The following is a 72,089-nucleotide window of genomic DNA, read 5'->3' as shown; positions in this document are numbered from 1 at the left end:
AGGATTATGCATTACACACAGATAAAGTGGTAACAGTGGAGTCGATGTTCATTACTCCAAAAAAAGCCAAGAACAAAAACATTCTTACTTTGGCAATCGTTGCTTTATGTCTTTGAATTTGCTAAAGTGCAAAGACATGCCCAGAAATGGACGATGAACACATACGCTCAACTTGACCTTGTCTGCCAGTGCAATTAAGATGCAGATTTGTAAAAACAAACATCATACAACGCCAGTCCATCTTTAACTTGTGCAAAGAACATTCTAAAACAGTAATGAAATAAATAAAAACTCCTGAGGTGCAGTGAGGTAAGTTGTAAGTTATGCATACTTGAAAGTATGAAACAAACATGACGCTTGAAGTTTTGGAACATAAATTGAATAAGACAGCCCCTGAATAACATAAGTAAAAACAACAACAACATTTAACAACATGAATTAGAGGGGGCCCCTACTACTCCTAGTGCAGTCTCACAAGTACAAAGAGAATATCACAGTAACATCTGTATTAATAATAGTAACAGCTTGCTGTTAGAAAAATTAGCTTACTGACCTCGATTCAGTTTGAGGAAAGCGCTTCTCTCTAAAATGACTCTTGCTCTGTTTCGACGGCCACGACTGAGGTCACCTGTAATGCTAAAGACTCTCTCAGCAAATGGTTGAGATGCTGGCATGGCCAGAAGATCCAAGGCAATAGGTTTTATGCTCGGATAAAGAGAATCTCCCTGTGCAGCCCAAAATTCAAGGGCAGTCTCATTGTTTATAGGCTGTGACAGCTGCTCCTTGTATTTCTTTATTGACACACGGCTTTGAGAGGCTAGACCTGGATTGCCGGCTTGCTTTTGACAAGAATTTGAATCTGGGCTGCTTTCTATGCGGTCCCTCTTTGGATTTTTCTTTTCCCTCCTCTGGCTCCTCATCTTCAGCCTCCTCCTCCTGTACTACTGGTGGCACCGATTGAGCAATGTAATCTTCTGCTTTTCTCAGAAGCAACTCAATTTGCTCATCATCGTTTTTAAAGAGTGCAGCAGTAGTGAGGGGTGAAAACTTAGAGTCAGTGTGATCAAGAAAGCAGCTTAACTGCTTGTCCATGTTTGCCTTCATCTTCTTTGCAAGGGAAGCTAGGTCCTTGAAGCTAGAACCCTGCGCACAGGTGATCCTGCAGGTCCAGAAGGGCAGGCACCACAAAGGATAAGGACTGTGTGTTGCTCTGGAGCATCTGGGTATGCTCAGCGAAGGGGAGGAGTAAATCTCTGAGCAGTCAGGCTCTGCCATTCACTTGGTAGTAGATAGTCCCAGCTCATCCTATCTGCGACCTAAACTACTGAGTCCTTGATTTGAAGAAGCCGTGATATCATCAGATATGTGCTGGACCATCTAGTTGGGCAGTCTTTGACTAGAGTTAGTTGACACAGCTGCAGCAGTCACTCAGTTGCCACCGATGACTTGCGGAAGAGCTTTACAAGCACTCTAACTTTGCCCAGCAGTCGGTTGACACTCACATCTTTCTGGATTATATTCACCACGAGTTGCAGTGTGTGTACAACACAGGGGGTCCTATCTATGGCTCCAAACCTAGATAGATAAAACAAAAACAGAGAAAAAGAAAGACTTTATTAATCTTATATAGGAAATTCAATACAATTGCTGAAAATGTTAATTAACAGCAAACTTAAATAATTTATCTTTGGTCTTCTCCAACCAATTCAGAATCTTCATGGATTCATCCTCGGAGCTGGGGGGTCATCTGGTTCATTAGCTTTGAACGCTGCAATCATGTTGCTTCCGTTATCAGTTATGACCGTCAGAATTTTGTGTTGTGGCAATCACCTCCTCCAGTTCCTTTATATTGACAGCTTGCACATCAAGTGAGATGGTTGAGGACTGACTGGTAAGGTTTCTATCCTCTGTTTCTATGCATTGTAACACCTTGACCCAAAAGGTGAGGAGCAAAATTGCATTAAAGGACTGAAAGGATGTCTTTAGACCCTGTGCTTCAGCTTTGGCTTCACTGGTGAGGTTACCTGTAGTGATAAAGGTGTCTAATGCCTGGATCACACCGGGCAAATGTTTTGCCACTGGGTGCACTGCCTCTAGCCGCACACTCCATCGTGTGTCAGACAAGCTGTGCAGAGAACAACCCAAAACTCTTTGTAAGATTTCCCATTTGTGAGGACTGCCACTGAATAGTTTGTACAGCTGATTGATGAAGCCAAAGAATATGTCTATTTCTGGGCAGGCCCGGGCTGCACGGACACCAACTAGGTTTAACGTGTGAGATGCACATGATGAGTATGTGGCCAAGGGATTTTTATTCAGTATGCGAGCTTGCACTCCTCTCACTTTTCCTGCCATGTAAGCTCCATTATCATAGCACTGACCCCTGCAATCAGCTATGCCTATCCCATGTTCACCTTGTGATTGTTCCACCATTGTGGCGATTTCCTCTCCTGTCTTTTTTGAAAAGTCCTTAAATTCAAGGAAACGTTCATTTATTTCCCACCCACCCTTAGGGGAAGTTTGACTGACATACCTCAGCAATAGTACATTCTCTCTCTCTCTCTCCCCCCCAAGCTTTTATGTAACTCAAATATTACATATTTTTTCCACAAATAGGCCTATTTTAATTTGTAATTTTTTCTTTTTTTTTTCTTTCTTTTTTTTGTCCTGTCCAGCATCGAAGCAAGCAGAATAATGATCTGTTCGTTATGTTGTGCTGAGCAGATTTTGATTTCCCAAGGGGAGCTTTATGGATGATAAGGCTCCTCTTGATAATCTAAGTTAAACTTATTTAATTTTATTTTATTGTTTATACATGTTGGTGGATGGACCTTTACATAATATTGCCGAACCTGACAAGGAGAGAGAAAGTGAAGAGAAGATAGAGTGGACAGGAGTGGAGAGAAAAAGAGGGATACGCCAGGCAGCAACTGCTACACCTGTTTGAGAAACACAACAAAGAACATCACCCGGCCTCGGCTGGAGAGCAAGCTGACAATACTGAAAAGCACACAAAAGAGAAAGATTACATTGGAGTAGACAGCAACCATGGCACAAAAGTTTCATACACTCGTGTTTAAGTCTACACATACATGTTTGTATAACACAGCAGATAACTAAACCACAGTAGTCCTTAGTGTTCACGGTTTGTATACACGGTTTAAATGTTCACCAGAAGATGCAGTGACTGTGTCACCATGCAGAATGAGGGTGAAGAGTGTTTAAAGATGGCTGTGATGGTGCAACCGTTCCCCCAAGGAGAGCAGAGGATGGACAGGAAGCCCCAGGACCCCGACCACCAGCAGCAACCCCAGGGTGAGTGTCCCCACCACAGACCTGCAACATGTACGCATTTTTCGTACTCGGCACGCATTTTGACCCTTAAGTACGCTTGTACGGTTCGCTGCTCTCTTGGTACGCATTTTGTTGCACCTCGCATTTCGCCGGTTTCAGTTTCTAAACTTTCTGTGCAATCTATGACGTTGATTCTGCCACTGAGCCACAGCGTGTAAGTGGAGTGAAAAGCTTTCGGCCAATCAGAGCGCTGCATTTTAACCCTCCGCCCACCTGCCCCTCTTAGCCAAATGCTTCGCGCGTTCAGTTCAATTCAGTGCTGAAGGCAAGCCAGGCTGGCCGGATAACTTGCAGGCTTGCGTGCTATGGCTGAACCTCCGGGCAACAGGTAACGAACACGGTAGCCTACTACACACAAACACTTCCCAACCCCCCCGAAACATACCGTAATTTCCGGACTATAAGGCGCACCTGAATATAAGCCGCACCAGTTAAACTGAGCATATTTTGCGTCGTAGGTCTTAAATTACATTTCGTCAAGTCTTAAATCCTTACGTGCATTTACCGCTTCATTCACATTTCGTTCAATGCGTCGGTGGCATTCACAGTTAGTTCCGTGTGTTCTGTGTAGTTCTTTATTAAATATAACTATTAGCAGTACGCCGAAATTAAACTACAAATGAGACCTGGAAGTGGAATCCAGTGTTCAGCCCGGTTTGTAATGTGTTGCTGCACCGGGTATGGTCCGGTCGTACAGCGCAGGCGAAGCGGGGAGGTTTTATCGTCACGTAACGTTTATTAGCGTTATGTATTTATACCTTTTGGATTCGAGACTTCTTCTGTCACATGAACCTCGTTTTCAACTTGGGAAATGGGCAAGATGTAAGTTTAATGATTGTTGACTTTGTAACGTGAAGTTGGATAGAAGCTTAGCCACGTTTGCTAGTAGTATGCTTCAACATGAAGTAACAAGGCAGGAGACGAAGTGGAGGGATTTCAGCACAATACATTTATTAAACAGAACCATATAAAGCAGGTCTCACGGGTTATTACAGAACACTATAATAACAGATAATAAAACGTTCGTGGATTGGAGCCTTCACCTGCGTCCACATTACGGGGATGGCGGATGTAAAAAAAAAAAAAAAAAAAAAAAAAAAAAAGACGGATTAAAGAGTGACACGCTGAACTAAGCGATGAAAACAAAGGAGGCGCCGCCGTGTGGCGTAAATTGGTACTGCTCCATGTAAAACTGGAAAACGCTGAACAATCCTTATGAGGCCTCATCATCATAAAGTGACATGACGTCCGGGGGGGGGGGGGGGGGGGGCGATGTGGGGGGTTGTACTCATAAAATTTCTTCAAGGTTGGCAGGTCTGCCACCACCACACCACAGAGGGACATGCCTCCATCCAGATGGTGGCATAGGAGGCCCCCCGCCAGAACCCCCCCCCCAGCTGCGGTGAGCAGGCAACCGGCCACCCGGGACAGGCACGGAGCAGGGTCCACGGCCCCACGAGCCCGAGGGGCAGCACCCCCCACCCCCACCAGACACGAGGCCCAGCCGACGCCCACAAGGACCAGGCCGCCCCAGACGGCCGCCCGGGATGGACCAGCACCTGCCCCCGCGCCCAAGCCACACGCCCAGGGACCCCCGGCAGCATGTGGTAGTGACCACACTGCGCTGGAGGTGAGGCCACACAAGCGGTCCCATCCTCCTGAACGGCCCCGCCCACCAGACACTGCATAGTCCACCCCCCATGAGTGATTGTGTGCTGTCAGTGTTCCATATGTTTAATGACTAAGTGTGATTAAAACTGAGAAGCATGTCATCCCAGGGCGCAGCAAACAAGGGCACTTAGATGCCCCCCCTTGCTGCGCCCCCCATGGTGTGCATGCCCCCAAAGCCGTACATGTGTGGATGAGTTAAGCTGGAGGAGGGGAGGGGTCCCGGGAATGTGTGTCTGGGGTCAGATGAACCTCCCCCAGAAGACGAGCCGCTACCGGCATTAAGATTCCCCCGTTCCCGGAGGCCGGCACGGGACAGGAGCGGCCACCCCCACGACCAGAGCCCACACCGACTGCAGCTAGAGGGCCCTGAACCGCCCCAGTGGGCCTCTGCCCCCGTCAGCCCCGAACCTCAACACCCCCCAAAGCAACCCAGCCCAACCACAGCAGCAGCACATCGGCCGAGAGACCCAAACCGGGAGGAGGATCGGGGCACGGGGCCCCACCAGGGCCAGAGGAGCCCCCGTCGCCCACCCGACCGGTACCAGCGGGACAAGGCAGCGCCCCCCCACATGAGAAAAAGCAGGTGTTGGCTCCACTGTCCTGCACTGGAAAATGCCGCGTTGTGTTTGAATCAGCCTCCCATATATCCTGTGTGGCTTCTGGCCATGCTTCTTCTCATCTCTGTCAAAACAGCTGTGACAAAGTTTCCAGGAAGTGTGACTTCAGTGAAACAAGTAAATATAGCCAAGTGACTACCACGTGTAAAAGAACCAGAACATTTACATTTACTATCTCTTCAGCGCTGTGTGGTTAGTCACTGGTAGTCTTAAAGCAGTCTTCAAGCAGAGCTGACAAAATGGGTACTACAATTGTAGCCTCAGCTGTACCACTTCATGCAATATGCGGATTGAACTGTACACTATACTCAATCTTAAGTAAACTATAATGCTGTGTCAGTTTTTATAAGCATGTTCGTAAATGTTCATATAAAGCGTCCTGTTATTCATTAAATCCATTGACATTTTACACACTATTTTTTATTTTCACAGTAATACAGGACAAAGTGCATCCTGTTTCAGCTCAATACAGGACGCGTACTTTTGTTTGTAAATATGGGACGATTCCGTTTTTCAAGGGACGGTCGGCAACCCTAGTCGTGTGACATATCTTGAACAATATCTTCATTTGTTCCACATTTACCTTCATTTGTTCCGCATTTACCACACAAGACACGGCGTGCGGCAGAATGATCGTTTTATTATGATTGTCTTGTTTTCATGATTGAAGGATGCCAAAATAGAAATCGAAATTCAAATTCAATTAATCGCCCAGCCCTAAGTAAGGGTGATTGTAAACATAGTGTGTGAAAAGGATGCAAAGATGTGTGCAAAGGGCTGACAGGTTATGATATTATTGTGGTTGTTGGTGAGTGTGTCTATTTGTGTATATTAAGTCCAGTTACAGCAAGTTCTAGAATGTGGGCCCGAATGCTCCAGTACCTTTTCCCAGATGAAAGGAGGGTGAAGAATGCGTGTGAGGGGTGTGTATGGTCATCCATGATGCTGCTGGCTTTGCGGTGTAGATGTTTGTGATGGAAGGTAGAGAGACTCTGTTGATCTTCTCGTCTGTCCTCACTATCCGCTGCAGGGTCTTGCGATCTGAGATGGTGCAGTTCTCAAACCAGACAGTGATGCAGCTGCTCACGATGCTCTCTATGGTCCCTCTGAAAAATGTGGTCAGGATGGGAGTGGAAGATTTGCTCTTCTCAGCTTCCTCAGAAAGCAGAGACGCTGCTGGGCTTTCTTGGTGATGGAGCTGGTGTTGAGTGACCAGGTGAGGTTCTCCCCTACCAAGGAATTTGGTGCCCTTAATGATCTCTACGGAGGTCATCAGCAACAACTACTATGTAACCTTACTTGTCCTATACAGTAATTACTGTACAGTGCCGCTCAAAAGTATTTACACCTTCAATCATTTTCTACATTTCTGCATAAAAATGACTCAAAACGTCAGCAGATTTTCACACAGGTCCAGACAGTAGATGAAGAAAACCTAGTCAAACAAATTAAACAGAAATGTCGATTTTGTATTTGTTTATTGAGGAAAATGAGCCAATATTACATATCTGTGAGGTGGGAAAATAAGTGCACCTCTAGTATTAGAAGTTCATTTCAAGGCCAAATCTCTTCAGAAGTCTTTCCAGTCATTGTAATGAGACTTGGCTGTAATTCAGTGCCCTTTTTTTTTTTTTTTTTTTTATATATAAATAATAAAACAAAAATCTGGAATTTTTCACAGTCTGATCTTCTTAACACATGTTTATGGAAGTGTATGATGACAAAGACAAAGGAGCTTTCTGAGGACCTCAGAAAAAGAGTTGTTATGGTTCCCCAGGCTGGAGAACGTTAAAAAACCATCTCTAACGAGATTGGAATCAGTCAGTCAGATTGTGAACAAATGGAGGAGATTTAAGATGACTGTTACCCTTGACCAACAAAGATCACTCCAAAAGCAAGACACACAATAGTCCGAGAGGTCACCAGTGAACCCAGGGTAACTTCTACACAACTAAAGGCCTGTTTTGCTGCATCTGGTCCAGGGCGATTTGCCATCACTAATGGTCCAATGAATTCTGAACTACTCCAGTGAATGAAAATGTCAAGACATCTGTGTGTGAGCCAAATCTGAAGAGAAACCGGGTAATGCAGCAAGGCAACGACCCCAAACACAACAAAATGGTTAAAGAAGAACAATAATAAGATAATTGGCTAAAACTTCTCCAGGCCTAACTACACCAGATACTGAAAACAAGGGACAAACTTACTTTTTCACGTCACAGAGATGTACAAATGATTCATTTTCTTGATTACACAAATACAAAAGTATGATATTCATGTTTCATTTGGGTGACGTTCATTGGGTTCTCTTTGTCTACTACCAGGGTTTGTGTGAGGTTTTGAGTAATTTATATGAATGAATGTAGAAAATTATGAAGGGTGTAAACACTTTTTAGTGGCACTGCATAGATTTATTTTTTCTTTTTCTTTATCATCAGTTTTGATCCTAACCTTAATCCAACAACTATGTATTCTTATACGTAGATAACAGTTTACCAGTTTACAGTTTACCTATTTCTGTATCATCAGTCTTATTTTTAGAGAGGCTGCTTCATGTCCATCAAAAACTTAAATACACAGGGAGTAAGGACTCTTCACTGCATTCAAAAGATAAAAAAATAATCATTTTATCTTCACCAGTCCATTCAGTTCTGGGGAATCAAGACCCAAAACTCTTTGGGTCAACGTTTTTTTTTGGATCGGCGTATTCACTGAAGTGTGGCTGGACCCAGGTCAAAACATCACTGATTCTTTTTTTAAAATTACATTTATATGTGTCAGCTTAAGGTAGGGTCTCATTTGTGTGTTACATCAAATCTTAGTGTGAGGTTTTGTACAGTCATGACCAACTTTGTTTGGAATAGGTTTCGAACAGTTGAGTAACTTCATCAACATGGAAAAAAGTGACCTTGATATTATCTACATTTTTTGAAAATCTGTGCTCCAGCAAATAGTATCCCACATGCATCATCCCTTGTATAATGTATAGTATTTGCATTAAACAATTACCATTTTTTAGTGATGTGTACAGCCACCAATACCTGTGTGACAGTGTGGTAATTGTTACAATCCATGGTAAAGTATATTACACCATTATTTGATCAACGTATGTGGAAGTTTACATCATCAGACATTCACGTGTATTGAAGAAAACATGTTGCTTTGAATTTATTTTTGACAACCAATTTTCTTAAGAAAATGATATCATTTTACTATGAAATCAAATCAAATAATATATGATGCAGCACATATAATTCAGACTTAGGAGTTAGGTGATGAGTGTTCAGCTTCAGTATTGGTCAGAAGACACTTCTCTGTTTCAGGTCAGATGACAGAAACTGGTCGTTGGTTCCTCTGTCCTGCACTGGAAAATATCCCATTGTGTTTGAATCAGCCTCCCATATATCCTTTGTGGCCTCTGGCCATGCTTCTTCTCATCTCTGTGTCAAAACAGCTGTGACAAAAACAAAGTTTCCAGGAAGTGTGACTTCAGTGAAACAGGTGAATATAGCCAAGTGACTACCTTGTGTAAAATACACAAGAACTTTTACATTTACTGCCTCTTCAGCACTGTTTGGTTAGTCACGGGTAGCATTTTTATTCTGTGTATGGGATTAGTGCATGACTTCATCTTCAAGAAGCCCAGCACCTCTAGCAGTCTTCAAGCAGAGCTTACAAAATGAGCACTACAATTGTGTACACTTGTGTGCCACTGAACTGTTCACCATACTCAGTCCTAAGTAAAATATAATGCTATGTTCATTTGTATAAGCATGGCAATAGACACTTGTAGCACAAAAAGCGTTAATTAAAGCAGTTTGGAGTGGGTAAAATCACCAAACAAAATTTTTCCAGAAATGATCATTCTAAAAGCTGATCTGAACCAGCTGTAAAAGAAGGCATAAATGAATGGATTGACCATTGAATTTGAAAGAGCAAGCCAATTCAATATCTCCTCTAAAGGTCCTGGCTCTGATGCATTACTGAGGGAAAGAACAGAGACACAGAGAAAGAAAGGCAGCCAGCACATCAGAAAAACTCCCATAACAATAGCCAGAGTTTTGGTGGCCTTCTTCTCCAGCTTACTGACAGTTGCCCCAGCCTTTGTTGTGTTCTGGATGCTGCGTGCTTGCCTCTGTGCAACAAGGAAAATCCTCAGGTAGATACAAAGCAGTAAGATTAGTGGCAAGTAAAATGTGAATACAACTCCCATAGTTTTACCGACTGCATCAGAAAAACATCTTTCCTTGCATCTTCCTTTGTCAGATCCTCTTATAATCATGCTAGTTGCAATTGCAGCAGGAACACCCCAGCTCACCAGGATCATTGTCCCAACAATTCGACCACTCATTTTAGTTCTATATGTCAGAGGCTGACATACTGCATAATATCTGTCAATAGAAATACAGCATAGGTTCAGAATAGAGCAAATACTAAGTGTTATATCAAAGCTGCCCCGTACTTTGCACAGCACTTCTTCTTGAAACAGACACAAGCTTATTGAGAATACCATGGTGAGAGGAAACACTACAGCCCCTACGAGCAGGTCAGCCACAGCTAGAGAGAGGATGAGAGCATTAGTGGAAGTATGCAGCTGCTTGAAGTAAATGATGGAGATTATGACCAGAAGATTTCCGCATACAGTAACAACCGATAATAAACCAAGGAAAATATGAAATATGACACACATTGTGGAAGGTTCTGCCAGTGCATATGATGCATCTACTTTATAGCATGGATGTAGGTTAAGAAACCCTGTCTTATTGACACCAGTTACAAGTTGCATGTTTATGAGTTCCTGTTATTTCAAGTTACAGTTAAAAGTAATACAACATTTTGCTCAGCATCAGTTAACTGTTCAAACGTAAGTTTTCACAAGATTAAAAATAAAATCTCTAATTGATTCCCTACACAGTACATACCAAACCGTTTGGGTAGTCCATACATCAGTACTGTTTGGTGCCCTTTGTCTGTTTGACAATGTCCAATACAAAGCATTTATGTAAACGTCCCTTGTCCATTCAGGTGTTAGATGCTGCAACCTATGAGCATCCTGCATCATATTAGATGCCATAGAAACAAACATGCAATAACAAGACACATTTGCCACTTGCCTCTTTGCATATGAGGATTTAATTAGCCATCAAATACATAATAATGCAATCATAAACTCTGTTGACATGGCTGCCTTCATAGATGAGATAATTGTGGAGTTATTTTTTTCTTTCAGTGAATGGTTTGTTTTTTTTCCCCTTGCTTGCTGTCATTGACTGCGTTTACATGGTCTTTAGTATCCCGATTTTGAGGCTTATCCCCGCTTTGAGCATATTCGGGATATGGTGTTTACATAGAACACAGAGAAACCCGGTTATTCATATCCCTGTATACATGATAAATAACAGTATCCCGTTTTCCGATCGCTGCATCCTATCTGCGCATGCGTGTTTTACGTCTTTTTCAATGTTTTCCAACGCGACCTAACTTGTTCAACGGAGCGAGGTGGAAAACCAGCCTCACGTAGCTTTTCCGCAACAGATTTGAATACATCAGCATTTCGGTGTTTTCTGCCATCTAAACACGTCGTTATGTTTAGTTCTTTCATTACTTTAAGGAAAATTCTGTCTCTTCGTCGCTCCAAAAGTGAGACGTTGACTCGTTGCCGCCATGTTGTTTGTATATCTAGTGCGTCACTTGGCGTCACTCGCGCATGCGCAGACAGTGGGCAGCCGTCAGAAATCGGGATAAGGTGTATACATGCTTCAGTATCCCGGCTTCTATCGGAGTACTCCAGGTAGCAAAGCCGGGTTTCTTGAAATCGGGAAATGGGCATATCCCGATTTCTGAATTTGGGATATGGTGTTTACATGGACAAACACGAAAACGGGATACTTCAATATCCCGATCAAATTCGGGATACTAAAGACCATGTAAACGTGGTCATTGTGTTACGGTTGTCAAAACCAGAACATGTGAAAATGATGTAGCAATAAAAAATAAATAAAAATTAGATAAAACAAGTAGTGGCAGTTGTCCAGCTAACAATATCCACTACCATTTTCACATGTATTGGTTTTGTGCTTGGCGTCAAAGGTCAGAGAGGATTTTATTGTCATTTCAAACATATATAGAAGGTGCAGTACATAGTGAGATGAGAGGATGTTCCTCCAAGACCATGTAGCTACTTGAAAACATAGAACTAAGTACAATACTGTGCATAAAGTGCGCAATCCCTAAGGTAGTAGGGGTATGCCAATACATCGACTATTAGATTCATCGCTAGGGATGTGCGATATTTCATCGTTTATGATATATTGTCAAAAACATTCCCCACGGTAAGAATATGTCATCCCGCGATAAAAACGATAAATTCCCATTGATGACGTATATATGTGCGCGACACACTCGCAGCCCAACACGTATGGAATATTGACAAATTGACAAAGGTGGAAGGCGGAGCAGATACGCCGGGCAGCGAGGAGCTCGTTCCTAAACAAGGCTCCACCTCTGTTATCTGGAACCGGTTTGGTTTTAACCAACACACTGTACATTGATCGAATTAAAATGTTTCATAATGCAATAGCGCTTTTATAGCAATGCGTGTGCAGTCGATGGCTCCGATTACATTCGGAAAACCGGCGCTCGCTGCAAATTGTGCTTTAATGTTGACCTGTTCAGATGCATTGTTTGGGAATTTGATATACTTGGCTGACATGCGGATAACTCCGTGCCACACGGCTGGCATGGCTCTGCTCAGGGTCGGTCGGCACAGTCCCGATTGGTCGGACTAATTGTTTTCACATTTATGACGGTTTCCCAGCATCACCTCTAAGTGTCGCCAAAGGATCAACAGCTGTAGAAGCCAGCGTACGCCAGCCATGGCGTTGGTGTAGGCACGTACAAGTTCGCGGACGTTTCACTCTTGATACATCTGAACTTTTCTGTGAGCGAGTACGTACGAAACGTTTTTGTGCGCACGCAACCTTCGTACATGAGGCCCCAGAACTTTTACATTTACTGTCTCTTCAGCATTGTTTGGTTAGTCACTGATAGCATTTAATTCTATGTATGGGATTAGTGGGTGAATTCATCTTCAAGAAGCCCAGCACCTTATTTTTGCCCTCTTCAGTGTGGTCTTCCCAAAGGACAGTGAGTTCCAGGAGAACGATCTGTTTGGAGGATTTTGAGATGGCCAGCAGTGTGGTCTGCGGCCAAGTCTGGCCGCAGTGTGGTAATGGTGACAGTTTCTGGGAATTTCAGCTGCTTCCCCAGGCCAGGTCAACTTTCAACTCCCAGTCATGTGCTGTTGCTAGCAGGCCAAAGAAGGTGGTCCATGTGGCTGGTGGAGGCTTCTCCCCAGCCTGGACAAAAGCGATGTTTTGTTTTTTTCTTTACCGGGTATATTGCTTGCAGTGGTTTAATTCCACAGCTGATGGTGTTCGCTATCACCTTTAGGACTTGGTCATGATGCCACCACCTCGCCTAGGACTTCTGAACAGCAGCTGAGAATGCGCTCCAGAGTCCCCCTCTTCAGGCACAGGTTGCTGGCTGGTGACTCCACCATTCCCCATCTGAACATGTTGGACTTTTTACGGTCCGATGTCTGCTCCCATCTTGTCCAGGCTCCATATTGCCGCATTCCAACCATCCTGCTCACCCGCTGTTCTTCTATTGATGCCTGCACCTCTTCCTGTCCTTCCCCTGTGCCTTGTCATAGTGAGATGTTGTACTGCTACCAAGGCCCGCTCTTCCATGAGTCACTGCACCCACCAGTGTCTGTGCCGCAGCCATGACTCGGCAACGCCGAGTACCTTGGTATCTGGGTAGTGCCAAGTGTGAAGCAAAACTTGCTGGTAACCTTCCCTTTCTTCAACATTAGAGATTTCGACTTTGCTGGCTTGAAGCTCATGCGAGCCCAGTTGGTCATTTCTTTCAGTTCCTTCAGGATCCACCTGCTCCCTGGAACGTGTGGTGTTGTCACCACCAGGTCATCCATGAAGGCCCTAATGGGTGGCTGTCGGACACCATATTCATGGTGAGTGCGAATAGGATCACTGAAATGGTGCAGCCGGTGATGATACCCTTTTTAAGCCTATGCCAGTCTGATGTTGTAGACCCAGCCGAGTCTTTGATTGAAACTATCGTAGTAGAATGTTCTACCGGAACTAAACTGTAGACTCTAGAACCATAACCTGCAAAAACAAAAAAAAAAAAAAGTGAAGTGAAAACATGTGGAGCTCCCCCAATGGCTGGCTGGCTGGCTGACTGCAGTATAGGTCATAAGCTCCATCCCCTCCATGTTAGTTCGTGGGATTTTCCTGTTTTAGTTAGTTAAAGTCAGGCAACTGGTAGTCATCATTAGGGTTTAATCCCGGGAAACAGGATTCCCGGGAAATCTGATCAAGACTATTTCCCGATTCCCGGGAAAGGTTATGACGGGAAACGGGAAATATATATTTATTTTTTGTTACACGTGCGCTTCTATTGTTGTCTTACGTTAACGTTGAATTCAGTGCAGCAGTAGGCTATAGCCTAGAAATCCACGCACCCTAGCAGCAGCAAATGTCATTTGCAGCAGTAGGCTACCAACCTCCTAATGATGTCTGCAGCCAGCTTTGCAGGCAGGCCGTAAGGTGAACCCTGTTATCGTTTCATCCCGCTCCACAGTCTGGCATCTACACAATCTTTAGTTCATAAAACATAACGAGTCATGCTAAGCTACCCAAAAAAAGTTCGTCGCAAAAATGCCAGTCGATTGCTGATACGTCTATCTTTTATGCAGAACTAGTTTCTTCAGAGCGTAATAAGATCTTGGTCGTGAGCGGTGGCACGGTTGGTCACGTGATCGCTCTACACCAATACTTTTTGGCAGATAGGCTGTCACGCACGCAGCTCACTTGATCACGCAGCAGAATTGATCATTGCAAACTTTGTTGATATGGACATAAACTGTGTTTCTTGCCCTAATAATGTTACAAATAATATAAAACATGCTGGGAACGCATATTTGAATGATATCGATACATTACTTGGGCAAAAACAACAACAACAAAAAACAGCTGTTTCCCGGGATTCCCGGGAAATGGGTCGTCTTTTCCCGGGATCTGATTCATCTAATTTTCGGGAAAAATATTAAACCCTAGTCATCATGTCACATAATATTTACAGTTGCCATTGACAATCGTTCCAAAAACCGAATAATCACTTCAGCATTTTTATCTACAAGCGATACCTATGCAACAGTATCATTCAGAGAAGTTTTCAAAAACAAACAAAAACAAAAACTTGCTTTTCTCTTGGTTTAACTTTTAGTTGTCAGTTTGTGTACTTTGGAAGCCACTTAAACCATCTTTGAAATCCCTGTTTTGTAGTTTGGTCTGTAGCCTTTGGGTGCCTCGTGCCTACTCTCCAAGCCTGTGGGGGCAGTGCTATGATCTGGGGTTGCTGCAGTTGCTCAGGTCTAGGTTCAGCAACATTATGTGCCCAAAGAATGAGGTCAGCTGACTACCTGAATATACTGAAAGACCAGGTTATTCCAAATATATCCCAAAACATTAGAGTATGTGACCTTTTTTTTTGGTGGCAACCTTTTTTTGGCCAGGCAGTGTATTAGGCCAGTACCACATAATTTCGAACAATTTTAAAGAAAGAACTTAGTCCTAGAAGCCAGATGTATTGCATTTTTAACAACTGGCTTCTGTGATAAAATCAAGCTGTTTCCATGATTTAATAAAATGACTACTCTCTGTCTCAGAGAGTATTTCAACACACGCACACAAAACATGTAGTTCAAATTTTATATATTTATTATGTGTGTATAGTTTGTGAATAGGTTTTAGCACACCCCCCCCCCACACACACACACACACGCGCACATTTTTACTGAAGTTCAGAGTTTGATTACATGGTAGAATACAGTGATAGTTGGTGTAGTTGGACAAATATAGCCTAACCGAGAAAGACAGACAGACTTCCCTCAGTACTGGGGAGACATACCAATGATTATGTCACTGCAGTTTGGAGTTGGCAAAATCACCTTTGAATATTTTACCTGAAATTATCATCCTGAAAGCAGTTCTGAACCAGCTGTAAAAGAAAGCATAAATAAATGGATTCAACATAGAATTTGACAGTGCAAGCCAGTTAAGGGTTTCTGTAACAGAAACTGACACAGCATCATTGCTGGCAGAATTAACTGTAATGTAAAGGAAGAAAGGTGTCCAGCAGATTAGAAAAACTCCCATAATGAGGGCTAATGTTTTGGTGGCCTTCCTCTCCATCTTACTGACAATTGCTCCAGACTTTGTTGTGTTATGGATGCTGCGTGCCTGTCTTTGTGAAACAAGAAAAATCTTCAGGTAGATACACAGCATTATGATCAGTGGCAAGTATGTGAAAATAATTCCTACAGTTGTTGCCAGTAAAACCTCAACTAAACACCTTTCTTGACATTTATCTTGTTTCAATCCTGCCATTACGAGGACAGTTGCAACAAGAGCAGATGAACTCCAGCTGACCAGGATCATGATCACAGCAACACGATGATTAATCTTAGTTCTGTATGTCAGGGGATGACACACTGCATAATATCTATCAATAGAAATACAACATAGATTCATAATAGAGGATGTGCTCAGTGTAACATCAAAACCGTCTCGCACCATACAAAATAACCCCTCATGATACAGACATGAGCCGAGAGAGAACGCCATGTTGAAAGGAAAGACAAACACCCCGACAAGCAGGTCAGCCACAGCTAGAGAGAGGATGAGAGAATTAGTAGGAGTGTGCAGCTGTTTGAAGTAAATGACAGAAACAATCACAAGAAGGTTTCCACATATTGTGATAACAGATAATGATACTAGGAAACTGTATATCAAAATACATATTCTGGAGGGAGTGCTTGATAGCACGTAAGAGAGGTTTGCTATTTTGTAGCAGGGGTGCATGTTGATAGTCCAGTTTACAATAGCTTGTGATTCCATCTTTCTAGAATCCTGCAAATTCAGCATTAATAGTCTGTCACAATTACTACATTCATAAATACTTAGAATACATATATTGCTGGCAGTTTGTAATTATTAGTTTTGCATGAATACAGCTATAAAGAGCTAATAATTTTCCTGAGAGGATGAGGAAGATTCCCGCTTCATGTCTTTCATATCAACTATCAGAGTGATCCATGCATGAGTGTCGAACAGTGCCAGGCCTGTGGAGTTTCAGTATTTATCGCCACTACATCTCATTAGCATAATTAAGACAGGCTTAGGTTGTCCTATCAGATGTGGTAACCGCTCTCTCTAGTTTTACCTTTAATTCATTCAGTATGAATATGTATGAGTTTGGGGAATGGGCTCCACCCATGCTCCATGTGGAAAGTTAAAGTTATTTATTCAGTTGCTGAATTACTTTTAAAGTTGCATTCAGTTTTTTTTTTTTTTTTTTTTTTTTTTTTTTTTTTTTTTTTTTTTTTGGGGATTTGGCTCTTTTACATAAGTAATTGAGGGAAACCAGATCTATGATCCATAATGTGATTCATTTGTATTAATGTTTTTAATGGAGAAAAGAAAGAATTGGCTGTTTTTTCATTAATAAAGCTCCTTGTTACACCCTTCTATACCCTCCTTGGCTTTTCAAGGTGGGGTACACCCAGGACAGGTCGACAGTCTATCGCAGGGCTAACACAGAGAGACAGACAACCATTCACACTCACATGCACACCTACGGCCAGTTTACAATCACCAATAAACTAGGGCTGGGCGATTAAACGATAACGCTATATCGCGATAGACACGTGATCGATGTCAATAGAAAATGCGTTCGATAGAATGTTCGATAATTTCACTCGAACTCCGTTAGAAAAAAATAGGAAGAAAACCCCGAGCCAGAACTGCAAGTCATTCTGGGGGATGTAGGCAGAGGAAGGGCTTTAGCCTCTCGACCTATCACGGCGACAAGAGTCAGACCGATGTTGTCTGCTAACTTGGTGGCGAGTGAGCATATTAACTGGCTCTTCTCTTGATTAGTAGTCCGTTAAGTTTCGTTTATCTGCCGGCCGAGTGAGTGACTGCTGACTCGGTTAAGCGGATCCACGAGCAGCGGTTATGAGTCGGTTAAGTTTGTTTCTCTGTGTATTGTGCTTAAGTGAGTGAGTGTCTGAGTGCCTTAGTTTGCCGGTTATATGAGCCGAATCTTTTTTTCAGCCGCTACTGAATATTAATTAAAATGAATGAAAATTAAATGCTATTGAATATGTCATTGTTATCATTTTTAAAAAATTAAAGCGACGGGTAAAAATGAGTTATGACGGGATTTTTATGACCCTGTCAGTCAAAGTGACAGACAATGAAAAAGTCTAGCGCAACATCTGATCTAGAGGTACACGGCAGCAGTGCCATACGACAAAACATCAAAGCGATATAAAGTAATAACGGATGCAGTTCAGCACAGTTGATAAGTCTGGGTAGAAGGTTAAAAAAACGAATCAATAATTATCGATATCGACTGATATGAAACACTTATATCGTGGTACATTTTTCAGCCATATCGCCCAGCCCTACAATGAACCCTAACGAGCATGTCTTTGTTGCAGAAAGCATTTCTAAATAAATGACAAATATCAAAATCAAAGTCAAATTCATTTATTTTATTTTTTGATTTGGCTCTTTTACATAAGTAATTGAGGGAAACCAGATCTATGATCCATAATGTGATTCAATTGCATTAATGTTTTTAATAGAGAAAAGAAAGAATTGGAGCTGGAACCTATCCCAGCTGTCATCGGACAAGAGGCGGGGTACACCCTGGACAGGTCGCCAGTGTATCACAGGGCTAACACAGAGAGACAGACAACCATTCACACTCACATGTACACCTACGGCCAATTTAGAATCACCAGTTAACCCAATGTCTTTGGACAGTGGGAGGAAGCCGGAGTACCCGGAGAGAACCCACGTAGACACAAGGAGAAATAACAAATCAGAACACTCTGCTGTTCCAGTTTGTTTAATTCAGCATCTGCAGATGGGCTCACAGCACAGACAAAGCATTGATTGTGGCAAATGAGCAATTAGTTCACCAAATAGATTCACTTTATACCCCCTATCTGCTGAAGGTCACGTTGTTCATGTTGCTCCTCTACCAGGCCCCCTTACAGATATTACATGGCCTGCAACTGTGACCTGAACTCAAGGCAGTAAAACAAGTACCGTATTTTCCGGACTATAAGGCGCACCTGAATATAAGCCGCACCAGCTAAATTTTGGGGAAACTACAGATTGTGCCATATATAAGCCGCACCCGACTATAAGCCGCACCCGACTATAAACCGCTGGTGTTTTAATGTTTAATTACCGTAAGAGTTTCTTCTATCACGGAGGGGATCGTCGGGACAGAAATGACTGTTTGGAAACGCAAAGCGTCCCATTTATTTACATTTGACAAACATAAATCTTTCGATCAATCAAACAAAAAATCAATCGATCAAACTTTCACATCTTTGACATTACAAACAGCATTCGTGCAGTGCACAAATAATACAACGGTATACACTTCCTGCAGTCATAGTACCGTAGTGCAGTATTTAAAAAAACAAAGCTTACAACGCTTGACGAGGCAATAACGTTAAATGGGTAAATTTAATTCGTTTGTGTGCTAGCCTGTAACACGGCAGCAAAAGTAACCCGGCTGCTCAACAAAATAACCAGCATCTTTTTCGAAAACAGCCAACACAGCAGTAAAGGTGCAGTAACACGGCAGTTTACTGTATCAAAATAACCAGAAAAGTCAGTTCGTAATAGAGCCCGACCGATAAAGGATTTTGAAGGCCGATACCGATACAAATATTTGTTGGTTTTAAAAACCGATATATCGGCCGATATTTATTTTTTTCAGAAACGCGCAACAAAACATTAACTGATTTCCCTAACATTAGTTATTTGTAGTTATTTATGAGTTTTAACTAAAATAATATGATAATGCATCCCTTTACCTGCAGTTTTTAAATTCTTTCCATCAAGCTACATCAAACCATTTTCAATCATCAGTTGCTGCCTGCCTTCTAAAACCTACTATTTAGCGATCTAAATCCATTATGTGACTTGTTAATGCTGCGGCTGAACGACAGTCTGCAACGCACACTTGGTGTCATTGGATTTCACACACGTGTAAAAGAAAAGCTAACTTTTATGCACAAGCTACGTTTGATACTTTTTCTCTATGTCTAAATGTTCACTCCTCGCAAGTCTAACTTACATTTTACAATGCAGGGACTGTAACTAGAGATCTGCTAGTTATAAATACAGTAATCATTACAGTACTTTATTTAGGCAGAATTAGTTCGTTGTGGTTTCCAAGCTCATTAATGTTAACGTTAGCGGTCTTCCACTGATAGTGGCATTAGCTAGCTTTGTGGTTAGCTAGTCTATGATGAGCCATAATTTAGCAATGGATAACGTCATACTGCAAATTGTAAAACATACATTTTCAATATAACAGGCCAAGGAGAGATGATACATCTCATTGCTATAACTGTCATGCTATTAAAGAAATACTTCAGTCACATTGTCAAAAGTTAAAAGGACAGTCAGTCAACTACACTGTAACAACGTAACGTAATTAGCTAATTCTGCTTCACTCTCTGCTTATTTAACAGCAGCAAAACTGGACATGATAGTCACGAATTTCGTCATGCTTATTTGAGTTAAGAGAACTGATGGGGATGTTCTTTTAATTGTTATTCAAGCAATGTATGTCTCGTGACCAACTCACCATGAACACACTTCACCGATGATCTTACTCGCGGATAACTGGTTCTCTCTGCCCGACTCTGGCTGGATCAGCACGAGTTATACACAAGTGTTGCCAACAGGGACGGTGTAGAGTGCCCTCTGATGGACAAACTAAACTATACAACGCCAACACTCATGACATGGTTGAAGGGTGTTTCGTTTTTATTTTATTTTTGAAATATTCATTTATCGGCCATTATAAATGCCGATACCGATAGTTTTGAAAATGCCTAATATTGGCCGGCCGATATATCGGTCGGGCTCTAGTTCGTAATCCTCGCGTCATCGTCTATGACATGATAGTGCGCCCCTGGTGACCGTTAGCTGTAAAAATCCATCCGCCGTTGTATAAGCCGCAGGGTCTAAAGCAAGTGACAAAAGTAGCGGCTTATAGTCCGGAATTTACGGTATGTCTGGGCTTTACATAGTTCAAACTCATTCCAACTCAGGACTAAATGCAGAGTAGGGTGTTGATGGTGTAAAGTACCATGTGATACAACATTTTCCTTTACATCTTGAAGCAGTGTTGATGGATATTTGTTTGGTACAGCTGTAGATGTTTGTCAGTGATCAAGTGAAATATGACTGATAAAGTTCTGAACTGTGATGACATTAGTTGTGTTAGAAACGTATGCACATCAGCAACTAGGACTGTTTGGTCTTGTTACAACTGCAGCCTGACATATAGAGAGTAACTTTGCCACTATATAGCAAGATGCGACAGGGCTTTGTAGTACCCTTCCCCGTGAATGGAGCTTAGAATAGAGAAACGTATGACTGTGGTTGCATAGATCTCAGAAAGCAATTCTAAATAAATGACAAATATCAAAATCTGGACAGATAAAACTGAAACTATTTGGAAGGGTGGATACCACTAAAGTCAATGAGAGTGTTTTGTAAGCTGGGCGTGAACTGATCCAAATTATTAATGATTAATTAACAACGTGTGAGTAACAGTGTATAATAAATCACGTTTATTTATTATAATGCTACAGAATGACATGTTCTTTCAGTTTATAGTTCATATTAAATCCAAAATAAGAATGTGATTTCTGGACTTTGTCATGTTATGACAACATATGGATCATAACTGTGTCAGGTGACAAAGAGAGCGCAGAAGTGTGTAAGACAGAGTAACAATCAAAAATCGGTCAGTTTAGTGGACTGTATTGTTTAGCAGCATGCTAAACAGTGCCTGATTTAACGAGCTAAGTTGGTAACTCACAATTTTGAATTAGTGAAATCACCTTGAAAAATTTTTCCAGAAATGATCATCCTGAAAGCTGATCTGAACCAGCTGTAAAAGAAAGCATAAATGAATGGATTAAGCATTGAATTTGAATAAACAAGCCAGTTTAGAGCTTCCAACACAGAAAGTGGCACTGAAATACTAATCGAAAGAAAGGTGACACAAAAAAAGAAAGGAAACCAACACACCAAAAAAACTCCCATAACAATAGCCAGAGTTTTGGTGGCTTTCCTCTCCATCTTACTGACAGTTGCTCTAGACTTTGTTGTGTTCTGGATGCTGTGTGCCTGTCTCTGTGCAACAAGGAAAATCTTCAGGTAGATACACAGCATTATGATCACTGGAAGGTAAAACGCAAGAGTAAATCCAATAGAAGTTGCACATGGTTGAGTGCAGTTTTCTCTGTCTGACAACGTGAAGCCAATTCCAATTACAACAGAAACAGTCCAGCTTAGCATAATCATGACTACAGCATTATGATGATTTATTTTAGCTCTGTATGTCAGTGGCTGACACACTGCATGGTATCTGTCAATAGAAATGCAACATAGGTTCATAATTGAAGATACGCAAAGTGATACATCAAAACTATCACGCAGTTTGCAAAATAAATTCTCATGATACATACATGAGCTGAGAGAGAATACCATGCTCGAAGGAAAGACTGAAGTCCCAACAAGCAGGTCAGCCACAGCCAGAGAGAGAACAAGGTAGTTAGTAGGAGTGTGCAGCTGCTTGAAGTAAAGGATAGAGATTATTACAAGAAGATTTCCACATGTTGTTACAACAGATAATGAGCCAAGGAAAACATACAATAAAACACATATGGTGGAAGGGGATCTCGTCTGCATGTTAGAAGCATTATGTATTTTATAGCAAGGATGCATGTCATAACCAGTGTAAACAGTAGGCTCTGGTTCCATACTCTTACAGCTTACTAAAATGAGGTTGTCATTTATGATCAGAAATTTTAAAAAACAGGGTTTTAGTTCAGCAGTATTGCACAGTACAAACAGCATTACTAGATTTTTAGTTCATCTTAACTCTCAAAGCAGCTAATTACCATAAGTAGTATACCCTCAATGCCTCCTCATGCAGTGTTTCTGTGGTCAATGCTCCACTGCAGTACTAGGTAGTGATATTTATCTCCCCTCTCTCATTTCATTATGAAGTTGCTGCCCAATCAGATGTGGAGAAACTAGACAACAAATGCATTAACATACTGTAAGCTGGCTTGTGTGTCTGTGTGTATACATAGTACGTACGGCATTGATTTCTTTGGTAAACATATAAAGTATTTTTGATAAAATGTTATTTTTGTTGGATTAGTATAGTGTTTTTGAATAGGAACATGGAATATGGTGTGTTTTTCTGAATACGCTCTACAGAGCCATGTATGATTCTCAGCATGAGAGCACTTTACCTGCTTCACCTGACCCACAGGTTGCTTCTGTAATTTTCTGTCATGGATCTGGATTCATTTAGATTCATGATGAGGTTCAGACTACCTGTAGTGTAGTGCGGTACAATGATATTCCGTTAATTGGCATACTTAATGTGTGTAACTTTTTCTGTTAAAGGATTTTTTCCAATTATTCCATAATGCAAGGTGTTTTATAGATGAAAAAAATCACCATTGCAGGACCCTGTAAATGACGAAGGAAATAAATTATGATAATTAATTTATTCTTTTCGTAGAGGCATAGTGGCGTGGTGTTTAGCACTGATGCCTCACAGCAAAAAGGTTCTGGGTTTGACAGGACGACAGGGGCCTTTGTGTGCAGAGTTTGCATGTTCTCCCTGTGTCTGCGTGGGTTCTGTCCGGGGTACTCCGGCTTCCTCCCACTGTCCAAAGACATGCTTGTTAGGTTAATTGGTGATTCTAAATTGGCTGTAGGTGTGAGTGTAAGTGTGTTGTCTGTCTCTCTGTTCGATGACGACCTGTCCAGGGTGTACCCCGCCTCTTGCCCAATGACGGCTTGGATCAGCGACCCTCCAGAAGACAAGTATATAGAAATGAATGAATTTATTGTTTTCTAGAGTTTGTTTCCACCCTAGTGGCTCTGTAAGCCTGTACTTTAAATTAAATGCTAATGTCAACATGCTAACTTACTTATTGCCAATAGTAACATATTGCCTCAAGAATTTTTTATATTCTCATTTAATCGTTTATTATAGCGACAATGTACGCTTCATAGTTTAATATTTTTGATCTCTTTGTCTTAATAATTTTTTCCTGCTAATTTGCTGTTGACCCTTGATGTACACTGTAGAGGGAGACAATTTTTCGCGACTCCTGCAGGTCACGGTATTCTCGCGGGAGTCCCGCGGTACGGGAGTCAATTTCACTGTTGGTAACGTGATAGGGACGGGATAGAGCAAATAATCAACTGGAGCGGGCAGGAGCAGGACAGAGCCGGAGACTAAATTAAAAAATGATGCTGCAATGTGGTGAGTGCGCCCAACTTTTTAGACAACAACATAGGGTGTGGGACGGGATTTGGGAGTCTTTCTCTCTGGATTTTGTGGGATAGGATTTTTTTGGGGGGGCAGTCACGTGATCAGGATATGATGGGAGTATTTTTGTGGGCTCGGGATGTCATGGGAGCCACAATTGATTCCTTTGTCACCATCTAGTACGATGCCTGGCCAAAAAAAAAAGTCGCCACCTGGATTTAACTAAGCAAATAGGTACGAGCCTCCTATTGGATAATTACTGCATGGGTGATTATCTTTCAGCTGGCAACAAGTTATTTAACCCCAACTGATGCAATGAGTAGCTTCTCAATTCTTAAACAACCACCACACGTACAATGAGAAGGGAACTGAAGGGATTGGGACTGAACAGCTGTGTAGCCTTAAGAAAACCACTAATCAGTGAGGCTAACTGGGAAAAAAGGCTTCAATTTGCTAGGGAGCATAAAGATTGGACTCGGGAGCAATGGAAGAAGGTCATGTGGCCTGATGAGTCCAGATTTACCCTGTTCCAGAGTGTTGGGGGCATCAGGGTAAGAAGAGAGGCAGATGAAGTGATGCACCCATCATGCCTAGTGCCTACAAGCCTGTGGGGGCAGTGCTATGATCTAGGGTTGCTGCAGTTGCTCAGGTCTAGGTTCAGCAACATTATGTGCCCAAAGAATGAGGTCAGCTGACTACCTGAATGTACTGAATGACCAGGTTATTCCATCAATGGATTTTTTCTTCCCTGATGGCACGGGCATATTCCAAGATGACAGTGCCAGGATTCATCGGGCACAAATTGTGAAAGAGTGGTTCAGGGAGCATAAGACATAATTGTCACTAGGGCTGCAACAACGAATCGATAAAATCGATAAAAATCGATTATTAAAAGAGTTGGCAACGAATTTCATTATCGATTCGTTGTGTCGCACGATTATTATGCCACGGACATGTTTGTTGTATTAAAAAAAAAAAAAAAAAAGTTGAGTTGAGCGGAGCGGACGTAGAGGAAAGACCATCGGAGAGACCCTAACGTTGTTTTGAAACATGGCGGAGGTGGAGAAATCAGTACAACCTAAGTCATCCAAGGTGCAGACCGCCAAAATTAAATTACAAATGAGACCTGGAAGTGGAATCCAGTGTTCAGCCTGGTTTGTAATGTGTTGCTGCACCGGGTATGGTACGGTCGTACGGCGCAGGCGAAGCGGGGAGATTTTTTCTGTCACATGAACCTCGTTTTCAACTTGGGAAATGGGCAGGATGTAAGTTTAATGATTGCTGGCTTTGTAACGTGAAGTTGGAGAGAAGCTTAGCCACGTTTGCTGGTAGTATGCTTCAACATGAAGTAACAGGCAGGAGACGAAGTGGAGGGACACAGCACAATACATTAAACAGAACCATATAAAGCAGGTCTCACGGCATATTACAGAACACTATAATAACAGATAATAAAACGCTCGTGGATTGTAGCCTTTACCAGCGTCCACATAACGGAGATGGAGGAAGTCAAAAAAAGAGACGGATGCAACAAGAGTGACACCTGCTGAACTAAGCGATGAAAACAAAGGAGGCGCCGCCGTGTGGCGTAAACTGGTACTGCTCCATGTAATACTGTAATAATAAAGTTTGAGCGAAATTATTTCGTTGATTAGCTGAAACGTGTACTGAACAACCTTATGAGGCGAACTGCAGACTGCAGACTTTCAGTGCTCGAAAATAGCACACCTGGGGTATGATAAGGATCCGTGATATAATCTGTCTAAAGTGTGCAGTAAACTCTGACGGACTGAAATCACCACTGGCTCTATACATTTTTCCTCAGTTTTCCTGCCAATATGGTGGTGTCAACAAAAAAAGCCAGGTAACGCCTGGAGCTCTATAGCGGTCTACAGTGATGTGTTTCAAAGCCAATTCCACTGAAATGCATTACAAGACTATACATGGCACATTGGATGGAGGAAGTTGGGACATGTCTCAATGCATGTTAAATCACATCTGGAAGGTAGTTGATAGTTGAATAACCATGCATACATGCTCACATCTTTTTGTGCACTTTATTTAATATATTTGGCAGATGTAAAGCATACATGTATGTTCTTTGTGTTAGTTCATTTGTTTTTGTTTTTGAAATGATTACTTTAACAGCTCAGAGATGTTCAAGGAGCAACCTCTGTCAGCTCTGTTTTTGAATAAAGAGTTGGAAATTAATGCTTTTTTTTGTCCGATTCATCGATTAATCGAAAAAATAATCGACAGATTAATCGATTATTAAAATAATCGTTAGTTGCAGCCCTAATTGTCACACATGGATTAGACACCACAGAGTCCAGACCTTAACCAGATTGAGAATCTTTGGGATGTGTTTGGATAAGGCTTTGTGCAGTGGTCAGGCTCTCCTATCATCAATACAAGATTTTGGTGAAAAATGAATGCAACACTGGATGGAAATAGAACTAAAGGCGGTCCAACAGAATATTGGAGTTTTTTTTTTTTTTTTTTGTTTGCGACCTTTTTGTTTGGCCAGGCACTGTATGTATACCTCATCACAGCACTGCAGGATAACTTAGGAAATCACAGAAATCTTGGTGATCCTTTTAAAAGATGATATAGCAGTGGTATTTGAGTTGGTAATTAAGTCAAACAATGATGCAGTGTAGGACACCTACTGGAATAAGTCCGAAAACAGTTAGCACATTACATGCCTTATCTGTGTGGAGGGGAAGATAACACACACCTGCAAACGTGCAGAAGAATAACAAGGGGCCATTGCTGTTAGAAATGCCTCCCTATGCATATTTGCTTTATAAATAAAGTCATAAATGTTTGCTGACAGAGGTTAGTGTCATTATTACTATAGATCATTAGCTAATGTTTCTTTTTAGTCTGCAGGCTGCAGCTGAGGAGCTAACTGTTGTTTGTTTAAAAGTTTTCTGTTCCCTCCCAACTAGGTTTAATGATTTGTTTACTGTATATTTATGAACAGCGAATTGAAGCACTGAAAGACCCTACAAATATTAATCGATATTAGTAAGTAAATTCAGTTTGGTCGGTACGTTTACCTTACACATGACAGCACAAAGATTCTTATAATACTCATTAAGTATTGTTGTATTAATGTATTAATTGCCAGGCGCAGTACTGTACATGTGTGACATTCTGACTGGGAGCTGATACCCACAATGGTCTGATCCTTGAATTGCCCCTGCTGGGAGGCCTCATGCATTAAATCACCTGGTGTTGTGCTCAGAGATATCCTAATGACAGTCTGCTCTATTACTGTCTTATCAACTGTGACCAGAACCCAGACAGTAACTCTCAGTGTACGCCAATGTGATCACCAGAGCAGCTGCCTAATAAGGGGAAGATTAATCGAAAAGGTTTTAGACTCGTTGCAGTTTTTAAAAAGAGTTTACCAGATATACTTTTAGTCTCTGTATGCTCGCTGCTTGTTCATGTATAGCTCACTTTTAAAGCACTGCATGGCATGATATCCAGCACACTGAAACCTAAAGGAGGGAAACAACCATTTAGTTTCCATAAATAATATTGTAAAACATCAAAGAAATAAAAGGCAAAATGGGAGTAAAGACATAAAAATATAGAGTAAACCTTCACACATGGGTTCTAGTTGATTCATTTTTTAATAAGTAAAAGCCGTGTCAGCCCTTTGTTATCATTATTTTGAATATTACAGGCCATCGAACGGAGAAGTCCAGAGGGTTTAGGGTAGGGTTGTTCAGAACAGTTTGGAGTTGGTATAATCACCTTGAATTATTTTACCAGAAATGATCATTCTGAAAGCAGAACGGAACCACCTGTAAAAGAAGGCATAAATGAATGGATTGAGCATTGAATTTGACAGTGCGAGCCAGTTAAGTAGTTCAATCAGAGGAAGTGGCAGGTAAACACGGCTGAAAGAAAGAACTGTGGTACAAAGAAAAAAAGGCAGCCAGCATAAAAGAAAAACTCCCATAACAATAGCCAGAGTTTTGGTGGCCTTCCTCTCCATCTTACTGACAGTTGCTCCAGACTTTGTTGTGTTCTGGATGCTGCGTGCCTGTCTCTGTGCAACAAGAAAAATCTTTAGGTAGATACACAGCATTATGATCACTGGGAGGTAAAATGAGAAAATAAGTGCCATTATGTTTACTATTACAGCGTCAATAAAACATTTCTCAGCACATTTCTCCTGATTTACTCCAACAATTATGAAGCTAATCCCAACCAGCACAGAGATAAACCAGCTAAGCAGAATCATGAGACTAACGGCATGATGATTCATTTTAGTTCTGTATGTGAGAGGCTGGCACACTGCGTAATATCTGTCAACAGAAATGCAACACAAATTCAGAATAGACGATGTGCACAGTGAGACGTCAAAGCTGCCCCGTACTTTGCAAAATAAATCATCGTAGTAGAGACATGAGCTTATGGAGAACTCCATGGTGAGAGGAAACACTAACACCCCGACGAGCAGGTCAGCCACAGCCAGAGAGAGGATGAGAGAGTTAGTAGGAGTGTGCAGCTGTTTGAAGTAAATGACGGAGGTGATCACGAGAAGGTTTCCACATACAGTTACAGCAGATGATGAGCCAAGGAAAATTTGAAACAAAACACATATTGTGGAAGGGTTTCTTGTCAGTGTATAAGAGACATCTACTTTGTAGCAGGGATTAATCTGAGTGAAAACATCGGTCCTGTTGACACTGACTTCTCTTTCCATTCTTGTGTGAGCCTGCAATTAGTAAGGCATAAAGTCAGAATGAAGTAAACAATCAGAAATATGCAGTTCAACAGTTTCCTTAGCGTTCTGTTCAGCATTAAGGCACAACTCAGACATTTATGGTGCCATACCTATTAAGATTCAGATGCTCCAGATTTGTTAATGAATGCCCTTACTTACTGTGGTCCTCTGCGAGACTTGGTATTTATTAGTTACTGTTTTATGACTGCAATAACCGCAAGCCTTACTTGTCCAATCAGATGTGGGATTCTGCATCCTGTGAGAGGTCATAACAACGGAGATGAGAATGTGTGTGTGTGTGTGTGTGTGTGTGTGTGTTTGGCTTGGAATTTAGATATAAGATTTATTCTATGGATGCAATAATAATACTAATACAGGTAAATACACCACGTGTTATAGCTGGAATCTCCACGGGTAACTTAACAGGCTGGCTGGAGTTACTTAATTGACTCATTCGGTTCAAGCTCAGTTTGTCTTGCATGTTCTCCCTGTGTCTGCGTGGGTTCTCTCCGGATCCTCCATCTTCCTCCCAACCTCCAAAGACATGCTAGGTTCATTGATGATTCTAAATTGGCCGTAGGTATAAGTGTGAATGGTTGTCTGTCTCTGTGTTAGATAGACCGGGATGGACTGGTGATATACCCCACCTCTCGCCCAGAGACAGCTGGGATAGGCTCCAGGACCTCCTGTGACCCTCCAGTGGACAAGCATAGAAAATGAATGAATCAGTCAATGTTTTCAGTGATATACACTACCGGTCAAAAGTTATAGAACACCACACTTTTTCCATTTTTTTACTGAAATTTATTCAGTTTAGTGGCTCATTGCACTCTGAAATGAAAGCACAGAACAAATAAAAGCAATTTGAGATGAAAAAGAAATCATGGAATCAATTTATAGACCAAAATGTATTCTAAACTTTTGACTCATCACAGTAGCCACCTTTGGCAGATATAACAGCTGAACACACTCGTGGCATTCTTTCTACAATAGAAATCAAATATTCTTCAGAAAGTTCTTCCCAAGTCTGTTGCAGAAGTTCCCATAAATGTGTGGCACTTGTAGTTTGTTTGGCTTTCACTCTTCTGTCCAGTTCATCCCAAACCAGCTTGATGGGGTTTAAGTCTGGAGACTGTGCTGGCCAACCCCATGATTTCAAGCTTACCATCTTGTTCTTTTTTCCTGAGGTAGTGGCATAGCTTGGACTTGTGTTTTGGGTCATTATCTTGCTGTAGGATGAACGTCTGACCAACTAGGCACATACCAGAGGGTATTGCATGGCGCTGCAGAATGCTGTGGTGGCCGTTTTGGTTCAGGGTGCCTCTCACTCTGTACAAGTCACCGACCCTGGATCCAGCAAAACGGCCCCAGACCATCACACTTCCTCCTCCATGTTTGACAGTTGATGTAACACACTGTGGAACCATCCTCTCGCCTACTCAACGGCGTACAAAGATCCCGCGTGATGAACCGAAGATTTGAAATTTTGATTCATCAGTCCATAATACCTTCTTCCAGCCTTCAGTAGTCCAATGGCGGTGTTTCATGGCCCAGGCGAGCCTCTTTGTCTTATTCTGACATCTTAGCAATGGCTTTCTTGCTGCAACTCGTCCTGTCAAACCTGCAGCTCGAAGTCTTCTCTTCATGGTCAAAACTGAGACTTGCTTACTACGACCCCTATTAAACCGTGCTTGAAGCTGTTGTCCTGTGAGCCGCCTATCACGCAAGCTGTTAACTCTCAGAAACTTGTCCTCTGATCCACTTGTGGCTTTGGGTCTGCCAGACCTCTTCCTGTCAAAGTTTCCCCCAGTTTCTGAGTGCCTTTTGATGGTGAAGAAAACTGTACTCACTGCCACCTTGACCTTCTTTGCAATTTCCCTGTAGGAAAGACCTACATTTTTAAGTGTTATGATGGTCTGTCTCTCTTCCATTGTTAATTGCCTTTTTCTCGCCATTTTTGTAGCAACACACTACTTTCTGCAGTACAATACTGTTCACCTGATGCTCATGAGGGTCTGGTACCACAGTGTGTTCCAACACTGCTTTTATGCAGACAGAGAGGATTGTAAGTAAGTGTAAGCTTTAAATTGTTAACCCGCTCCGTGTTCTCTGAAAGAGGCCTTTTTGTATAATTCCGAAATGTACATTATTTTTCAGTTTTGGATAACCAAACCTTTTATTTTATTTTTTTTAACCTCTGGCTGTTCAGTACTTACCTTTGCACCATTTCAAGCTATTCGACCGGTAGTGTACATGATACCGCTACAATGGCAGTGACAAGGCTCTGATATATGCCGTATAGAGCACAGAATATGAGAACGATAAGAGGTTTCACAGTAGTACACACTACGGACGAGCGGGACCATCTATAGCTGGGTCCCCCAGTTAATTTTACCTAAGGCTCGAATATTGTGAAGCATGCCAAGCCAAGGGCAAAAACATCCAAGGTGTTTCCCCCATTGTGCCAGTAACAGTTGTTTTATGTGGAGATGCTGATATTGCTGCTACTAGTAGTAGTATTAGAAGTAGTATACATTAATTGTTATTTGTTAATGATAATTAAGACCTGGGATTCTCACAGCATCAAACCAGAAAAAAAGCACTCAAAGTAGTCCAGTTTGTGGACCATGTTCTGGACCATTAACAAACAACGCCCCTACATCACGTGGCACACAGCAGGAAAGAAAGAGCCTGAGTCAACAATGCAAACTTTTCTACAAAGACGTGACACATAGTTAGATAGATACTTTATATATATATATATATCTATATCCCAATATTTAGCCCTTATGTATTAAGTCACGTCAAGTTATAACTTAGTTATGTATCTTGAACCACTGAAGCTTCCATATGCAGTGTAATTTCCAGTGATAAAAGTAAATTAAAGCTCTTGTGAATGATGAAATACACTTAACTCTACGCAGCTCCTTGTACATCAACATGATCGCATTACACAGTGTAATCATTGAATAATTTCATTTGTCAATTCTTATTTAGATTTCTTTATTTAGTTAACAGCTGCAAGAACAGATTATTTTCAAAAGCTCTCATTATTAAAGAATGTCATATTGAATGAATTCAGCATTGTCAGAAAGTTGGGAAAAAATGTTAGATATTTCACAGCAGGCAGGAGCACTGTGTGACATTTTTTGACATGGATATATATTATGGGATAATTTTTATTTATCATCTCTGCAAAAGGGGGAGGCACAGTGGCGTGGTGGTTAGCGCTGATGCATCACAGCAAGAAGGTTCCAGGTTCGAATCCCTGGGCCTTTCTATGTGGAGTTTGCATGTTCTCCCTGTGTCTGCTTGGGTTCTCTCCGGGTAGTCCGGCATCTTCCCACTGTCCAAAGACATGCTCATTAGGTTAACAGGTGATTCTAAATTGGCCGTAGGTGTGCATGTGAGTGTGAATGGTTGTCTGTCTCTCTGTGTTTGCCCTGCGATAGACTGGCGACCTGTCCAGGGCGTACCCCGCCTCTCGCCCGATAACAGCTGGGATAGGCTCCAGCCCCCTGCGACCCTTCACAGAACAAGCGGTTACTGAAGATGAATGAATGAATGAATGAATCTCTGCAAATGGTTAGGTTAGAATTTTTTCATACATTCTAAAAGACACCTGATTCAGTAGTTGAGTGATCATCATGTTTTAGTGTCAAGTAAATAATGGAGGTGTTTAGTTTAGGTAAAACATATATGCAAAGATGGGATTTGTATTTGTCCAGTGTACTGCCACTGGATTTTGGACATTTTACAGTGGCTACAACATATATTACTTTAGTATATGCCACATATAAGATTTTATCAAGCAAGGCAAAGGAAAATGCGAATGAAATCTGCTCAAATTGTGGGTGTAACTGGGTATGTCCCTTTGGGAGAGTATAATGCAAGATTCTAAAAAGTAACAAAGAGAAAAAAATAATATGCCACAGCATTTTTCAATATGGAGAGCGTTAAGACTTCACTAATTCAAGAGCAAAAGAGTTCCACAAGTGAGAAATGTTGCATTAAATTTGCTTTTGCTAATTATATAGATACATAGTTTGTATATAAAGCTATAGTAAAGCTACTTCTGCAAATACTGCAAGGAAAGCGACAATTTTATTTTTATGAAATGAACCCTGTGTAATTACGTCAATGCTTAGCATGCCAGCATCTACCACTAGATTTTTAAATTAGCAGGTATTGGCTAGCCTAAACGTGAAATGTTCAGTCTTTCCATGTCAAAGGTAGATACACAGCATAAAAATCTATGGAAAGTAAAATATAACTATATCATGATAATTTCTAAGTAAGTGTTGTATTTCAAATGCTGACACACTGCATAACATCTGTCAACATAAATGACAACAAAAAAAGTTAGTGTCATATCAAAGATGCTTAATTTTTTGCAAATGGGTTTTCTTTCACCACTTTTATGACGTGTGAAAAATGTATGGTATCACAACAGAGGATTCCTGCGTCTTGTAGGTCAGTGCAAATTTGCATTAGCCAAATCACCTTGAAATATTTTTCCAGAAATGATCATTCTAAATCAGTGATGCCAGGGTTACGGCCCGCGGGCCGGACCCGGCCCGACTGTACCTCACATCCGGCCCGCTGGTGATAATATATTTTTAAAAAATAAAATATTTTTTAATTTTATTTTTATCTTTTTTTTAATTTTAATTTTTATTTAATTTTCTTTGCACTTTTTCGCTCTCCATTCACGATTGACGCTTCCGAGGTCCCAGATGCGATTCAAATGGAACTGATAGAACTGCAGTGTTGCGCACGGTTGAAGGATAACTACGCATCTGTTGCAATCGAATCATTTTATCAATCCTTGCCACCGCAGTACCCAAAGCTCACGGCCTTTGCAGGTAAAATACTTTGTATGTTTGGGACAACGTATTTATGTGAGCAGGCATTTTCCGTCATGAATATTAATAAATCGAAAGTGCGCAATCGCTTGACGCACGGACATCTGAATGATATTATGAAAATTGCCACTGCCCAGAAACTGTCCCCCGATATGGACAAGCTGGTGAAAGTTAAAAGGTGTCTGGCTTCAACGAGTAATGTGTAGCTGAATATGTAGCTGAAGTAGGCTGGTCTCCCCATTTATAATCCAGTGTGATATGGGTGGGAGGGACTGATAGCCTGTGTAGTGTGTGTGTGATTGGCAAAGTTAGTGTGCCTCATCTGTTGTTGAGCCAATTTAAGCTTAATGTTTTTAGATAGCTCATATTTGGCTATTTTTCTCAAGAACCTTTTTAAGAACCTTTTTATTTTACTAATTCATATTGGATCACATGGCACTTACTTTCTGTTACTCATTTAGGCCTACTTGGCCTGGCCTTCTTTTAATTGGCCTAATTATGCATTGACGTGTTTTCATGTGCAAGCCTTCAATAAATATAATAAAAGTAATTGACAGTTTACACTTGTGTTATTTATAGGAAATGTGTTTTGTTGGCACCTAGTCTATTTTGTTGCATTTCTAATTTATAAATGTAGGCTACTTGCATGGATAGGAAAATGTTAAGTTTTCAGAGGGTAACTGTCTCCTGCTTTAGGCTATGTAATTGTAGGCCTCATTGTGAGGCTATTTTGGTGCCAATGCAATTTATGTTTGATGTGTAGGCCTTCATGAACAATTTCAAATAGCCTACCTATCCATGTGTTGAGTCAGTGTTTGGCCTTTTCAGTCCGAAAGTATAATCCGGCCCCCTAAGGTCTCACTTGAAAAAAATCTGGCCCCCTGTTCAATTTCACCCTGGCATCCCTGTTCTAAATGCTGATCTGAACCAGCTGTAAAAGAAGGCATAAATAAATGGATTGAGCATTGAATTTGACAGTGTAAGCCAGTTTAGTGTTTCAGTGACAGGAACTGGTACTGAATTACTTGTAAAGGGCAGAAAGGTGATGCAAAAAAAGAAAGGAGTCCAACATATCAGAAAAACTCCCAAAACGATAGCCAGAGTTTTGGTGGCCTTCCTCTCCATCTTACTGACAGTTGCCCCAGACTTTGTTGTGTTCTGGATGCTGCGTGCCTGTCTCTGTGCAACAAAGAAAATCTTCAGGTAGATACACAGCATTATGATTACTGGGAGGTAAAATGATAATATGGGTCCAACTGTGTTTGCCATTAGAACATCAATTAAACACCTTTCTTCACAGTGTTCACTGTTTAACCCAGAAATTATGACCCCAATTCCAATTAGAGCAGAAACCCCCCAACTCATCAGGATCATGATCACAACGACATGAGTGATTTTAGTTTGATATGTCAGAGGCTGACACACTGCATAGTATCTGTCAACAGAAATGCAGCACAGATTCAGAATAGAACACGTGCTTAGTGATATATCAAAGCTGCCCCGTACTTTGCAAAATAACCCCTCATGATACAGACATGAGCTGAGAGAGAACGCCATGCTGAAAGGAAAGACTATAATCCCAACGAGCAGGTCAGCCACAGCTAGAGAGAGGATGAGAGAATTAGTAGGAGTGTGCAGCTGTTTGAAGTAAATGATGGAGATTGTAACAAGGAGGTTTCCACATATTGTAAAAACAGACAATAATGCAAGAAAAACATATAATAATACTAGAGCCCGACCGATAAAGGATTTTGAAGGCCGATACCGATACAAATATTTGTTGGTTTTAAAAACCGATATTCCGATATATCGGCCGATATTTTTTTTTTTCAGAAACGCGCAACAAAACATTAACAGATTTCCCTAACATTAGCTATTTGTAGTTATTTATGAGTTTTAACTAAAATAATATGATAATGCATCCCTTTACCTGCACTTTTTAAATTCTTTCCATCAAGCTACATCAAACCATTTTCAATCATCAGTTGCTGCCTGCCTTCTAAAACCTACTATTTAGCGATCTAAATCCATTATGTGACTCGTTAATGCTGCGGCTGAACGACAGTCTGCAACGCACACTTGGTGTCACTGGATTTCACACACGTGTAAAAGAAAAGCTGCACAAGCTACGTTTGATACTTTTTCTCTATGTCTAAATGTTCACTCCTCGCAAGTCTAACTTACATTTTACAATGCAGGGACTGTAACTAGAGATATGCTAGTTATAAATACAGTAATCATTACAGTACTTTATTTAGGCAGAATAAGTTCGTTGTGGTTTCCAAGCTCATTAATGTTAACGTTAGCGGTCTTCCACTGATAGTGGCATTAGCTAGCTTTGTGGTTAGCTAGTCTATGATGAGCCATAATTTAGCAATGGATAACGTCATACTGCAAATTGTAAAACATACATTTTCAATATAACAGGCCAAGGAGAGATGATACGTCTCATTGCTATAACTGTCACGCTATTAAAGAAATACTTCAGTCACATTGTCAAAAGTTAAAAGGACAGTCAGTCAACTACACTGTAACAACGTAACGTAATTAGCTAATTCCGCTTCACTCTCGGCTTATTTAACAGCAGCAAAACTGGACATGATAGTCACGAATTTTGTCATGCTTATTTGAGTTAAGAGAACTGATGGGGATGTTCTTTTAATTGTTATTCAAGCAATGTATGTCTCGTGACCAACTCACCATGAACACACTTCACCGATGATCTTACTCGTGGATAACTGGTTCTCTCTGCCGACTCTGGCTGGATCAGCACGAGTTATACACGAGTGTTGCCAACAGGGACGGTGTAGAGTGCCCTCTGGTGGACAAACTAAACTATACAACGCCAACACTCATGACATGGTTGAAGTGTGTTTCGTTTTTATTTTATTTTTGAAATATTCATTTATCGGCCATTATAAATGCCGATACCGATAGTTTTGAAAATGCCTAATATCGGCCGATAATATCGGCCGGCCGATATATCGGTCGGGCTCTAAATAATACACATACAATGGAAGGAGTTGTGGTCAGTACATAACTGAAGTTATCTATCTCATAACAGGGATGTATGTCATTCACAACGTCAGTCCTGTTGACTGTAACTTCTGGTTCCATGTTGTTGATCTCCTACAATATAACGCATACAATTAACAATAGAAAGAAAATGCATTTAAAGTAATATTTCACTACCGAACCATTAACAGTCTGAACAGTACAGGTGCTAATGAGTGTTCTCAGTTATATGTGCTGCTGTTCAGAAGCTTAATACACACTAACTGCTAGCATTGGTGTAACTGCTATCCAATCAGAGCTTGGAAACAACATCCTAGTTGCAAGAACGACCAATGATTCAATGTTTATTTGAGTAGCTGGGAGATTCTTCATTTTTTTGGATGGCTAAATACATTTGATGGTATTGTCCTTTTTTTATTTAATTCTCATGTGTATTTACTGCTGTTGTCAGCTGTTATACTGTGATGTTAATAAAACAGCGAGGTTTTTATGGGAAAAGGCCCAGATGAATTTTAGCAATAAATGGCTAGCAGTTGTCAGTTGAACTATCCAAAATTGTGTGTGTATATATGTTAGGGATTGTGTAGACTAGTGGGTTTGTTGACTTTAATGCTGTGCCATGATGCTTAAGCAGGAAGCCGACTAGTCACTGATCACGTGACACTACCAACATGGACGTCTCTTTGAAGACAGATGAGGAAACTTTGGGGTGTTCTCAGTTATATGTGCTGCTGTTCAGAAGCTTAATATTCACCAACCGCTGGCATTGCCATAATTGCTATCCAATCAGAGCTTGGACACCACATCCCAACTCCAAGCAACAATTACCAATGATTCAATGTTTATTTGAGTAGCTGGGAGATTCTTCTGTATTTTATTTTATTTTTTTGGATGACTAAATACATTTGATGGTGTTGTCCTTTTTTTTTTTTGATTCTTATGTGTATTTGCTGCTGTCACCAGTTGTTATAATGTGACGTTAACTGGGCAGAACCTTTACACGTATTCAGCTCTATCTAATTAAACTATTGCTCCTCAGTTAGGGATAACAAACTGCATCCGACATCTGAAATGTCAAAATTAAACTGATGTATTGATAACACAAATACCCCTCGTGCTACCCTCTTGCATGATCTCTATCTGTCTGTCCATTCGCTTGGGGTCCCAGAGACCCCAAAGGTAGCACGAGGGATACAGCATTAGGCCAAATGGAACGTGAATGGAATAGAGTGGCTGAAAGTCAGAACTGATCTCGCCATGAGCATCAGATGTTGATAGTGTGAGAAAACAGTGATAGATTTCCTTGTATGAGGCTTTGATTAGCTTCTCAATCCCTCACTCACTGCTGTTTAGCTCTATGTTCTACTATATCCTTATCACTGATTGATCCTACTAAGTTAAGGTTTGACAGCGATGAGCTGCTGTACATGGGCAGTCTGCTGATAACATCACATCTGCCCAAGACACATTAAGTACGTAAATGAAAATCTGAAAATTGAATGAAAAGTGTTGGATTCTCATCCAAATCTAAATGGCCCCACTTTACAAAACCTGAATTTGTATTTGTAACTTTCTCTCTCCAGACTATAAAGTGATCAAAATTATAGCTACGCATATAGTACCTACTATGGAGCATGCGGATCAACTTTACCCATTGCCTATAGGGAACGTGCAAAGACTCATCGGATTAACAATAAAGTTACACTATATACTAGAAATCTTGCTGGAGTTTTAATCATTATGTACCCTTTTCCCTTCTTTATGCCCCTTGTCAGTCGTAGTAGAAGTTGCACTAGAAATCCCAAGTCTCTCTCAAGGCCAGCCATCAGGGAACTGCAAAGCTCTGATTAAGTGAAAGCTGCAGCCTTTGTTGGGTGAGGGGTAGCATCTTGATCGAGTGTTTAGGAGGAGGAGCAGGGCATGTCCATCATGATGACTTGTCAACTTCGTCAACATGCCAGGTCACTCTTTTTGAATTCTCCAGACAATTACCTTCTGTATTCACACATGACTCTAAACAAAATCTAAACATTTCCCGGAGCTGCTTATCAGTCATCTACACTAGCTTGGGGGAATTTCAGTGATTTCCTGTTGGTGGATTCATTAATAAGAACTCTCGGACTAGTGATCTTTGTTGATCGACCCCCTTCGGCACATCTGATGCTCAGTTACAAACATGTTTTCTTGTTGATATCTGTCAAAATCAATAATGATTTTCTGAAATTACTGAAAGCTTTTACCACCTCTTCTGCATTAAAAATGAGAACACATGAAGCTAATATACAGTCCCTGACAAAAGTCTTGTCACTTATCCATTTTGTAGAAACAACAGTTTATAACCTGACTTTTAATTAATCCATTGGTTTTAGAAATGGCTCATATGAAAGCTAAAACCCTCCCAAATTATGTTTGATATACTAAAATAAATTTGCTTCACTGAAGAAAGATTGATCATTTAATGAACACAGAAAGGTCAGATTTTGGCAAGACAAAAGTTTTGTCGCCTACAGAAAGTAATGTGAAAATTGAACAAATCATTTACTTCAAATACAAAAATATGATGCATAACATCAGTGAATGAAGTACTGGTGCTGTGAGATCCATATTTAATATCTTGTATGACTTCCATGAGCTTGAAGGACTGCATCCATGCGGTTCGACAATGATTCATACAATTTATTGATGAAGTCATCAGGAATAGCAAAGAAAGCAGTCTTACAAGAATAAGAAAAAGATTTGAAGAGACTGGAGATGTTTTTGACAAGCCCAGGTCCGGCAGACCCCGCAAGACAACTGCTCGGGAGGACCGTTTGTTGGCTCGAAAATCCAAGGCCAGCCCCTTTTCCACTGCAGCAGAGCTCCACCAGGCCTGGTCACCTCAAGTCCCCGTGTCAACCAGAACAGTTTGTAGAATCCTGTCTCGAAATGGCCTCCATGGTAGACTGCTTTCTTTGCTATTCCTGATGACTTCATCAATAAATTGTATGAATCATTGTCGAACCGCATGGATGCAGTCCTTCAAGCTCATGGAAGTCATACAAGATATTAAATATGGATCTCACAGCACCAGTACTTCATTCACTGATGTTATGCATCATATTTTTGTATTTGAAGTAAATGATTTGTTCAATTTTCACATTACTTTCTGTAGGCGACAAAACTTTTGTCTTGCCAAAATCTGACCTTTCTGTGTTCATTAAATGATCAATCTTTCTTCAGTGAAGCAAATTTATTTTAGTATATCAAACATAATTTGGGAGGGTTTTAGCTTTCATATGAGCCATTTCTAAAACCAATGGATTAATTAAAAGTCAGGTTATAAACTGTTGTTTCTACAAAATGGATAAGTGACAAGACTTTTGTCAGGGACTGTAGCATGAACTGGTTTATCTAATCAAATCAAATCAAATCAAATTTATTTATATTGCACTTTTCATGCCTTTTAAAAGCAACACAAAGTGCCTCACAGAGGCTAAAAACAGCAAAAACATAACAAAAAATCGAACCCTCCCACCCCCATAAAAACACAGAGACACGAGACACAAACACCACCCCCCCCCCCCCCCCCCAACACACACGCACGCACGCACACACACACACACACACACGTGTCCCACACACCCCACCCACACCCCACACACCCCACCCACACACCCACAAGAGACATGGCCGGGCACCAAGACCTGGCGCAAGGAGAAAGCCACCTTTGGGAGCCGACCACACCGAGAGGGCCTCCAGCCCACGACTGTAGGGAGCACCGCCATAGAGACAGCCCCGACCCGGGCAGACAGGAGGCCCCACACCAAGGTGCAGAGCCCTCCAGCCACCAGGGCCAGAGCCGCCCACAGGACAGCACCCCCGTCAGTAGACCAGCCGCAACTCCCAGTGTGGTCGGCCCCCATGAGGAAACACTGGGGCTAAAAACCGAGGACTAAAACGACCAATATGGATAAAATGCTTTTCAGCTCATAAAATTAAAACATGTAGTTATAACGTATAATTAAAATAAAAATAGAAAAGGAAATAATAAAAAGTCTGATAAAAACTACTAAAAACTAAAAATTGCTAAAAACTGAGGGACTAAAACTGTAAAATGGGAAAGAAAGGAACAATATAGATAAAATGCTTTCTAACGTACCATAAAAACATATTAAGAGAATCAATTAAAAGCTTGGTTGAAAAGGTGGGTCTTGAGCCTCTTTTTAAAAACATCAACAGTCTCTGCGGCCCTGAGGTTCTCCGGCAGGCTGTTCCATAATCGGGGACCATAATAACTAAAAGCCGCCTCCCCGTGTGTTTTTGATTTAACTTTAGGTATGATTAAAAGGCCAGTGCCGGAAGACCTCAGGGTCCGCGAGGGTTGATATGGTAAAAGTAAGTCAGATAAATAAGAAGGCCCAAGACTGTTAAGACACTTAAAAACAAGTAAAAGAACCTTGAAATCGATCCTGAAGCGCACGGGAAGCCAATGCAGCGATTTTAAAACCGGTGTAATGTGCTCCCGCCCTCTGGTCCTCGTCAGCACTCGTGCGGCTGAATTCTGAAGTAGCTGAAGATTAGAGATATTTTTTTTGGGAAGACCAGAGAGCAGGGCATTAAAATAATCTAAACGACAAGAGATAAAAGCATGCATCAGCACCTCCGTGCTGGCCTGAGAGAGAAATGGGCGGACTCTGGCTATATTCTTAAGATGGTAAAAACCAATCTTTGTTATGTTTTTGATATGTGGAATAAAACTAAGCTCAGAGTCAAAAATCACGCCCAGGTTTTTTACAATTTGCGATGGTTTAAAATCTTGTAATTTTGTTAAAAGTTTCTCTCTCTGGCCTTCAGGACCAATGACTAAAACCTCTGTTTTGTCCTGGTTGAGCTGCAGGAAATTCGCTGCCATCCATGACTTGATATCTAAAATGCAATTAAAAAGGGCATCAATAGGCCCTGTGTCATCAGGAGACACGGCCATGTACAGTTGTGTATCGTCAGCATAACTATGGAAGCTGATGCCGTGCCTCCTGATGACATCCCCAAGGGGAATCATGTATAGATTAAAAAGAACTGGACCTAAAATTGACCCCTGGGGAACCCCACTCTTGATCTCATGGGTTCCTGAGGAACATGTATCCATACTCACAAAAAAGTGGCGATCTGTGAGGTAAGAGACGAACCAGTTGAAAACAGTACCAGAGAGGCCGACCAGGTTCTTCAATCTGTTTAATAAAATGTGATGGTCTACTGTATCAAAGGCGGCGGTTAGATCCAGTAGTACCAAGACTGTAAGTTTATGATTATCCAAGTTGAACCTGATATCATTTAAAATCTTTAAAAGGGCTGTCTCTGTACTGTGGTTCGTCCTAAAACCAGACTGATGCCTCTCTAGAATATTGTTTGTCTTTAAAAAATAATTTAATTGGTTAAAAACCAGTTTTTCTAAAATTTACTTAAAAATGGTAAGTTGGATACAGGCCGGTAATTATTAAGAATGTTATGGTCTAGATTGCTCTTCTTCAGAAGGGGCTTCACCTCCGCCGTTTTGAAGGAGGTGGGGAAGACACCCGTCTGAAGAGAGCAGTTCACAATGTTTAAAAGCTGTTCCTCAAGGCGCCCATAAAATGTTTTAAAAAATGGTGTGGGAATTGGATCTAAAAGGCAGGTTGTGGGGTTTACCTGGGAGAAAACTCGACCAAGTGTCCTTGCATCAACCAGGGCAAAACTCTCCAGTGTTCTAGAGGAATAGTAATTACAGTTTAAAGGATGAACACAATTTTGCACCTGTATGAAAATTTAGTCATAGCCAGACTCTACCATGGCTTTCAATCGCAAATAGAAATCCTAAAATTTTGTTTCTGATACTTACCTATTTTACATAGTTATATTACTTATCAATCGCCTATTTTATTTATGTGGAAATGTATTCCAGCGATTTTTGAAAAGAAAAAAATCAAAACACTTGCATGCAAGTATAAGCAGAATATGTATTATTTTATTGTGACAAACATTGTCACGTGCTAAGTGATACATTCAATTAATCAATTAATCAAGACAGGTTTGAATTCATAAAATCACCCTGAAATATCTTACCAGAAATAATCATTCTGAAAGCTGATCTGAACCAGCTGTAAAAGAAGGCATAAATAAATGGATTCAGCATTGAATTTGCCAGGGTGACCCAGTTAAGTGTTTCAATCACAGGAACTGGGACAGGATTACTACTAAAAGGGACAAAGGTGATGCAAAGAAAAAGAGGAGTCCAACATATCAGGAAAACTCCCATAACAATAGCCAGAGTTTTGGTGGCTTTCCTCTCCATCTTACTGACAGTTGCCCCAGACTTTGTTGTGTTCTGGATGCTGCGTGCCTGTCTCTGTGCAACAAGAAAAATCTTAAGGTAGATACAAAGCATTACAGTTGCTGGCAGGTAAAATGAAAATGTAGGCCCTAAAGTGCTTGATAACAGAACACCCACAGAACAGTTTTCTTCACGTTTCATGGCTTAATCCTGCACTTATTATACCAATTCCAGTTAGAGCAGAAATGCTCCAGCATATCAGGATCATGGTCATAGCAACACGAGCATTTATTTTAGTTCTGTAAGTCAAAGGCTGACACACTGCGTAATATCTGTCAGCAGCGATGCAACATAGATTCAGAATAGAACATGTGCTAAGTGATACATCAAAGCTGCCTCGCATTTGGCAAAAGAGATCTTCATGATAGAGACATGAGCTGAGAGAGAACGCCATGCTGAAAGGAAAGACTATAATCCCAACGAGAAGGTCAGTCACAGCTAGAGAGAGGATGAGAGAGTTAGTAGGAGTGTGCAGCTGTTTGAAGTAAATGACAGAGGTTATTACGAGGAGGTTTCCAAATATTGTTATGACAGCTAACAAACCAAGGAAAATATATAATAAAACACATTCCAGCTTAGGTGTGCTTGCTAGGACATACAAAAAATTGTCTATTTCATAGCACGGATGTACATCGCTAACAACAGTAGTCCTGTTAACCGATTCCATACTTGCAGCCTCAAACAATTCCTAGAGCTTTCCTCAATTAATCACATGGAAAAACATAAAACTTGTAAAATCACAACGTCAGATTAAAGATCACTGAACATTGAAAAGTGAGAATGGTGTAGCTTTTAGCGCATTGAGCATACGCTGCTCAACAACCCCGATGTCCTTGTTCACTCTGTCACTGAACACAAGGTCTGGACTTTAATCCTTTTCAACCCCTGCCTCATTACCATAATTAATCATCCTTCTGTAGTCTCCAGTCTTCAATCAAATATGTATTGCAAGCAGTGAATACATTTTTCATGAGATGTTCAGACAACAATATTACCATAGTGGTTGTGATGACACATAATTAGTATTATTGGCTATCCAGAAAACTAAACTAAAACTAACTAAAATCTAGTAAAAAGTGACTACAACTAACTAACTAATTAACTTATTATATTAATTATACTAATTTAACTAAACAAAAAAAATGTTTTACAGTAGTAATACAACTACATACAAATGTCTCATTGACAAGCAAGGTACATTAAGTTTATTTAATGCAAGTTTATGATGTATTTCCGCTTTCTCAGTTCCTGTACTGTGTAGAACTTAAAACCAGTCAGACCTTTGGACAAACTTTGAACAACAGCTTGTAATTTTTGCAGCTTTCATTAAAACTGTAAGTTGAACAAGCACGTCATCTATCAAGCCTCTTACAGTGGCAGAAAGCAGCTGTTGGCAAGAAAGCTCTTATGAAGCCAGATCATTAATAACAACTGTCAGTCTAGTTCTCTGGTCAGGAAACTAAAGCACCATTCTCTGTAGTAAATACTAGACCAACTACTTTAAATTCATCAACAATTTTCATTGTACACAACATTTTAAAAACTCACCAGCCTTCATAAAAATACCAAGTTTGCTATTTAAAAACTGGGAAATACGACACTGACATATCCCTCTGTGGCAATTTCTAACATTTTGACATTCTAAAGACTGAGGAAGGATGCCAGAAAGAGTTGGTCAGCTGCGTGGTGATTCAGTGTCCTGACCAAAGGGCTAGATTGTCAGTTGTTTTGCGACATTATCAGAGTTTTCTTGCAGCTGCTTTCTGCCACTGAAACTAGCTTGACAGAAGTGCAAAAATACAGCATTCAGATGGAATAGGGCAGGGGTAGGGATAGTTGTTTATTGACACTGGTCCAAATGTACAAGAGGTCTATTCCGCCATCAGATTTGTGGCGAAAGAACCAACCAACCAACCAACCATCCATCCATTTTTTAATGTTTTTCAAAAACAAGGGAGCACAACATGTCTGTAAAAGTTCACAGCTGGACTTGTAGGGTTTCTTAAAGACATTCCGCCTCTCAACCAAGTAGGGCCCACGTCCCACAAACACTGAAGACGAATGACACACAAAAGTGTGAAGAATGTACGCCAGATCACCGATTATGCTGAATTATTTCACTTGAGTTTACAAAAGAATCTCTGAACACTTACGTTTTTTGAGTTTTTGTTCTCATTGATGATTCTGTGCTGATAAGATTTGTAAGGTTGTTTTGGATACCACATCGTACCTCTGTAGTGGTTGGTAGAACTTTTAATTATGTTTAAATTAGGGCCGGGACTTTAACGCGTTAATTAAGATTAATTAATTACACAAAAATAACGCGTTAAAATTTTTTAACGCATTTTAATCACACTTATTTTTGCACCGCGGAACGTTTCTCACTGGATGAGTTTTGGCGGACCGATTATACTAGAGCACCAACTAGTGTTCATTACTTCAGACAACAACAAACCACAGCGAACATGAACGAAGAAGCTGATGAGACCGCTTTGGTTAGCCCCGTGGATGGGAAATTTTGTTATAAAAAACGAATGGATGGAAGCGTCGATAAGAGCATGGTTGTGTGCAAGCTATGCAACAAGGAATTCGCATACCACCGCAGCACATCGAGCCTCAAGTATCACCTCAATGCTAAACATATAGCAGCTAGCTATATAAATTTTATATGCGATTAATTTCGATTAATTAATTACAAAGCCTCTAATTAATTAGATTAATTTTTTTAATCGAGTCCCGGCCCTAGTTTAAATACAGTGTTTTCCTGAAGAAGTAAGTGGTGTCAGCACCCCTAGTTATTAAGATATTCAAAAAATGGTTTGTCAATGGATCCACCAGTTTCTTAACTATCATATATTATAGATTCATTGTCATGCCATTTTCTGCAGACATTTGTTGCCCCCAGAGGATGAACACTGTTGACGTTGGTGACTCTTTAACCTGAGGAGCTATAGTGGGTAAAGTAGGTTCATTTTTACTTTTCTGAACAGATTTTCACCCATAAATTCTCGTTTCGATTCTTGTTTCACTCATTTGCTGCAACTGTATTTGTAGTTTGTTTTCACTGTCACTTTTATTGCTATTGGTATCACTGTCTGTATCATATAAAATACGAAGCAGTTTAAAATCTTACTAATCTTTGCTTTTCCTAATTGTGTCTCAGATGTGATGGAGCCGTCTTCAATTATAGGTGTGAATGCATGTTGTGGTTGTTGGTCCCTGAGCTACCCATGTCACCTAACACCCACATGCCGCAGAGCACACACACACACACACAAGCTCTTTGCAGAGAGATCATCTCACCTATTCAACCTGGGGCCTTCTGGTTTTCCAGCAATAACAAAGCCAATAAGACAAAACAAATTCATGGACACTTAATGATGTGAACAATGACACAATACACCCATAGAGTCCAATTTAATAGTGTACAAGAAATAAAAGAGAAACATGATAACAGCCTTCCGTGCTATCATGGGAATATATCTGTTTGTTCAAGGTTCAAGGTTCAAGGAGTCTTTATTGTCCCCGAGGGGCAAATTGTTCTGCAGCCAGCAGTAACAGACACAGTCGACAATATTAAAAACAATGTTAAAAAACAACAACAAACAACATCAGCACAGAAGACAGAATAAAAAGTCGCTTATTAAGAAAACCTATGGCAGCAGGGATAAACGATTTCTTGAGTCTGTTTGTCCTACACCTTGGCATAATATACCTGCGGCCCGACGGAAGCAGTACAAACTCACCGACCAGGGGATGGTTCAGGTCGATGAGGAGTAGACGGGCCTTACTTAAGGTTCTGCGCCTATGCAGGTCAGACAGGTGCTGCACACTTTTATTATGCCCTGCAATCTGTTCCTGTTCTTGAGGGAAAGTGAACCATACCGACAGATAAAAGAAAAGGTAAGAATGGACTCAATAAAACAAGAATAAAACATTTTCATAAAAGTGCTGTCGACATTAAAACTCCTCAATTTCCTTAAAAAATACATGCGTTGATGGGCCTTGCTACAAATAGCATCAACATGGTCATTAAAGGTCAGTTTGTCATCAATATTTGTTCCCAGGTATTTATAATTGTGAACCCTTTCGACAGCTTGATCCTCAATAACCAGAGAAGGTGTGTCCGAACGCAACTTTCCTAAAATCTATAATCATTTCTTTATTTTTGGCCACATTGATGCACATAAAGGATGAGGATCACCAGTCAGTGAATTCCCTCACTACAGGGTCACAGTCAGGGTCGTCACCAGTCAGCAAGGACACAATTACGGAGTCGTCTGCAAACTTTAAAATGTGACGTCCCACGTGCTGACTACGGCATTCGTTTGTGTACAAAACAAACAGCAAGGGTGAGAGGACACAGCCCTGAGGTGATCCAGCGGAGGAGACAAGGGTGTCTGACGAAACACCATTGACCCTCACACGTTGTGGTCTTTCTGTTAAAAAGTCCATTAGCCATGCTATTAGACCAGGATCTACATTATAGAAGTCCATTAATCTTCCTGCTGTTAAAAGCAGATGAAAAGCCAATGAATAGAAGATGGGCAAAAGACTTGGCTCCCTCAAGATGATTCAAAACTAAATTTAAAAGGGTGGCTAATGCATCATCAACACCTCTGCCTGGCCTGTAAGCAAACTGTAGTGGGTCCAGGTTATCTCTAACACAGGTCAGAAGTGTTTCCTTGACAATTCTCTCAAAGGACTTCATAACTAGAGAAGTTAATGCCACGGGTCTAAAATCATTTAATAGTTTAGGGGAAGAAGACAGAACAATAATGGAGTCCTTCCAGAGTGAGGGGACCTTGTGAGACTGGAGGGATGTTGAAAAGATAAAAGTAAAAATGTCTGCCAACTGGTCAGCACAGTTCTTGAGAACGCGCCCTCCAATGCCATCCGGGCCAGGGCTTTTCCTTTCCTTGACTCCACGGAAAAGTTTACACACCTTGCTCCTGTCAACAACACTATTCTGTGAAGAAACATTTTTAAAAACGGACAATTCATCACTAAAATCATGGTTATTAAAACGATTATAAAAGATGTTCAATTCGTTTGAAAGCACTAAATCAGACATTCTGTTGAGGGAGACATGGCTCTTCTTGGATTGCATCCCCATCATGGATTTGACCCCCTCCCATGCAGGGCGAGAGCTGCCTGCCTTTAGCATGCTCTCAACCTTGTCCTTATACCTGCATTTAGCAAGTTTCAGCTCCTTCTTTAGCTGTTTTTGAAGCTCCCTGCATCTAGCATTGTCCCCCTGAGTGTAGCAAGTGTTCCTTTGGTTAATCACAGCTTTAATACTTTTAGTCACCCACGGCTTGTCCTTATGATAAAGGAAAATTTCTTTCCGTGGAATGATGGAAGCTTCACAAAAAGAAATATATGATGAGACAACAACAGTAAGTTCATCAATATCCTGGCAAACATTTGTAAATAACTCCCAATCTGTGAAATAGAAACAGTCCCGGAGACCATGAATTGATTCCTCTGACCAGACCGGAACCATTCTTCTCTCCGGTTTGTTCCTCTTCAGGACAGATTTGTAAGACGGAACCAAATAAACCGTGTTATGATCGGACATGCCGAGTGGGGCTCTACTGAAGGACCTATAAGCCCCCTTTATGGATCCAAAACAAAGGTCCAGAAACTTCATATGTCGAGTGGACTTTGACTTGGCTCTTCCAAAACATTCATTTAGTTCGTCTTTAACCATTCTTTTGTTGAACGACTTGTATACTTGGGGTTGTTGTCTTGCTACATGACCTAGTTTTCTCTTCAGCTTCAGCTCACAGACAGATGTCCTGACATTTTCTTTTAGAATTCATTGGTACATCAGCATTTTGGTTAATAACCAACCACAGTAAATTAAGAGGCATAACATGAGGCTACTTTTTAACAAAGAAGTCATTGGCAAAGTTTAAAAATAAAAAAATAAAAATGCAATTGCTTTTTGATACATAGTGTTTAGATAATTAGTGGGTGTGTTTCATAACTTGACCCTCTCATCTGTCTGTTAACTGAAAAAACTAAGAGGTGTGGTCAACCTCATTTGCAGGATTCAGGAATTTAGTGACACTGAGATACATTGTTGATTATTACTCCTTCCTTGGTAGTTGTTAGGATTATTTGACACAACAGAGCACACATCTAACCAGGCAGCTGCTGCTAAAAAAAATAAATAAACGTGATCTCAAGTTTTTCTTAGTCACTTAACCACCTCAACTGTCACATTTTGAGACACTGCAGTGGAATAAAGTTTGTCAGTCCGCAGGGTGCCTGCAATGATGCCACATACTGTTGACTGCCTTTCCTCTACACAGCCCATGTGACTGTTGTGGAAGCAGTAAACAACCCTTTTTCCAAAATGACATAGATCCCCTGTTTTTATAGTATTATGGTAAAGCCTCCCCTAACAAACCTCCTCTAACAAAGGCTGTGCTTGTTTAATTGACCACCTGTAAAAACTCTAACATCAGATTACATTTTGTCATGGAATCCGCTCACGTCACAGTACATGATGTTCTGAGACAAAATGTTGGCACTAATGTGCATTTTTTTTAGGGTTTTCTTCTGACAGCTAACTGAGTGTTTTTTCCCCCCCACCTTGACTGTTAAAAGAAAAACAAAAAAAAACTTCCATATAAAACTGAAAGAAATATGTACACACTGCTATTGAGTTCTGCATACGCTTGTTTTGTATATCATCCCCTCCCACTACAGAGCAGCCACCTATCAGCTGTGTTCTGGGTGCTGAACAAAGACCCCGATACATGTAGGAAACACAATCTGTCAGCATATCTACATTTAAGTCCAGGATCATTTAATGGAACCTGTTGGACAAGTGTGTGAGTCAGACAAAGTATTCCAGGAAGCTGACAAATTGTCTCTCTGTGTATGTGTGAATATTAGTCTGTGTCTGGAGAAGTGCAGTAAACTGGTTACATCCTCCTGACATGAACCTATTCAGAAGACAGTGAGAGGTAAACAAATCTTATTATCATTTCACGCTTAAATAAGTTGTTATTATTTATATTACTTGCAGGTCAATTACAGAGGGGAGGATGCTTCTAAGAGCAAACATGATCTTTATGCATACCAACTTTACTGTAAGTCTTGTTTCCAAAACAAGCAAAAACAATTTGGATACGTATAGACTGGAACATATGTTTTCATTATAAACCGCTTATATAGTATGTGCTCAATGACTACATTTTATAAGATAAATTCAAACACAAATTTGAATGCAGGCTAAAAATAAATACAATTTTATCAATCTTATGGTGTATAAGGTCAAATTTCAACAGTTTAAATTGTTTTATCTTGTAAATTTCCTTTTATTGTAGAAAATCTGCTTTTGCATGCCCCGACTCTTCCGTTAAACTCGAACCAAGCTTGTTATCAAACTTTGTATCACTAAATGTCTCATCTGTAGGTGTAAACTGAACTTACACTTTCTATTGTGCTGATAGCATCAGAAGTGTAGGGAAGGGGTTGCGCGAGTTCAGATTTTTGAAAAGTCAACACAGACAACTTGTCTGACATAGTAGACAGTAATGCTTTGCAACAATGAAGTCTGTGTTCTTGACCTGAATAGAAGTGCTGAGAACAGACAGCTCATGTGCTACATACTGTGCACTGCAGACATGTATAGCCTGTATAAAAACAGGATGCAACGCAGCACCGTCAATAGCATTCAATAGTACTCCACAACATGTTGTAAGATGGAATAGTGTGGCTGGGATTAAAAAAAATAAAAAATGCAGAATTTCTCTGAGAGTGTCTCTGTGTACTGCAACAGATCTAATAACTTTGACAATGAAATTCATCATCAAATTGTTTGTTTGCAGCCGCTTTCTCTGTTACCATGGGGTGTTTGGTGAAGTTTTTAATTCACTGCTGTCGAGAGAGGACCGTTCCATTGCTAACATTGGCTCAGATGAGTGTGCACTGCAGTAGTACTTTAGTTGTATTTCAGGATTGACATGCTATTTGCATTTGGAAAGTATTTCCACACACGTAATGAACTGACGACCCACTGGGCTCCTCACCTGTCTTCTAGGAGCCATCTATGTTGTTATTGTCACATGATCAGTGACTAGTTGACCTTATTCTTAACACGTCATGGTACAGCAGTGAATTCAACAAACTGACTATTTGACTAGTATGTACAACCCCTAATAATAAATGAACTAATTTTAAAAATGAATTTGCATAATTCAATACTTTCTAAGCCTGTTTCCAGGTATGGCCTAAGTACATAAATACCCATGATAAAATATAGAAATTAAGTTTTATGTTCAGTTGTTCAGTCCTTGCATGCTTTAAAGATATCTTGCCCAACCCCTTATAAGACACAGGCACCTGTGTCTGCCATTATTGACATAGCGTAATTTACTTTCTGTAATTTACATACATCCTGTTACCTAGCAGTTAGACTGGACAAGATTAGTGTCTCAAACACTATCTGTTGACATTCAATGCGGGATTTCCCCAATCTATCCACTGCTCTGATTGTTTGGATTCAAATCAATGAGCTGTGTAAAGAGTCCTGAAACAAGTTTTGATTGTTCAGTGTAGGCAGGGCTGAGTGTGAAAGCAGCAAAAAGAAAAACAAACGGAACTCATTAAAAGCATGGATCACCATTTCCTCCAATATTGTTTCTCTGCCTTCAAACACAGTCAGTAGATACTTGTTAGGTGCACATTTCCATATTAAGTTAGCTCCACAATTTTCTGTTTATTTTATTTATAGATAGTATGAAAGCCTGGCATACATTCTTTTAGAAAGCCTATGGACTATTTTACAGACATTCTGAAATGTATCTTCTATTCTGAAGGATAGCTCTCCTACATAGAGCTAATTGTTTCTATAGCCTTATAGTTATTAAAACAGTACAGTCTAGACAGATACACTCTTGGAACAGAGCCATATGCTGTACACTTTTAAGTCTTACTGGTCAGCACAGACCGGTAAGATCAGTTTTCAGCAAAATACTCATGTTTACTTCAAGAGTGTTTCTGCAGCGCCACCATGTGTCTTTCCACAGTTACTTCAGGAGTAACTGACTGAATGTGAGCTAACTACAGTCGAGGCCAAAATTATTAGCCCCCCTTGTGAAATTAGACAAAACTCTTGATTTCTCTGGAAATTACCATTAACAACAAGTGTTTATATTGCATTTGTTTCCAAAATAACAAAGACAAAATGCCCACTAAGTTTGATTAGAATATTTTATTGCTACACTGAATTGAAACAAGAAAGGACAAAAATGAGACGTCCAAAATTATTAGCCCCCTGGCCATTAACAGTCAATAGTGTACCCTTTCTGAGCCAGCTGGTCCAAATTGCGTGGTTTCCGAGCATGGACATTCACCTTGAGCACCCACCACAGATTCTCAATAGGATTGAGGTCTGGGCTCTGTGTGGGCCACTCCAGGACCTTGGTTTTGGTATCCTTCAGGAACTGTTGGACCAATTTCGAAGTGTGCTTCGGGTCATTGTCTTGTTGGAAGACCCAGCGACGACCTAAGGATAGACTACGAGCAGATTTCTGCATATTATTCCTCAAAATTTCAACATAATTTTCTTTTTTCATGATGCCATGCACCCGAACAAGGCTCCCTGGGCCCGAGGCTGCAAAACAGCCCCACAGCATGATGCTCCCACCACCATGTTTAACTGTGGGAACTGTGTTCTTTGGGTTGAAGGCCTCTCCCTTTCTTCGCCAAACATACGCCACATCCATGTGCCCAAACAGTTCCAGTTTAGTCTCCAAAACTCATCTTTACCTTTCAAATGTTCACGGGCAAACTTCAGTCTTGCTGTGATGTGCCGCTCTTTGAGTAAAGGGGTTCTTCTTGGACGATGGCCGTGAAGCCCACCACAATGAAGAGCCCTCACAACGGTGTTCCTTGAAACATCAACTCCAGAAGAGGCCAGGTCAGCAACAATCATCTTGGCAGATGTCCGGGGGGGTTCTTGCTGACATCTCTGACGATTTTCCTCTCCAGAGTTCTTGAAATCTTGCACTTACGCCCACGCCCACGTTTGTTTCTTACTGAATTTGTCTCCTTGTACTTGGCAATGATGCAATGTACAGCAGTTCTAGACACTGTGAAACGCTTGGAAATGGCAGTATAACCTTCCCCCTTCTCCTGAGCCTCCACTATCTTCTTTCTGAGCTCAAGACTGATTTCCTTTGTCTTTGGCATGATGAGTAAAAGCAATCCCTCTCAATGTGCACAGGTGCCCTGTTCCTTGGATTCCTTTTATGCTGATTGAATGCTCAGGTGTTGTCAGGAAGCCAATTGACTGCACAGGTGTGGTTTAAAACCTGATTGGTTAATTAGGTGTGTTTTGAAAACAAAAATTCACATGGGGGCTAATATTTATGACCACCCATTTGTCACTATATTTGATATAAAGCAAGCCTTAAAATGTATTTCATATCCAAAATGTACCACAAGCTACTAAATAGCACTGGTGAATGTTTGATTATATCAAGTTTTATCAATGCTGCAAACAAAGGAAAGAATTTTAGGAAAATGTTCCATAATTCCTGGGGGGCTAATAATTTTGGCCTCAACTGTAACTGAAGATGATGATTATTATCCATACTATGAAAAAAACACTTTTCAGTCTCTTTGATTTAAGGGTCTTTATTACAAGATTTAACTCACTGTTCAGACCACAGCTCTATGTAACTCATGCTTTGACTGATTAATACATAATTTGATAAAACCACAGCACAAGGACGTGCAGAATAAAAAATCTCTTGGCTCTGCCACGGTAACCTGTGCCACACTTGCCACAAGTGCAAACCTTTGTAATGTTACGATGTCAAAAATGGATGTAGCCTTGATGTGTTTGCTTTTTATTCACTCGAATTCCAGACATTTGCTCTCTCTGGTGTGGTGATGCATACAGGCAGATTAAATGTATTTCAGTCGTCTTTTCAGTGTATGTTCAGTCATTACATGTGAGTAGCTGTCACTGCTGCATGTTTTTATAGTTGGGAATTCCTCAAACTGGCCTCGGCTGTCTCTTGCCATGCTGAACAATAAATACAAACATGCTATGTGAATGGAATGGCCACATGCCTCAAGTATTCACATCACCAGCCATTTTTTATTTACTGACTTCCTGGTAGCAATTCAAACAATGAATCTGCCCAGCCTTACATAACAGCTTGTAGTTTTGAGCATCTGTGTTGTCTTTTAAAATGTTCACAGGTTTCCGCTACGTTATATATATATATGCACATGTCTTCTACTTGATCTAATAATGAAAAGTGATTGTGTTTACTGTATTTACTCTCTAGTCAGGATGGCTTTACCAAAGGCTGTAGGATACCTGGTTATTCTTCTGACTATATGCTGCATTCAGGCGAATCAAGGAAACGGAGACTCTCTGAATGTCTTCTTTGAGGTGAGAGGAAGAATTAATAAATACTAACACTAGAGGTCGCAGTTTTATACCATGAGATACTGAAACTGATGAGTTGATCACTAAACATACTCTTAAGTGTTTAGTTGATGATTAGTATTTATTAACAGTTATTGATCTGTACAGTTTGATGATTTTTCCAGGAATTAAATGACACAAAAGGATTCCCCATTCATGCCAGAGAAAAAAGAGCAAGTGAGTGACCTTTTACTAGTATTTACAGAATGCAACTATTAGCAAACTGATTGCCATCTGTGATGTTAAAAAAAAATGAACAACAGCAGTATTGTCGTACACTAAATCAAGCCAGCCAACTCAACACCTAACATCAATCATATTCAGACACAGTACAAGGAAGCTGTACCTAGGGTGAATCTGTCATCACACAGGACAGGGAAGTAAATCTAGATCTAGTTTAGCTTTTTGAATGCCAATTCTTACTTCACTTAACTAGGAAACATGTTTCCTGTTTCTCCCTTAGACCGTGACTAGGCTTTGGCTGGTGACAGCTGTGTAGATCCTGGAGTGTGTGCTATAGAAAAAGAGTATCTTGAATCCTGTAGGGTTTGGAAATGCACTGTGCACAGCAAAGTTTGTGAGCACAATTGAATAAAGCAAATATCTAATATGTCTGCAACATGCTAATTAAAAAGGTTACAAGTGATCTGCTTCACACCTCAATGCCATCATCATAGATAGATAGATAGATAGATAGATAGATAGATAATATCACAGTATTATTAAATTAAAAGTTATGCAGATTTTTTTTCCCCCCACAGTGATAATACCGACAACCTCATCAACTCCACCACCAAACGGTATGAAACAAGAAATGTAAAGGACTGTGTGTGACCTTCAAATTATCAGCAGTGTTACTGTTAAGTGGGAAAAAGCTGCACACACTGTCTCTTGGAATATCTGTTGTACCAATATAGCTACCTCAGTTCTCTGGAAAAACAAAGCATTGCCTGTACACTCATGAAAGCTCTCAATTCAAACACCACAAAAAAAAAAACATCCGCTCAGCAGTGACAGAATGTGCAAATGTTGTGGGTTTTCATGTGAATGTGGTTTGGTTTTTTCTGCATGTGACAGACTTCTGTGATGGATTTTTTTCCTTGTCGCCTCCGCAGACACTGTAAACATTGATTTCGTCTTTGAGCTGGGCATCCCAGTTTCCAGTGTGCCTTCAAACATCATTAATATATTCAGGGAGAAACTGAGAAATGTTTATTTTCCTCAAAACATCACTCAGTCTGCGCAACTAATAGACGTACATTTCACCACAGGTAAACGTCAGCTGACTCATTTGCTTTTATACTGCATCTGATGTAATGATCCTTATTTTAATGTAGAAGTGTATTTTTTATTATTATTTTTTTTTTTTTTAAAGGCTGCTATCTAAACTTCACTGGAGGACTGCAGTGTCAGTGTGAGGAGGAGTTTGCTTGGTCATGTGACAAGTGTAACACATACGGTGCATGCAGTAATGACACCAGACAAACCTGTGGGTGCATTAATGGGCTTCCTTCTGACGGACAATTCTGTGGACCAATCTCAAGTAAGCCCTGCTATTTTGTAGCTACTTTACCAGATAAGATGAAATGTGCTTTTATTGATCTCCAGTAGGGGAAAGTCAAAGTGACACAAAAGCCATAGAATAAGAGAAAATACAGGAATCTGTAAAAACACTGCACACTTGCTCGGAAAATAAAAATGAAAATGTCCTTCTTAAACATGTCCTATGTTATGTTTAATTTAATTTCTAATGTTCCACAGGTATCATTCCATGTCTCATCCCAACTCCAACCGGTACAACATTTTACTTTGTTCCCAATTGTACACATCATTGAACTAAAATATTTATCAGTGAAGATGGGGCTTCTATTGATGCCAATGGTTTCTAATTTATCTGCAGTGATGACGACCTCAAACACAACACAAATAATGACAACAAACACAACAACGTCAGTGACTTCTACCTTAAACGCGACAACACCAGTGACGAGCACTGCAAACACAACAATGCAAAGGCCTGCAACAGCATCAAACACAACAACCCCGGTAGCAGTACATATGCTAACCACAGTAGCACCAAACGCAACAATGCAAAACACAATTACAACAATGGCAAATACAGCAACACCCGTGATGCCTACCTTAAACACAACGACAGCAATGACGAGCACTGCAGGCACAACAATAGAAATTATGGCTACGATGTCAAACATAATAACAACAATCCCAAAAACCACGACCCCAGAGGCAACAGCAATGCTAAACACAATAACACCAATGATGACAACCCCAAACACAACAATGCAAAACACAACTACAGCAATAGTTCTCCTTGAACCGTCACCTTATCGTGGTGGAGGAGTTTGAGTGTCCTAATGACCCTAGGAGCTATGCTGTCCGGGGCAATTTGCCCCTGGTAGGGTCTCCCAAGGCAGACTGGTCTTAGGCGAAGGGCCAGACAAAGAACGGTTCAGATGACCTTTCATGAAGAAGACTAAGAGGAGAACGTGTACCCGGCCCGGAGGGTTACCGGGGCCCCACCCTGGAGCCAGGCCTGGGGCTGGGGCTCGTGGGCGAGCGCCTGGTGTCCGGGCTTTCGCCCATGGGGTCCGGCCGGGCCCAGCCCGAACGGGAGACATGGGCTCACCTCCCTGTAGGCCCACCACCCGCAGGAGGAATATGAAAGGTCCGGTGCAATGGGGATCGGGCAGCAGACCAAGGCGGGGGCCTTGGCGGTCTGATCCTCGGTTATGGAAGCTGGCTTTCGGAACATGGAACGTCACCTCTCTGGCGGGGAAGGAACCGGAGCTTGTGGAAGAGGTTGAGCGCTATCGACTAGATATAGTCGGCCTCACCTCGACACATAGCGTCGGCTCTGGAACCCAAGTCCTCGAGAGGGGTTGGACCCTCTTCTTTGCTGGAGTTGCTCCGGGTGAGAGGCGGAAGGCCGGGGTGGGCTTTTTGCTTGCCCCTGGACTATCGGCCTGTACGTTGGGGTTCTCCCGGGTGGACGAAAGGGTTGCTTCCCTGCGCCTTCGGGTCGGGGAACGGGTCCTGACTGTTGTCTGCGCATATGCGCCAAACAGCAGTTCAGAGTACCCGCCCTTTTTGGAGTCCCTAGGACAGACGCTGGATGGCGCCCCGACTGGGGACTCCATTGTCGTGCTGGGAGACTTCAACGCTCATGTGGGCAATGACAGCGTGACCTGGAGGGGCGTGATTGGGAGGAACGGCCTGCCTGATCTGAACCCGAGTGGTGTTCAGTTATTGGACTTCTGTGCGAGTCGCAGTTTGTCCATAACTAACACCATGTTCGAACATAAGGTTGTTCATCGGTGCTCTTGGCACCATGACGGCCTAGGTCGTAGGTCGATGATTGACTTTGTAGTCGTATCATCTGACCTGCGACCGTATGTTCTGGACACTCGGGTAAAGAGAGGAGCAGAGCTGTCAACTGATCACCACCTGGTGGTGAGTTGGATCAGATGGCAGGGGAAGACGCCTCGCAGACCTGGTAGGCCCAAACGAGTAGTGAGGGTCTGCTGGGAACGCCTGGTGGAGGAACCTGTCAACTTGGTCTTCAACTCCCACCTCCGGCAGAGCTTCAACCGCGTCCCGGGGGTGGTGGGGGACATTGAGTCCGAATGGGCCATGTTCCGCTCCGCCATTGTGGAGGCGGCTGTTGCAAGTTGCGGCTGCAAGGTCGCTGGTGCTGGTCGCGGCGGTAACCCCCGAACCTGCTGGTGGACACCGGAGGTGAGGAGAGCCGTCAGGCTGAAGAAGGAGGCCTACAGGGCATGGCTTGTCTGTGGGTCTCCTGAAGCAGCTGACCGGTACCGGATGGCCAGGCGGTCTGCGGCGAGGGCAGTCGCTGAGGCAAAAACTCGGGCGTGGGAGGAGTTCGGTGAGGCTATGGAAGAAGACTATCGATCGGCTCCGAAGAGATTCTGGCAAACCGTCCGGCGCCTCAGGGGTGGTAGGCGGCAACACGCTCACACTGTTCTCAGTGGGGGTGGTGAGCTGCTGACATCAACTGAGGATATAGTCGGGCGGTGGAAGGAATACTTTGAGGAGCTCCTCAATCCCACCAACACGTATTCCATAGAGGAAACGGAGCCGGAGGGCCTGGGGTTGGACCATCCAATCTCTGGGGCAGAAGTCGCCGAGGTAGTAAAACAACTCCGCGGCGGTGGAGCTCCGGGAGCGGATGAGATCCGCCCTGGGTATCTCAAGGCTCTGGATGTTGTAGGGCTGTCTTGGTTGACACGCCTCTGCAACATTGCGTGGACATCGGGGGCAGTACCTCTGGAGTGGCAGACCGGGGTGGTGGTCCCCATTTTTAAAAAGGGGGACCAGAGGGTGTGTTCCAACTATAGGGGGATCACACTCCTCAGCCTCCCTGGCAAGGTCTATGCCAGGGTGCTGGAAAAGAGGGTCCGGTCGATGGTTGAACCTCAGATCGAGGAGGAACAATGCGGTTTTCGTCCCGGACGTGGAACCATGGACCAGCTCTTTACCCTCACTAGGGTGCTGGAGGGGAAATGGGAGTTTGCCCAACCAGTCCACATGTGTTTTGTGGATCTGGAGAAGGCTTACGACCGTGTCCCCAGGAGCATCCTGTGGGGGGTGCTCCGGGAGTATGGGGTGGATGGCTCCTTACTAAGGGCCATTCAGTCCCTGTACCAAAGGAGTGCGAGTTTGGTCCGTGTAGCCGGTAGTAAGTCGGACCTGTTCCCAGTGAGGGTTGGACTCCGCCAGGGCTGCCCTTTGTCACCGGTTCTGTTCATAACTTTTATGGACAGAATTTCTAGGCGCAGCCGGGTGGGGGAGGGTGTTGTGTTCGGTGATCGGAGGATCCCGTCCCTGCTTTTTGCGGATGACGTGGTCCTCTTAGCTTCATCGAACAGCGACCTTCAGCTCCTGCTGGGGCGGTTCGCAGCCGAGTGTGAAGCGGCTGGGATGAAGATCAGCACCTCCAAGTCTGAGGCCATGGTCCTCAGTCGGAAAAGGGTGGATTGCCCACTCCGGGTCGGGGAGGAGGTCCTGCTTCAAGTGGAGGAGTTCAAGTATCTCGGGGTCTTGTTCACGAGTGAGGGTAAAAGGGAGCGAGAGATCGACAGGCGGATCGGAGCGGCATCTGCAGTGATGCGGATGCTTAACCGGTCGGTCGTGGTGAAGAGAGAGCTAAGCCGAAAGGCGAAGCTCTCAATTTACCGGTCGATCTACGTTCCAATCCTCACCTATGGTCATGAACTTTGGGTAATGACCGAAAGAACAAGATCACGAATACAAGCGGCCGAAATGAGTTTCCTTCGTAGGGTGGCCGGGCTCAGCCTTAGAGATAGGGTTAGGAGCTCGGACATACGGGAGGAGCTCAGAGTAGAACCGCTGCTCCTCCACGTCGAGAGGAGTCAGTTGAGGTGGCTAGGGCATCTGGTAAGGATGCCTCCCGGACGCCTCCCGGGAGAGGTGTTTCGGGCATGTCCCACCGGTAGGAGACCTCGAGGCCGACCCAGGACACGATGGAGGGATTATATCTCTCGTCTGGCCTGGGAACGCCTGGGGGTTCCTCCGGAGGAGCTGGCGGAAGTGGCTGGGGAGAGGGCTGTCTGGGCTTCCCTGCTGAAGCTGTTGCCCCCGCGACCCGGACCCGGATAAGCGGAAGACAACGACGACAACTACAGCAATAGCAAATACAACAACACTAATGACGAGCACCCCAAACGCAACAATAGAAATTATGGGTACAATGTCAAACATAACAACACCTATAACAACAGTGCCAAACACAGCGACCCCCGAGGCAACATTAATGCCAATGGTGATGACCCCAAACACAACAATGCAAAAGTCAGCTACAACAATGGCCAGTACAACAATACCCATGACATCCACCTCAAACAGAACAACACCAGTGACAACCACCACAAACACAACTATGCAAATTACACCAGTGTTAACAACAGCAAGCACAACAACGCCAGTGACAACAGCAAACAGAACAATACAACTGACACTAACACCAAATACAACAACTCCAACTACAACAATGCCCAGCACAGCAACACCCTTGACAACACCAACACCCATGACAACAATGTCAGTAACAAGAGCAATGGCACCACAAACGACACAGGCAAACATTTCTGAACTGAGGACCTTCAACCTTACCCTGAACATGGATTTCAACCCGTCATACAATGACCCAAGCAGTAAAGTTTTCCAAGACATTGATAAATCAGTAAGTGTTAAGGCTTTTTTCCTGTCTGTGTCATTCAGTGATATCACAATGTTGATCCAATGAATGTGATATTTATTCATTCTGGTTTGATATGTCTTTCAAACAGATTCAAAACCAATGTAAGAAGCACATATCAACTTTACTTTCAGCAAAGTTAACTTCATTTCAGTAAGTACATTTTTAGTTGTTTGTTTGTGAACCCCCATTCCCTCCAATGTTTTAGAACTGAAAAAGTTTCTATGATGAGTGGCGAAACATCTTTAAGAAACTCTACAAGTCCACTTGCCACTGTTTCAGCTTGTTTTCATTTTGGATATGCCATGACCCGGGTGACTGACAACCTTCATTTGGTCCATACATTCATTTGTCCCAGATGATTTATTTGATGACTTTAATGGCGGTTCCTTTAATGACATTCGCAATTTTGCTGGATAGGCCATTAAATCTAGTACAGACGTACATTCCACTCTCAGGATTAAAATCTGTTTGTCTTATGGTGTGACCCCTGGTTTATAATTCAGGTATGACTGACGGTAAAGTCATTATTTTGTCTTGATCTTTGGTGTTTAGTGCCATGTGATCATATCAATGTTTAAGATTACATCTGTATAGTATTAGAAGGTTAACATATTAACTTTGTATTGTGTCCCTGTGTTAGCATCAATGTTTTGTGTGCTTTGGCTCTAACTTTCCCAAGCTTGGCTAAAAAATTTGTACTTACTTAGTTGTACCCAGTGAAAACACAACCACCCAAATGGCATCATGATTCCAGATCAGATGTAATGTGGCCCTAAATTACAGACATTATACCTGCTTTTTGGATTTTTATTGGTATTCAATTCTGTATTACAGGAGCGGAAGCACCATTGCTACCTTTACTGTCAGCGCTACATCTTTTCAAGATACAGAAATTACAGCACTTAAATCTGGATTATTTACAGAACTGACTGGAAATTACTCTGTGATATTTGACAGTAAGCCAGTTTTATATGTTTTGTGACTATTTTCATGTATATAATCTTTGTGTTGGATAGTTGTACAGTAATTGTCTGACTTTCTTTGTCCATCCAGGTACAGCATTCTTGAAGTTTGATCCTAAAGAAGTATTCTTTGAACATAGTGTGAATGTAACGTGTGGCCCTCCACCTGAGGGGCTCCATTTTGGTACAGACTGGACTGCTGAGTGGACACATAATGGAAATCGCATACTTGAAGATAGAGAACACAGCTTTTCGAGACAGAACGGATCAGCAACATTGACTGTGTCAAGATTTTTCAGAACTGACAATGGTAAGATACAGATCGAATGTGGTGAATACTACCATTTATTCAAAATCAGACACTTTTACAGCCCCAACTCAAATTTTGGTTGGCGTGCTTACAGTATTTGAGTTACATGATAAAACCAACATTGTCACAGCATCCATTGTTAAGCCTTACCTACAAATGCAAAAGTGTTTGACCATGGTAGAGTAATTATTACAGTATGAGGAAGTAAAGTATTGGAAAATTATAATGCAGAGATTATTTTAAAATAAGATGATTTCAAAACACACTGCTGCCTATAACGTTGGAATAAAATGTTTTTTTTTTATCTCATGAAATGATTGTGACAGCTGGGATAAGGCTCCAGCAGACCCCCATGACCCTTAACAGGCATAAGCGGGTACAGAAGATGAATGAATGAATGAATGAATGAAATCATTGTGACAATGTGTTTTATTCTTGATAAAGTGAATATCTTCCAAACATTTAAGGTATAAATAGGAATTAAAAAAAAAAAAAGTAATGTTACTGAAAACAAAATTATTCCAACTATATGGGCAACAGAGTATCTTGTGGTAACCAGTCTCTCACCCACTTAGTCAATAGTCATGATGTTGAAGTGGCTTCATATGACGATGATGATCATTGATTTCAGGACTTTATGAATGTAAGCTGATACGGACAGATCGTTCAGTGTTTCGAGAGAAAGCCAATGGATCCTTCACTTTCAGAGAGACACCCGTAATCCAAGTGAAACCACTCAGTGCAAATGTGAAGTGTGGGGGTGGAACTGTATCAGTGGAGTGCTCTGTCAACAGTCCCTACGAGGTTGAGTTTCTGAACTTGTCAGGTGCAGGTAAATCTGAAACAAACAAAAGGCAAATCAGCATTCAGCTAAAGCCATGTACCTATTAAAGTATCTCTCATGTCAACTTTTTATGATAATATGCATTATTTTTAGGTTGTCAATGTTTATACCAGTGTTTATATTGAGTTTTGCTGTTTTTTGTGGTTGCCATCACAGGAACTTCCATCACCCATCCATTTCCAGTCCCTGCTGACTGTACAACAAACCAGGAAATGAAGGTCACTTGTCAATCAACCAATTATCCAGCTTTTAAAACAGAAATAATACTGACATTTTCAAAAAACGGTGAGTGCTGATCCAAATGTTAAAGCACATTTCATTCAATTCAGGTCCAAATATTTTTCCTGTAACTACATGCGCCGACATCAGAACCTCCTTTTTCCCTCTAGAATTTGTGTGTTTGTTTGATGAAGAATTTGTAAATGCAACTGAAGGTTACAAGGCTGTTGCACCATGCGAACCAGACGAGGTGGGAGAAAAGACAGCAGTTTGTAAGGAAAATGGTCAATTTGAAGATCGCCAAGATAACTGCATCCTTCAACTTGTTCAGGAGCTCTTTGAGCAGTCTGAGGTGATCTAGTTCTAATGGTTTCTATCACTAGATAACATTAGTGGTCAAATGACAAAACAGTTCCCTTGCTGTTTAATGCTTAGTATACTTACACAAAATAAATAAGTAAATTACGAGACAGAATATGCAAAGTTGTTCTTTTAATTAATCATTTAACCTAATAAAAGAAGTCTTGATTATAAATTCTGCTGTAGAGGTAGGCTTACACATGTGATGCAATTGAGTGAGCAATGTTTGTCCTAGTACAGACATAAAAACCTTACAATATCCAACTGCCATGCAACTACAGGCTACACTGCAGCTGAAAAATGTGCTCAGTGAATCCACAGATTTGATCAATGCAGGCATTCTGGGGTCAAGCTGTTCTGTTTTCTTTAAGATGCTTTCACATCTTTCCTGTCCCTTCAGTCTGCACCAATTAAAAGGGATGAGAGGACTCTATATTAAACGACTGGTCGTTGCTGGCACTCTTCCATCAACTACCAACTAGCTAGGCCCCCCTAGTGGAAAAGAATGGACATTTTTTTCCTTCAGGCCTGTCAATTTGTCCAATGTCCATTGTTCATTTTGATAGACTGTCATGCAGTCTGATTGGGCCGTGGGTGGGCAAAGGGTCATGTTTAATTCACTGCACATTACCAACCCCAATGTCACTATTTTATATTCGTATTATTTATTTATTTATTTTTTAATTTGTCCTAAGGTGCTTCTGTAGATGGCAGCAAAGACTGGACAACTAAGGAGATTGTAGCTTAAACGGAAATCTTTTTCTTACGTTGTCTTGTAGTGGTTGGTGGTGATATTTCTTCTGGACTTGAACAGTAAAAAATATTTGTTCGATGCAATGTGACAGTTTACAGTTAGCCCCTTGTGAATTTATTCATTGAATATCACCATATTGATCATTGCAACAGCTGCCCTCTCTTTGAGATAACATGTAAGCATTTTTTTTTTTTTCTCTACAAATTTCACAGTTCTTAAGTAATAATTCACTGCCAGAATTCTTGGATGAGCTCAGCAAAATCACTGTCACTTCCACTCAGAAAGTGACTGAATCTCCTGCGACCATCAGGTCCATTGTTGATATACTCAGAAATGTAGCCAACGCGTCATCATCATTAAATATCTCAATAAGCAGAACTTCAATGGAGGTAAGTGACTTAGTCTGCCAAGGTTTAAATGTTGAAAATAGTAATGCTTTTAGATTTAATACCTTCTTTTCTTTCAATTTAGAATGTGCTGTTAACTGTAGGTGTTCTCACCACAGACGAGGCCAGAGACTCATGGAACTTTCTGAACACCAATGATACCAGAAACATGTCATTAACAAGAAGTAATATCCCCACAGCTGAAAGTGTCAGCTCATTATTGTTGCAGTCTCTTGAGACTGTAACAAGGGGCCTTACCAATGACACTTTTGACATTGATACTCCTTTTATTCTCTTGAACAAAACTACATTCACAGACACTTTCAGTGCTGACTTCAATTCTTCAGTTGAGATAGACATACCAGAATCTGACGGAGGAAATAAGTCAATCACTGTTATAACATTCTCCTCTATGGATAATGTACTTCCCGCAAGAGATGAAGGCAATTCATCCCTCAATGTCATCAATGGCAGAGTTGTACTAGTTCAATCCAGTGGCACCCTCAATAATATCTCACTCACATTTGATGTCATAAAGGACACTCTGGACAATCCTCAGTGTGTTTTCTGGAACTTCAGCTTCTTTGACGGCCATGGAGGATGGGATGACCAGGGCTGTGAATTGGTATTCAGTGTCCACAGAACAGTCACCTGCACATGCAGCCATCTGACTTCCTTCTCTATCCTTATGTCACCCAACAGTTTCAGTGACCCTGTCTTGGACTATATAACCTACGTTGGAGTTGGTATATCCATAGGTTCCTTGTTCATATGTCTCCTCATTGAATCTGTCATATGGAGAAATATAAGGAAGAACAACACGTCTTACTTGCGTCATGTTTCCATTGTTAACATTGCAGTGTCTCTTCTGATTGCAGACGTTTGGTTTATTATTGCAGCATTCATTTCAGATGCAAAGGAGACAAACAGCCCAGCATGCACTGCAGCTACATTTTTTATCCATTTTTTCTACTTAGCCCTCTTCTTCTGGATGTTAGCCTCAGGTCTGCTGTTGCTCTACCGTACGGTCGCTGTCTTTGACGGGGGTTTGTCTCAAACATCTATGTTGGCTATTGGATTCTCTCTAGGCTATGGGGCACCCATCATCATTGCAACCCTCACTGTAGCTGTAACTGCACTCAGAAATGAATACCAAAGAACCGGGACCTGCTGGCTCAACTGGTACGAGTCCAAGGCTCTACTGGCTTTTGTGATACCTGTGCTGTTAATATTGTTGATGAATCTCATAATCCTTCTTGTGGTGATATACAAAATGTTGAGGAGAAGGGTAAGGAGGGATTCTGCACAAACAGCCGAGAGGCACGTTCTTGTGGTCATTGGCAGGAGTTTGGCTGTGCTCACACCGCTTTTTGGATTAACTTGGGGTCTGGGAGTTGGAACACTGGTCAGCCCACACAACAGAGGAATCCATATTACATTTGCATTGTTCAACTCACTGCAGGTACAAATTCAGTATTTACTGATGGATCCATATGATTGATTTGGCTCCTTTAAATAATGTATGTGGTACACATGGTGAGCTACTCTGTTACTACTGAATCAGCAAGACGATGACGACGTCTATGCGCGACACCGAAGCTGGCAGCGGACCTAACGTTACCGTTCGATGCCTTAGACAGTGTTTTAAGTAGCTTAGAACGCAAGTTTATTTTAAAAAAAGAGCAACGTTTGGCGTTGAAAGACTTCATTGCCAAGAAGGATGTGTTTGCTCTGCTACCAACAGGCTTTGGCTATGAATCGCGCGCAAGGCAGCATGGGAATTACCAGGCGCATTTGATAGACATTCGTAGCGCCCAATAAACGGCTCTAGGCATTTGTAAAACCACGCCTCAAATACGAGAAAATAAACACGTAGTTTCCAGACCAGCATCTCATTGAGATGTGCAGTCGCGTCAGCCAGGCTAGCGTTCTCATAATACTGTACTGCTACTGGCTAACCAGTGCTGTAGGGTTGGCAAGAAGGTTTTGGGTATGATCAGTATTTCTGTGTGTTCTCCCTCTGCCTGTATTGGTTCTGTCCGGGTCCTCCGGCTTACACCCATAGTCAAAAGACATTGTTGGGGGTGAGTCTAAATTGCCCGTAGGTGTGCATGTTTGAGTGGATGGTTGGAATGGTTGTTTGTCTTTCTGTGTTAGCCTTGGTTTATACTCCAACTCTACACGGAGTCTACGCTGTCAAAACTTTTTATACCTGTGTGCTGATGTGTTTCAGTTGTTCTAAAATTGTGCCACTAAAACACTAGTTTCATTTCTTGGGAGATGCAAGTCAAGTAACAGTGTAGGGTAGGGTCCAGAGTACCTACGCTGTCAAAATGATGCACAACTATAAATTAGGCTTTAGCCCTAACCCTAACCACAACTGGGATAGGCTCCAGCCACGACTCAACCCTCTAAAAGATAAGAAGATAAATCTATCATGGTTTCCTCAGGCTAAACCTCCACCTTCAAAGGCATTTCATGGTTTTTCAGCGTCAACATCATTGCATTAAGAAAACAAGCTGCTACCAGTTCTCAGCTTTGAGCTTTACCATTTCCTCTAAACATATATGCTTGAGTTGTATAGCAGTGTACTGATTTCCGAGTCTTAACATTTCAGGTGCGGTCAGAATTAGCAGTGAAGTCACAAACTTTCAAAAGTGGGACCAGGGTAAGAACAGTTTTCTCAAATGAACTTTTATTGGTTTATATTTCAAATGTTGTGGTGGCTCATGCGTTTGCCCTTACTCTTGTTTTAGAGCACCAGTGCTGGAATCTCTTCAAGTGAACCGGGATTTTTCTGGTACTGGAGACAAAGAAGAGGTATTGCTATAGAAGTGTCAGTCTTTGTTGTTTCCATTTAAATAGTAACGCAGTGGCAATCAAGCTTATGACCCATATATTGGCACAGTTAGGGAGTAGCATTCTATTGTCCAGCAGTCATCTTTCTGCCACAGTAGCCAGGTACGGCTTGTCATAGATGCCACCAAATAGAAAACTATGGAGATATTTCAGGCTGCCGTTTTAAGGAAGAACTAAGACTGAATTTCAAAATGCCAAGATAAAGTTTGTATTAGGTGCCCTCGAGGCTTATAAATTAGTTGGTCTGGCAATCTAACAGTTGTATCTTGACTGAAATCAACACCAGTATAGGAAATACCGCCCACAGTATCTTGTTTTAGTAATGTTTCTGCTGTTTTATTGTTTTGCCACAGACATGTGGTCAGACATGAGTTATGTTGTCTTCTTGCTGGTTTTCAGATGGGTACAACGTGTCATCTCGTCCATTATCCACTGACTCTTTCACCAACACATGATAATATCTGGAGACAGCTCTGGTCAGTCAGAATAACAACTGCATATCAGCTCAACTGTCACTACGAAAAACCAAAGGAATTAGCATTTATTTAGTAGCTAGTTAATACTATTTTGTTATTAGTATTAATATCTGGTGTCATTATTGTTGTTATTATTACATCAAAAATGTCAGGCTTGGTTTTTGAACAAATTAACAAAGCAACATGTCTGTTGAAAGTTGTATTTCGTCCAATCAGCAGTCTTGACAACATAACTCTTTGTAGTACACATTAGCAAAATGTTTTTTATGATGTATATTTTGTATAATATTGTATTTGCCCTCTGCATCATTCAAAGTAAAACAAAACCAAACAGCAACAATTTCTTTTCTTTATTTAGTGGTAATTACAGTTAATCAAACTATTTCAAAAGCCATCAGACTGTGATTCCTCCTTCCTACAGCCTTCTAATCTGACTCAATGTTAAAAATAGTTCTGTCCATAAAAGTTGGATAGAGGCCTGGTGTCAGCTTATCAAGCTTTTGGTTTTACTTTGAAACTATCGTTAGAAGCAGGTAGAGGTATCAAGGAAATGCAGTGTCAGTAGTGTAGCAACTGATCGCTCACCTGGATTAGTTTGTCTGATAATATACCTATATCTGCAACAATTCACCGCTCTGCTTACAACACTTATGATGGTTGATAGCGTTACATTAACAGTCAGAGTCCAGTGGTTTATGATAGATAGTGCTGAAATACAATTCCTGGTGTAGTTAATAGAGCCTGCTTTTACTTACTAATATTTGGTCAGAAGAGAAACTAGCAGCAAATGAGCATGTGTCCTTTACAGAACGGAGGATATTGTACTGCCACAGGGCAACATAATAGATGTTGACAACTAGAAGAAGTTTGGAATCCTGCAAGCAAATGTAAACCATAAATAAGGAAAGTTGCCACAGCAGAATACCTATGGCAGATAAGGTAAACAGGCATGGTGAACTTGGCATGGTTTAAATGAAAACTAATCTGACCCTAAAGCAGAAGCTTGGTTCTCCTTGAGCAACGGTCTGCCTTGTTTTAAGTGCTTGAACTCATGTTGATCAAAAACCTTTGACAGCTGAATTGGAGAGAAGAAAAGAAATCCATATAGGTTAAAACAGACATTTGGAACTCCTCTTTGCTGGAACTACTAAACCAGTTCCTCAGCCTAACCCCAATGGCAGCTCGCAACTGGGGTTCAGAGAATGTCAGAGGCCATCGGACATTGAGGTAATCTTGATAGACAAGCTACATTGCCTGGCCAAAAAAATTGCCACCTGGATTTAACTAAGCAAATGGGTACGAGGCTCCTATTGGATAATTACTGCATGGGCGATTATCTTTAAGCTGGCAACAAGTTATTTAACCCCAACTGATGCAATGAGTAGCTTCTCATTTCTTAAACAACCATGTCGAAAGACACATCCCAGGGTCTTGGAAAAGATGTTAGTCTGTTTGAGAAGGGTCAAGCAGAGAAAACATCTGAGGATTAAAAACTGGAAGGATAGTGGGGAACCATCACATCAGGGTAAGAAGAGAGGCAGATGAAGTGATGCACCCATAATGCCTAGTATCTACTGTACAAGCCTGTGGGGACAGTGCTATGATCTGGGGTCGCTGCAGTTGCTCAGGTCTAGGTTCAGCAACTTTATGTGTCCAAAGAATGAGGTCAGCTGACTACCTGAATATACTGAATGACCAGGTTATTCCATCAATGGATTTTTTCTTCCCTGATGGCATGGGCATATGCCAAGATGACAATGCCAGGATTCATCAGGCTCAAATTGTGAAAGAGTGGTTCAGGGAGCATGAGACATCATTTTCACATGGATTGGCCACCACAGAGTCCAGACCTTAACCCCACTGAGAATCTTTGGGATGTGCTGGAGAAGGCTTTGCTCAGTAGTCAGACTCTCCCATCATCAATACAAGATCTCGGTGAAAGCTTAATGCAACACTGGATGGAAATAAATCTAGTGACATTGCAGAGGCTTATCAAAACAATGCAACAGCGAATGTGTGCTGTAATCAAAGCTTTTTTTTTTTGGGTGGCAACTGTTTTTTTGTCCAGGCAGTGTACTATTTGTTACGGCTTCAAAGTGGCCTGAAACATTCAAAAAATGAAATTGTATCATGTAGTGATTGATTTAAAGCTTTTAAAAGGGCTAAGGACAGGGTGTATTTGTTAAAAATACACAACGTGAAATAACAAACCACAAGACCACAAACACAAAGTGCATTCTGATGACACAGGACATAGCATGGTGTGCTAGTCATATGCTGTTAGATTATACCCAGCTGTCTAAAACCTGTCATTTTCCTTTTTATAAATGTGACTTAACAAGACAGCGTATCATTTCCTCAACAATAGCTCTTGATATAAGTGGTTCTGTCAGCTTTCTGTGGCACAGTTCCTTGCTGCCTTCATGGGTAGGCTACTAGTTATCAGACCATCATCTAAAACATTTCCTCAACTTGGCATTTATGTGTCAACAAGGGAATGCAATTTCCCCTTGTGTTTCTTCAGAACATGACCATTGCGATAAAAGAGAAACTAGCAATCTGTTTCTCGAGCCAGACATCCTGGATATTATTTTTTAGTCTCACAGACGCCACAAACATACGTATATGCGTCCATCAAAACTTTTGCATTTTCAAGACACAACTCAGAATAATCACAAACAGAGAAACGTTTCGCACTGATGAGGGTCATTGCTAAAATCACTTGTGTTTAGCAATACAGGTTGGTTTGTTGGTCAGTCAGTTGGACCTAGTGGTCCACTTTATTCCGGATTGAATAAATGAATAACCCCGACATATAAAACTTGCTTGATTTGACAGCTAAACTGTCTTAATATAAGAATTGCTGGACGCTTAGCCTTTATCCTTAAAAACATTTATATATTTTTAATTGATTTACTCTTGTAATGTATTAATCAAATAATAGGCTTCTCTACCAAAGTGTAAATGGTGCAAAACAACACACTGAATGGTGTCACAATTTGCTTGTGGATTCTCCTGTGCTTGTAATTCACGTTTTTTTACTTTTTATTTTTATCTCAGTACTGTTTATTTTCCTGATATTGGCATCACTATGCATCATTGTAAAAATAAAGCAGCTTAAAATCTTACTAATGCAAAGTTTGATTTGTGTCAATGCTTATCTTAATTATGTCTCAGGTTGGATGATGTGATGCAACCGTCTTCAATTAGAGGTGTGAATGGATGGTGTGGTTGTTGGTCCCTGAGCTACCCTTTGTTACCTAACACCTAACACCTAACACACACACACACACACACGCTCAGACCATGTCACCTATTCAACCTCGGCCCAAAAGCAAAACAAATTCATGACCACTTAATGGTGTGAATAATGAGACAATACACCCATAGAGACCAATTTAGTAGTGTGCAATAATAACCTGTGCAATGATTTGATGTAATGATGATATTGTCAACATGGATTGCTTCCAGTTGCATCATGACATTTTGTAACTGCACAGCAACCAAACAAACAGAAAAGTATCTGTCCCACTGCCCTACAGAATCATCTGCTCGACTATAGAGCCTTTGTACCATTTATAACACAAATATAATAATGTAAATTATGCATACTATATAGGAAAGAGTATATCATGTTATGGGTTAGGCTACACAAGACGTCCTTTTCATAGAAAGGCCCAATGTTTCCAACCACTACTCACTGAAAATCCACATCAGATCACAGGTTCTTTCCTGCTGTCACTTGTAAACAATGTGGGTGTATTCAGAAGAGCAGCATGTCTTTAAACCTTTGAAAGAATGCATGGTTTGTTTTAGATTTATCATTGAAAGTCTACTGTACATTATTCATTCTATATGGGCAATTAGTTCCCATCCTGTTAGGTATGTTCAGGTTTTAGTAATGAGCTTTTGTTGTTTTTCAGTATGCCATGATGGGGGCAGCTGTGGCTGAGTAGGTAGAGCGGGTTCGATCCCCGAATGAGCTACATGCCAAAGTGTCCTTGAGCAAGACACTGAACCCCCAGTTGCTCCCAGTGCATGGCACTAGTGTGTGGATGTGTGTGTGTGCTCGTGTAAAGCTGTTTGAGT

The 72,089-nt window shown here is 41.3% G+C and overlaps 6 protein-coding genes and 1 pseudogene across 7 annotated transcripts; 1 reads left to right on the top strand and 6 right to left on the bottom strand.

The window, feature by feature from the left end:
• Positions 1 to 8,613: 8,613 nt before the first annotated feature.
• On the bottom strand, positions 8,614 to 10,559 carry LOC311499118 (trace amine-associated receptor 1-like). The gene has a single exon (XM_084559983.1). The coding sequence runs from the start codon at positions 10,426 to 10,428 to the stop codon at positions 9,451 to 9,453; it is 978 nt and encodes a 325-aa protein (XP_084416109.1). The 5' UTR covers positions 10,429 to 10,559; the 3' UTR covers positions 8,614 to 9,450.
• Positions 10,560 to 15,646: 5,087 nt separating this feature from the next.
• Positions 15,647 to 16,664, bottom strand: LOC311499869 (trace amine-associated receptor 1-like; the record flags this gene model as incomplete). The annotated part of the gene is made up of 1 exon (XM_084561005.1): positions 15,647 to 16,664. Exon 1 carries the CDS (start codon positions 16,649 to 16,651, stop codon positions 15,647 to 15,649), a length of 1,005 nt encoding a protein of 334 aa, XP_084417131.1. The 5' UTR covers positions 16,652 to 16,664.
• Positions 16,665 to 21,649: 4,985 nt separating this feature from the next.
• On the bottom strand, positions 21,650 to 22,817 carry LOC311499110 (trace amine-associated receptor 1-like; the record flags this gene model as incomplete). Its single annotated transcript, XM_084559976.1, has 1 exon — positions 21,650 to 22,817. The coding sequence occupies exon 1, from the start codon at positions 22,694 to 22,696 to the stop codon at positions 21,650 to 21,652; it is 1,047 nt and encodes a 348-aa protein (XP_084416102.1). The 5' UTR covers positions 22,697 to 22,817.
• Positions 22,818 to 27,873: 5,056 nt separating this feature from the next.
• On the bottom strand, positions 27,874 to 29,196 carry LOC311499114 (trace amine-associated receptor 1-like; the record flags this gene model as incomplete). Its single annotated transcript, XM_084559979.1, has 1 exon — positions 27,874 to 29,196. The coding sequence occupies exon 1, from the start codon at positions 28,858 to 28,860 to the stop codon at positions 27,874 to 27,876; it is 987 nt and encodes a 328-aa protein (XP_084416105.1). The 5' UTR covers positions 28,861 to 29,196.
• Positions 29,197 to 33,355: 4,159 nt separating this feature from the next.
• Positions 33,356 to 37,194, bottom strand: LOC311499119 (trace amine-associated receptor 1-like; the record flags this gene model as incomplete). Its single annotated transcript, XM_084559984.1, has 3 exons — positions 36,755 to 37,194; positions 34,642 to 35,473; positions 33,356 to 33,413 (listed from the first exon to the last, which is right to left on the bottom strand). Exons 1-3 carry the CDS (start codon positions 36,861 to 36,863, stop codon positions 33,356 to 33,358), a joined length of 999 nt encoding a protein of 332 aa, XP_084416110.1. The 5' UTR covers positions 36,864 to 37,194.
• A 5,545-nt stretch (positions 37,195 to 42,739) lies between these two features.
• On the bottom strand, positions 42,740 to 43,774 carry LOC311499868 (trace amine-associated receptor 1-like; annotated as a pseudogene). Its single transcript has one exon. The product of its transcript is annotated as a trace amine-associated receptor 1-like (transcript).
• A 17,055-nt stretch (positions 43,775 to 60,829) lies between these two features.
• On the top strand, positions 60,830 to 66,166 carry LOC311499866 (adhesion G-protein coupled receptor F1-like; the record flags this gene model as incomplete). Its single annotated transcript, XM_084561003.1, has 8 exons — positions 60,830 to 60,980; positions 61,665 to 61,786; positions 61,884 to 62,102; positions 62,734 to 62,934; positions 63,103 to 63,231; positions 63,336 to 63,517; positions 64,492 to 64,668; positions 64,751 to 66,166. Exons 1-8 carry the CDS (start codon positions 60,904 to 60,906, stop codon positions 66,164 to 66,166), a joined length of 2,523 nt encoding a protein of 840 aa, XP_084417129.1. The 5' UTR covers positions 60,830 to 60,903.
• Positions 66,167 to 72,089: the final 5,923 nt, after the last annotated feature.

Source organism: Chelon labrosus (genome assembly GCF_963514085.1).
Source record: "Chelon labrosus genome assembly, chromosome: 14".
Lineage (NCBI taxonomy): Eukaryota > Metazoa > Chordata > Actinopteri > Mugiliformes > Mugilidae > Chelon > Chelon labrosus.
This window is presented reverse-complemented; position numbering and strand designations above follow the sequence as displayed.

Bases quoted from the DNA above. Each gene is read 5' to 3' on its own strand.
- LOC311499118 (XM_084559983.1), bottom strand. From the start codon at position 10,428: ATGCAACTTGTAACTGGTGTCAATAAGACAGGGTTTCTTAACCTACAT.